This window comes from Ursus americanus, chromosome 16, assembly GCF_024610735.1.
Source record: "Ursus americanus isolate L20-20 chromosome 16, mUrsAme1.1.p, whole genome shotgun sequence".
Classification (NCBI taxonomy): domain Eukaryota; kingdom Metazoa; phylum Chordata; class Mammalia; order Carnivora; family Ursidae; genus Ursus; species Ursus americanus.
The window spans coordinates 5,663,925-5,736,013 of NC_142142.1; the positions used below are offsets into that span (position 1 = coordinate 5,663,925).

At 39.3% G+C, this 72,089-nt stretch overlaps 7 protein-coding genes across 7 annotated transcripts; 6 read left to right on the plus strand and 1 right to left on the minus strand.

The window, feature by feature from the left end:
- The first annotated feature begins 8,850 nt into the window (after positions 1–8,850).
- LOC123782654 (olfactory receptor 51G2-like) lies at positions 8,851–9,798 on the plus strand. The gene has a single exon (XM_045782904.2). The coding sequence runs from the start codon at positions 8,851–8,853 to the stop codon at positions 9,796–9,798; it is 948 nt and encodes a 315-aa protein (XP_045638860.2).
- An 8,412-nt stretch (positions 9,799–18,210) lies between these two features.
- On the plus strand, positions 18,211–19,164 carry LOC123782653 (olfactory receptor 51G2-like). Its single transcript, XM_045782903.2, has one exon. The coding sequence runs from the start codon at positions 18,214–18,216 to the stop codon at positions 19,162–19,164; it is 951 nt and encodes a 316-aa protein (XP_045638859.2). The 5' UTR covers positions 18,211–18,213.
- Positions 19,165–25,887: 6,723 nt separating this feature from the next.
- LOC123782652 (olfactory receptor 51V1-like) lies at positions 25,888–26,838 on the plus strand. Its single transcript, XM_045782902.2, has one exon. It carries the CDS (start codon positions 25,888–25,890, stop codon positions 26,836–26,838), a length of 951 nt encoding a protein of 316 aa, XP_045638858.1.
- Positions 26,839–30,473: 3,635 nt separating this feature from the next.
- On the plus strand, positions 30,474–31,424 carry LOC123782651 (olfactory receptor 51V1-like). The gene has a single exon (XM_045782901.2). The coding sequence runs from the start codon at positions 30,474–30,476 to the stop codon at positions 31,422–31,424; it is 951 nt and encodes a 316-aa protein (XP_045638857.2).
- Positions 31,425–43,909: 12,485 nt separating this feature from the next.
- Positions 43,910–44,746, plus strand: LOC123782648 (olfactory receptor 52D1-like). The gene has a single exon (XM_045782900.2). The coding sequence runs from the start codon at positions 43,910–43,912 to the stop codon at positions 44,744–44,746; it is 837 nt and encodes a 278-aa protein (XP_045638856.2).
- Positions 44,747–48,970: 4,224 nt separating this feature from the next.
- On the minus strand, positions 48,971–49,930 carry LOC123782584 (olfactory receptor 51L1-like). The gene has a single exon (XM_045782835.2). The coding sequence runs from the start codon at positions 49,928–49,930 to the stop codon at positions 48,971–48,973; it is 960 nt and encodes a 319-aa protein (XP_045638791.2).
- Positions 49,931–67,654: 17,724 nt separating this feature from the next.
- On the plus strand, positions 67,655–68,671 carry LOC123782647 (olfactory receptor 51G1-like). Its single transcript, XM_045782898.2, has one exon. The coding sequence runs from the start codon at positions 67,691–67,693 to the stop codon at positions 68,669–68,671; it is 981 nt and encodes a 326-aa protein (XP_045638854.2). The 5' UTR covers positions 67,655–67,690.
- Positions 68,672–72,089: the final 3,418 nt, after the last annotated feature.

Here is a 72,089-nt window from a genome sequence, read left to right on the forward strand (position 1 = left end):
TCATTTATTGTCCAAAGCAGGTTGTGTGTGGGCATCATATAAATAATGATACCCATAACCTAGCAAAAACCTGGACTGTTATAGACATCTTATTTAATAAGCAAAATACATAGTAAAATAGATATACAGTTAATATATAATAAAGAGAACAGTCATAAAATTAATAATAGTAACTATTCCTGTAATCTGGGATTTTAAGCCTATAGTGGGCCACCCAGGCATCCCTCAACCACATTTTTAACCTCACTTTTGGATATTTTTTTTCCTCCCGTGGTGCGCTGAATATTTGCCCACCAAATATCTTGACATCTCAACTTGCACATGAGTATGTTGTTACCTTACATGGCAAAAAGAACATTGCAGATATGTTTAAGTTAAGGATCCTTAAAATGGGAAGATTATACTGTATTTTCTGAGTGGGCCTGATATAGTCACCAGGTTCCCATAAGAGGGAGTCAGGAGGTCAGAGAAGAGAGAAGACAGTATATTGATGCTTTTAAAGACAAAGGACTAAGTCCATGGGCCAAGGAATGCAGGTACCTCCTAGTAACTAGAAACCGGCAAAGGCAAGACAATGGATTGTTCTTCATAGCCTCCTGAAAGAATTTGACCTGCAGAGACATTGATTTTAGCCCTGCAAAAATCATTTCATATGTTTAATCTCCAGAACTGTAAAACAAGGAGATTGTATTGTTTTACACCACTGGTTTTGGAGTAATTTGTTACAACAACAATTAGGAAATCAACACCCTTGCCTCACCATGCATGAATTTACTACGCTTCCTTAATTTAGAATCGTTAGAAATAATTTTATCTAGCAACTCCTTTTCCACTAGCTGCTTTACAACAGTTTAAAAAATTATTTAAGACTCTTTCTTCATAAAATAAACTCTTACTTAATATATGGCCATCACTAGGTACTTAATCTATTTTCCGCACTTTGGCTCATAAATAAGTGACTTGAAAAAAAAAATCAATTGTCTTAATTTTTTCTCTTGTCAATTTAAAAATATATGTGTTATGGTGGAATATAAAGCTTCATGGAAATAAACGTGCAATTTAACAAATTTTTATAAACTGAACATCCATGTGAAAATCACCTAAGTAAAGAAATAATAAATTATCAACACCTAAATTTTCTCTGCAGCCTTTCCTGAACATAACCTCACCACTGTCCGTGCATTAAACTAGTATGCTGACTTTTACACTATTCATTTCATTGATTTTCTTTAATATCGTGACTAAGTATGCATCACCAAACAATATATTTTGCCTATAATTTAACTGAAGTAAAAATCGTTTCCTCTTCAACTCCATTATAATCAAATTTTGCCTCTACTATTCCACTGAAATTGTTTGGCCAAAAGCTCACTAATGAATCTCAAAACCAGGGGCGCCTGGGTGGCACAGCTGTTAAGCGTCTGCCTTCGGCTCAGGGCGTGATCCCGGCATTATGGGATCGAGCCCCACATCAGGCTCCTCTGCTGGGAGCCTGCTTCTTCCTCTCCCACTCCCCCTGCTTGTGTTCCCTCTCTCACTGGCTGTCTCTATCTCTGTCAAATAAATAAATAAAATCTTAAAAAAAAATGAATCTCAAAACCCAATCAGATAACCTATTTCAAATTCCATCTCCTCATCACTGGACCTTTCATCAATATTTGGCACAGCTGACCACTCACTTGTTATTCAATATCTGTACTTTTTGGCTTCTCTAACACCTCTTAATTCTGGTTATTCTTTGATCTCTTTGAATAATATGACTTATTGCATTTTCTGGCTTCACTTCTTTTGCTAATCCCCTGAATATGAATGTTGTCTTAACGATCTCAAACTCAGCCTCTCTCCTGAATTCCAGACAGGTTCACACATCACTCCTGAATAATTTCCTCTCTATGCTACATGGAAATATTAAACTCAACAAGGCCAAAATAGAACTTACTGATCCTTCTCCACCCTCAACTGTTACTTCTTCTTGCTTCCACTTTTGTGTTCTCCATTTATACAGATGCTCTCTCCACGCACTTCCTCATTTCAACCAAAAATATAAGTCAAATGCCACACATGGTCCTCACTTTCCCTCACTCGTAATTTCCAATCCCTTATCAATATTGTAGATTATACTGATTTTTTTTTACCACTTTTGCATTTCCACTCCTCCTGAATCAGTTTAGACCTTAATAATTAAATAGATCATTTAACCATCCTGCTGGTTGGCTTCCCTACCTTCATTCTCAAATGACTCCAAACAAAACTGAAAATAGCTTTCAAAATCTAAAAGATTATGTTGCAACACTCGTTTAAGCTTTTCCATTACTCCTCTTCACTTTCAGTTTAGTCATTGCTCACAACTACCACTATTATTCTTTGGTAATTTTCTAGCTCAAAATATTTGTTTCTGATTATATGCTCCATTGCTTGAAATAAATGAACTTCTTTTTAACCACCTGCTCTTTCTCTAGTAAATTATTACAATTGTTCCAGCTATATTCTCTTCCTTAAATATTTTTCTTATCAGTTAAACATTCATAAAACAGTCCATCTAGTTGTGAATTAATATTTCTAGTCTTCTTTGTATTTTACCATCTAGGATTGGAATTATGTTTAGGTCACATTAAAAGCTACTCATATTTCACACATGCTGAATGAAAACATTTTCAACACATGTTCCGTGGAGTCAAGGTCATGGCATACTTCTGAAAATGCACAGAAGATCCCTACAAGGAAGGAGTTAATGCAACAGGTCATTTCACTCAGTTCTTGCTTATCTCTGTAGCCATGTTGACAGATGTCCCTTGACCAAACTCTAAGAATAATTCCCTAGAATGTTCACATAATTACTCAGTAATAATGTTATTATGTATGCCCAAGCTGTAGTTCAGTATGAACCAGGTTGGTAACTTATGTTAGATAAACGTAGAATTTATTATGTGTACCTGTTACCTGATTTGGCGTATACATACACCAGTCGTGTGACAGAAGTGTACCCATGTAACTAGCTTGCTTTAAGAACTCTGGACCCCATGACTCAAACAGGCTTCCCTGGAAAGAGACCTCTCTTATCTGTTCCTGGAGTTTCTGGCTAGAGCAACCCTTGCAGAAAGAGAGGAAACATCTGGAAGCCTGTATGTTGCCTCTCCTGCCTTCACTATGTATACCTTTTTTCTGCTGTTCCTGCACAGTGTCCTCTGCTACAGTAAATTTTAGCCACGAGTATAAATTTGTGTTGTGTTGTATAAATGCTTCAATGAACCACTGAACTAGTGAGTGGTTGTGGTACCCCTGAATGATTTCTCTACCTCATGCCCCATTTGGTCCCTACCTCAATTTCCCAGACCATTCCTGGCCAGCTCCATGCCTCCTCTGACCATACTTTGCACCTTACATCACTCTCTTCACCCTCAAAACAAAATTCAGGACCTTTTCATATGTCCTGGTGAATCCTTTTTAATCTCCTTCACCCATTCCTCAGTAAATTTGAAAATCTCACTTTGAGCAGGTAGGGAGGAGGGAAAGGGACAGCACGAGGGAAAAGTTAGTTGTATGTAATTGTAACAAAGTCCAATCAATGTAAAATAAATTTGTCTTGGAAGGAATCTACTAATATTATCATTCATGAAAATAGTGCTGTAGACATTCCATTCTCACCGCTCAAGATATGTACAATTTAAAGAAAAGAAAACAAAACAAAAATGCTGCGGAACGGGGGGCTGTGTAGGGAGGATAAAATAAGGATTATATGTCCTGGAGATCTGAATATGATACAAGGTGCTCCTGGGGCCAAAATACTAAAGTCTATGTGATGACTTTTATCTCCAAGGGGCTAAAAAAATCTTAGACTGGAAACAGAAGCAGGGAAGCTTGAAGTAGGACTGGCTGTGTGTTGTGAGCTAACTTCATACGTCATCTGGAGACCTGGCAAACACCCACAAACACGAGCAGTAGAGTCCTTTGTCTGGCACATGCGCATTGGCTGCTTCTCCAAGACCTTATACCACAAGGATTGGGTGTGAGTCTCACCGGGACTGGGTGAGAGCCTCCGGAATGCGCCTTATAAACCTGCTCGCTTGGCGCTGTGCTCAGGAGGGAGCCTCACGAGGCTCCAGCTGCACAATTCGCAGAGCTTGCGTCCCTGCCCTGGGGTCTGGTGAGTGATAGAATCACCTCAGACGAGGTTAGCTCAAACCCTGCTGTACGCATACCTGGGACGGAAGTCAAGAGAAGTCATGGGCTATTCTAGACACAGGTGCAAACTTTGTATGAGGACCTCTGACAGGAAGGACATTTCCTGGCGGTATACAGCACCTCTAATCCTCGTTTTGATATATTTTGTAGTTTGGGGGAACGATCCCTGGCCCCTTTTCCTTACCCAACAATCACTCAATTATTTCCCTTAGAGTTTAAGATCAATGGTCAGGTCAAACATCATTTGTGAAGACATATAAGGGTCATCCATAAATACCGTTGTAAGAAAGACAAAAAGGAAGAAGAAAGGAAAGAAGGAAAGGAGGGAAGAAGGGAGGGAGGGAAACTGGAAATCTGAAATATGATTTATAATTCTCACCCAACCTTGTAATAGAGGCAACCCCAAATATTTACTAATGAATCTCCCTGGATGAAGAGCTATGTGGAGTTCCTATCTTAAATGAAATAGCTTAAAGGACTGATAATATTGAACCTAGACTGATAATATTGAACCTAGACTGATAATATTGAACCTTTTAGAAAGCATAATAGCTCTGCATTCACACTCTTTTTAAAAAGTTTTTATTAAAATTCCAGTTGGTTACCATACAGTGTAATATCTGTTTCAGGTGAGCAATACAGTGATACGACACTTCTACACAATTCCTGATGCTCATTACAAGTGCCCTCCTTAATCCCCATCACCTATTCCACCCATCCCCCCACCCGCCTCCCCTCTGGTGACCATCAGTTTGTTCTCTCTAGTTGAGTCTGTTCTTGCTTTGCCTCTCTGAAGAACAGATGTGATTTAGTTCATGTAGTATTTCTCCGGGCAGGGCAAACAGCTCCAGGACTTCATCTTTCTAGCTTTGGTGCTTTGAAGCAGCATTTACAAGCTTCAAGATCTGTACAGCCAAAGAACCCCCTGGCATTGCTATGCCGAAGAACATAGCAGTGTTTCTTAGAAAGTTGCATAATTTTTAAAAAGATTTCTGGAATTCAAACTTCTACCATCTTCTACAAGTATTAGGCGCTATTCAACAACATGTCATCTCCACTCAGTTTATAATGATAAGACACTTAGGGAAGAAACTGCAGAGGGAATTGTGTTATATGCAACTAATGAATCACTGAACATTACATCAAAAATTAGTGATGCATTATATGTTTGCTAATTGAATTTAAATCAAAAAGAGAGAGAGGAGAACATTGGCTTGCACTGTAAGCCCTGGCCTTTATCCAGAGGTGTCCTGCTTTCCACTCCTTGTTAATGTGTCATTTTAGCATTTCTTTAAGATAAAATCCAGAGTTTGTAATGTGCGCCCCTTCTCTATGGTAAATGAATGCCCACATTATATAGCTACTCTTACTAAATATTAAACATACAAAAATCCTTTAGGACTATGGGAGTAAAGGAAATATCCAGGTGGCTCATTTTATCAGATGAGAATGCAGGCTGGAATGCTTGAACACAGGTGCAATCTGGACTGTGAATTACTATGTAAGGGCTTAGAACACTTTTCCAACTTGCACAAAAAGCAATGCAGAAAGGTACATTTCCTTAATTACATAAATATCACAATAGAATAGCTTACTTTCTTAGGGAGTTTCACATTCATTTTGGGGGTGCTGCAGACTTAATATAGTGGGAATTGGACAAGATGACTTAAAAAATCTTAAAAGTTTGTTTCTTTTCTTTTTCTTTTTTTTCTGGCAAAGCTCCAGTAAAGAACATAACATTTTTGCTACTCACTTTGTGACCATAAATGTCCTGTCAAATGTTCACGTGGGAGGGATAATTCCCCCAACTGCTCACACTCAGCAGTGGATGGCATGAGGTGAAATAGGCAGAGAAATGCATGCTTCTAACCTCTGCTGGAGTCAACACTTAGCACCATGCCTGGGCCTGTTAGAACGCTTCTCTGTTTCCCAGAGTCCATAGTCTCTCATGGTTCATTCCGAACCCTTCTGTTTACCCCCCCTTTCTTCTTCCCTTTCTTCTGGGAAATAAACTGAGGGCTTCAGAGGGGAGGGGGCTGGGGGATTGGGGTAGGCCGGTGATGGATATTAAGGAAGGCATGTATTGCATGGTGCACTGGGTGTTATACGCAACTAATGAATCATGGAACTTTACATCAAAAACTAGGGATGTACAATATGGTGACTAATGTAATATAATAAAAAATTATTAAAAAAATAAAGCATTTTACTACAAGCTTAAAAAAAAATGCTTCTCTGTCATCCCATACCGATTATCACAGCTATCTCAGATGAAATGATGCTGTTTAGATCATTATTCAGTATTAGAATTTATCTCCCTGCAAAGTATAGTAATGTGCCTGATACATAACAGGAGTTGAATTATATTGAAAAAATAGTTCATACTATTCACTAAATGCAGTGTCTGCTACTGTCTTCATTCCCTGCTTTCCTGTCTCAGGCAATTCCCCAAATCCTTAGTGTCCCTGATTTTTCCCACTTGGCCTTATGTTTTGTGAGGATCCACTGTCCTCGGAGGGTGGAAGTTTGCATTCCTGAGGTGACTGGGTCCCTACACAGTGCAATACCTATCACTGGACAGAATCAGACACAGAGACTGAATCCATCCCCCACGCTTTAGAGTCTGATTGCAGCAGCCTTTTGTTTCTGACATCCTTAGAAGGTAGAGGCAAGGCCGAGACTCCCAAGCAGCCCATCTGTGAATTGATCACCAGCTTATCCCGTATCATCTCATGGCTTCCGAATATAAAATTTTCTTCTTTCCCACTCTGGTTATGTTTTAGCTATGCATTTACTATTTTATTCATACCAGTGTGTTAAATACTCTCCCAGGAATATTAATGCTGAGTCTCAGATGTTTTATTTTGGTTAATAATGATAACTTCTCTGCATTTATGAGAATTTTGGTGTATTACTAGGGAGCAGTGCTTTTCCTTTCTTTTGAAAAGACACTGTGGTTAACAGCTTATAAGTAAAACTTGTTGAGGCAAGTTGATGGATCCAAAGTGTGAGAATAGCATACCTCACCCTCTGTAACCAAAGTTCAGAGGGAGTTTTTATTAGAACAACAAAAATGATGGCTGGTACTCACCCACCCTCACCTCTCCGCAGGTAAAAGCACACTAAATCCCAGTCCTACGCTTTCTAGTGCAGACCCTTTCTCAAATCTGACAGGACTGCTTTGCTTTTTGCCTTTCTCGTAGGTGGTTATCACTCTTTTTCTTCCTCCCCAACCCATCCTATAATAATTGCCAATATTGATTTATTGTTCAATTACCATGTTGCTTTGATTCTGACATGTTGTTCACTCTTCACGGAATTTCTTGTCTGGGTTTTACTTAGACCAATGGTTAGCATGTTGAAAGGGAACTGTAGGTATTCTTTATGACTTTAGAGGGCAATATTATAATTAGTGTTCAAAAAGGTAGAACATGTTGAAACCTCCGCTGTTAAGAGAATTTTCCTAAGATGTTAGCAAAGAAAATCATCATTCAATGTGAACTTCATGTATGTGCCCAAGTTTCTCTTGAACTCTAGGTAATCAGATTTCACATTGTGTTCCTTTCTTTAATAATTGTCTTTGAAAGTACCCAAGATCATTACTTAGAAAGGTGAGTTGTGGGGGCTCAGTCAGTTAAGTGTCTGAGTCATGGTTTCAGCTGGAGTCATGACCTCAGGGTCCTGGGATCAAGCCCGTGTCAGGCTCCACGTTCAGCTTGGAGTCTGCTTGTCTCTCTCCCTCTGCTCCTCCCCCCCACTCTCTCTCTCTCTGGAATAAATAAGTAAAATCTTTAATTAAAAAAAAATGTGTTGTGGAGAGCAGAATGTAGATTCCCAGTTAGGATCTCTTATCTGTCCCATGGTCATCCATGAGTCTCCTCATGGATGCGTTCTGTGCTGACCACTGGATTACTAGCCCTTCAAACATATTGTCTATATTATATTACTTAAATTGAGTACACAGTAGGAGCTCAGTAAATGTGTGACGCCACTGAGAATATACGTATTTCCAACTGCAAATATTATCTACTCTCCACCTTCTTCCTCTCACACATTCACCCCAGCTATCCAGCATTTTTTCAGAGAGTGATAACAGAGGTTGAGAAGGGATTTAATCCATTAGACATACACATCAAGCCAAACCTTCCTGGTGTCTTCTTGCCACAGGTACTACCTTTAAATCCCTGTCAGAGCAAAAGATAATATCCGGTGACATCAGAGTCCAGAGTCAGTATTAACATTCTTGATTTTCTAACTCCCAAGCAGCCATTAAATATAAGTATCCTTCTCTTGTTTTCTTTAGAACCCACTTTCTGGTATTAAAACTAATCTAGCTTATGCATCTGTATCCTGTGCTCTCACCACAGAGTTTTCCTTTCCATTTTTCAAACCTTGAAACATCTTCAAGTGGGGAAGGTATTTTCTCTGTGTGAAAGGCACAAACAGCCCCTGAAAACTAGGGCAAACCTCCGAGAAGAGAGACAGCATTTGTACTCTAGGGGCATCTCTAAAGGAAAGGGATTCGGTTCTGTAAGAACAGGAGGAGAGCGACATTACTCGGCAGACACAGGCCGTGGGTGCTGTGGGATGAGATGCTAGGAAAACGCTATGAAAGAATGATTCTTTGCCTTCTTTATAATTTTTCCAGGGCAAGCTCTTCCCAAAATTATGGCAGTTCTCAACAACAGTAATGCCGGCAGCTTCACCTTCATACTGATGGATCTCCCGGGACTGGAGGCCGCTCATTGCTGGACAGCTATCCCTGTCTGCTCTGTCTATGTTCTCTCTTTGTTGGGCAATGTCACCATAATGTGCATTGTCAAGTCCGTGCCCAGCCTCCACACACCCATGTACCTCTTCCTGTCTATGCTCTCAATGGCTGACCTGGGCCTCTCAGCTTCTACACTGCCTTCAATGGCAGCTGTCTTTCTCCTAGGCCAGAGAAAGGTGGGAGCTGCAACCTGCTTTATGCAACTCTTCTTCATCCATACTTTTTCAGTGATTGAATCAGCTGTGCTCTTGGCCATGGCCTTTGACCGCTGTGTGGCTATTCGAGAGCCCTTACGCTATGCCACCATTCTCACAACCAAGCGCATTGGGGCCATTGGGCTGGCCATTGTGACCCGAAGTGCTGCTCTCCACCTGCCCCTGCCTGTGCTCCTTGGAAGACTGCAGTTTCAGCCTGTGAATGTTCTGTCTCATTCATACTGTGTTCATCCTGATGTCTTAAGACTAGCCAGTTCCAGTACTCTTGTGAACAGTGGCTTTGGGCTCTTCGTCATGCTCTCCACACTGGGGTTGGATGCTGTACTCATTCTCCTCTCCTATGTGCTAATCTTGAGGACAGTATTGAGCATTGCTTCTAACACGGAGCGGCTCAAAGCCTTTAACACCTGCATTTCCCACATCTGTGCTGTATTACTATTTTATACCCCATTGGTCAGCCTGTCAATGATTCACCGCTTTGGGAAAAAGAAGCTACCAGCTCAAGTATACATGCTTCTCTCCTATCTGCACTTTCTTGTTCCTCCAGTGCTCAACCCAATTGTCTACAGTGCTAAAACGAAAGAGATTCGAGTACGCATTCGGAAGATGTTCCACCCAGGAAAACTCTGAGTCACAGAGATGAAGAGTATATGGCTTCCATCTGATGTATCAATCAATTAATTATTCAAAAACACTAATTGAAATGTATTGAAATGTGTTAAACATACACCATTGAAAATGATACTTGTTTAATGAGAAAAAAACATGTTGCTCATTCTGCAAAAATCAATATCAGCCTGTAGAAGACTCGGGTTATTACAGAGGACACTGACAGGATCTTGAGAGAGTATCATTAACATGTAACAAACAGATTAGAAGAGTGGAATTCAAAGACATCTAAGATGCCCTCCAACTAAAAACCTAGAGTTTTATTTATAAAATTAAGCTCAAGAGGACCTCCCTTGGTATACTTTCTGAAAATTAGGCAAATACATAAACTCAAAATGTTTTTCTTGTGATTTGTATAATAACTATAGGTGTGGGTTACACTGGAAAATATAAACCAAATAAAATATTTCAAAACTTCTAAATACATTTAAAGAAATAAAGACCTTGATTGATATAATAAAATGTGTCCCAATGTGACTATTAGGCAGTTCAATATTTTTTCAAGCTCCGTGATACATGAAGGGTGGGCACAGCGTCCAATCTTCACCAGCTCTGTGAATGAAGTTGAATTGATTTTTTCATCATTTCATCCCTTGTCTACATGAATGTAGTTTCAAAATGATTAACCCACGCTCCTGCTGGGGACAAACTTACCGCATCGAGTGCAATGTGTGTGTGCAGGTCCAGGTCACGAAACTTACAATGCCCAGTCAAAATACCATTTTCTGAAGTTACTGAGATCGGCTCCTTGTTCCTTCATGTCCTTTAGTGAGACTGTGTCATACGTTTGTAATACAACTACGATATTTTTTCATAGTCAGCCATCTATTATGGGATCCCCCAATATTTTTTTTCTTTTTTAAATTTACATGCAGCAAAGTTTACAGTTTGTGGTTTACGATTCTGAGTTTTGACAAAGAATATAGTCATGTGAGAGATAAGAAATAAGAAATAAGCAAGTGAGAGAAAGCTAGAATGCACCCCATGGTGCTGAATTATGTATACACACACACAAGCACACATGACTATATACATATATATATATATATATACATACATACACACACATATATATACACATACATACACACATATATACATATACATGACTGCTTATGTCCATGTTTTTCTTTACATGTGCAAGCATATTTGTCATAACTGTTTTAAAACTCTTTTCCTCTAATTCCAGAATCTCTGTTCATCCGGAATCTCTTTTTATTGCCTGTTTTGCTTTATTCTGATTATCTTTCTGCTTTTCTCTCTCTTTTTTTTTATGTGCCCATTGGTACTGCAAATGCAATGTAATTGGGAATCTGGGTCATATTATGTTATATAGAGAGAGTCTGGTTTGACACGGCAGACAGTGAATTTAGCAGAGCATCATGTTAGTGTTTTGGCATGTTGCTTTTAAGCCTCATTAGTCCTTGTTCTTTGGTTATAGTATTCTCGCCTCCTAGTCACCCTGTTGGTGAGAAAGAGATTTCTACTCTAGGGTTACCGAAATGGGTGGAAGCATGGTACTCGACACAGCAAAGATAAGATTGAGAGCCATTTTATTAGCCATAGATACTCACCGATTAGGGAAAGAGGAAATGGCATGCCAGGCAAGGGGCACACGGGGGCGGGGGGCACTTGGGGACAGAGTGAACAAACAAGGGGCCATGGGAAGCAGGTTCTGTGGTAACAGCAAGGTGGGGTCACCCCTCTCATTCCCACAGGACGATTTGAGTGCCTTGTTTGAATAATTTTATCGGCTTACAGGGAAGTGAAAGTCATTAGTTGAATGGAGTGCAGCTGGTTTGATTGATAGGGGAACTAACCGGGAGGGGACCCTTGTCCACTGGATGTGGGCATGTCTGGAGAAGACCAGGGAAGCTTATGGTTAGGCTTTCCGATACACTCCCACTTTCAGATGTCAAAGCAGCACATGACATTGAATCAGTTTCATGAAATCAGAAACCACACCACATACTCTCTCTTCTTAAGGCATGGCCCTTCTAGGGTTTTGGGTCAATGTCCAGGGTATTCAAAAGGCTCTGTCCACTCTGCCTTGTTGGACCTCCAGTGTGTCCCAGTACTGAATGAACTCCAGAATCTCCAGGCAACTTATAGCCCACCCTTTGCCTCAGAGATGTTTTTCTGCCAAGACTTTTGGAATCTTGACCTGTGAATCTGCGGCTTAGTACTTGGTGAAAACCTTCAGTGGACACCTAAGCAGATTTCTAGGACTTCTTCATGTCCAGTAGATGCCCCTAAAATTTTGATTCCTCACAGCCTCTAAAATCACTTCTGTCTTTTCTCCCTCCATTAAGGAGAGAGCTGCCCTCAAATTGCATTCAACTTCCTTGTCTGAGTTTTTATATTTATTTATTTATTTATTTATTTATTTATTTATTTATTTAGATTTTATTTATTTATTCGACAGAGAGAGAGACAGCCAGCGAGAGAGGGAACACAAGCAGGGGGAGTGGGAGAGGAAGAAGCAGGCTCATAGCGGAGGAGCCTGATGTGGGGCTCGATCCCAGAACGCCGAGATCACGCCCTGAGCCGAAGGCAAACGCTTAACCGCTGTGCCACCCAGGCGCCCCTTGTCTGAGTTTTTAAAGTGCAGTCTGGCAGAAAGCCTGGATGGATATGGAGTTCACATCTTGTTTCCTTTATCACAAGGAATCAGAGCTCTGCACTGTCTGCTTTTCAATATCTGATCTCTTTTATATCTATCTTGCCCAGGGTTAGAGTTGTTTATCTGTTGGAATACGTTCAACATCCATTTCTTCTTTATGACATATAACATTGAGGCTGAAAGTTTTGGGGCCTCCCTATTTTCTTGCATTCATTCTCAAAGTTTTGACAAATGTGTGTGCTTACAAGAGCTGAGCTTTTTTGTTTTGCACCTGTATGGTGAAACAAAGAAATTTACAAAACATTCCTTTGAGGAAGTATGAATCGTCTGCCTGGGTTTTCAATACAACGCTGTGGCTAAACGTATGATTTCTACTCTGTTTATTTCCATTTATTTTCTATTTCTATTTTCCCCTAAGTCGTAAAGTCCTTCATTTTATTGGACTCTTATTATTTCTGTTGCGACAGTAGAAAGTTTCTTTGTTGCACTCGTATGTACACCAACATCATCATCACTAAGCTAATTAAGTGCTTAATGTGTGCTTTTTTAAGGAATGACAGTAAGTGATTTGCATATATTATTATATTAAATACTCACAATGTTATTATGATATAATAATAAAATAATAGGTAATTATTTGAGTATTGACAAACATGATTATCGGTCTTTTTAATGGAGTGCCTGACTTAATCCTCACAGCAACATTGTGCATTAATTTCTTTCACTATTCCAATTTCACAGGAGAGGAAATTGAGACATTCAACTCAGGTCTTTTTGATGTTGAAGCTTCGACTCTCAACAGCCAATTACTTTTTAATCATAATATAAGAAGACTCAGTAACTGAGACAGACTGGACAGGACCAAAGGATTCCAATCAGGATGGAGTTTCTTTACAGCCCATTGCAAAACTTCTTTGGCAGTGACATGGTTAAACCCATTTGCTGCCCCAAAGCCCATGCTGCCTATTATCTTCATCAAGGGATGCTATCCAGGGATGTACCCTGGAGGAGGGTGAGAAATGTCCTCAGCTCTCATCTCCTTGCGGTGAGTCAATAACATGGGGCTTGGAGAGGAAAGGGGTGAAGCCATTTGCCAAGGTTCCTTATTAGTGCTCATCTAAGAATAGAGTTAATATGTTTTAAGGCCCTGAAAAAGAACGATATTGAAGATTTAGAGGAAGAAAAAGTGCTCTTTATCTTCAGGTACCATCTGGGAACTCCTAGATAAGTTTCCTGAAGAACTCCTCAAATGTACTGTCATAATAGATAAAACCAAATAAATGGGAAATCAGGAGATGAGTTGGTAGCTCAGCAGCCTAAATCTTCCACGCCTTAAATGCAGCCTCATAAATGTGTACCGAAGTCTTAGGCAGATGGATTCTATGCCCCTTAAGGGAGATAGGCTGCGATGAGGAAAAGTTTGAGGAACAGAATGGAATGGAAAGTTGCTGGTTTGGGAAGACAGTTTGAAAAGGCAGTCTGCTCCCTTTGCATGATGAAAGATAACAGAATGATGATGGGAACTGATAAATCCAGAGTGATCAAGGTTAATTGCAATTAATTCTAAATCTTTGAAGAATCATCTTTGAAAAGCCTCCTTGCATTTTGAGCACAGTAAGTAAATTTAGGAAAAATTAAACATTAAACATTAACAATGATTATTTTTTAAGTGCTTTACAGAATATTGGGAACTCTTCCAGCCGCTGTCTTAGTTTATCATTAGAGAAGCTAATAGAGTGGTATGAGATTTAGTACAACTCACCCATCGCCATTCTTTAGGCAATGGGAAAAGTGAAACCAACGTTGTACATACATGTAAGTGTGATGTGATACATACATACATATATAGATATGTATATATATGTATATATATATGTATATATGTGTGTGTATATATATATATATCGTGAGAGGAGACTCCTCTGTGAGCATGAAATCTTTCTCTTATTATTTCTTATTAATGTCATGGCAGAACATTGGCTCTTAATGCTGTTAATCTGAATCCCAGTGTGACTGCAGAAGAAAACACACACGGTTTGCCACTTTACTCCATGAGGCCACAGGTTTACGCCTGGCAAGCCAAAAGGAAGAGTTCTTGTAACAGAAGGTCACAGTGCGTTCTTAACCCTTTTGGATAAATAGCTCTTGATTTAGTCCAAACTTGCCCAAGTCACTTGTATGTTTGTTTGTTTTCCAGTGTTTTGTGCCAAAGTCGGGACCGGAAACAGGTACCCGGACTTTTCACCTATGTCCTTCGGTTTCTTATCACAAAATCCCTTCACTTCACAGGTCTTTCTTAAAAATTAAGAAAAACCGTGGGTGCTTGCTTGGCTCAGTTGGTTGAGAGTCTGCCTTCAGCTCAGGTCAGGACGAGTCCCACATCAGGCTCCTTGCTCAGCGGGGAGCCTGTTTCTCCCTCTGCCTCTTCCCTCTGCCTCTTCCCTCTGCTTGTGCTCTCTCTTTCATAAATAAATAAATAAATAAACTTAAAAAATTAAGAAAAACCATTGCACGCACACACACAAACTCACAAAACTCTCCTCTTCTGCACAGTCAGCTTAATGCAATATACAATATACCCTGCACATATCTGAGCACCTGAGTGCCTTTCTCGGAAGTCCACTTTCTCAAATGCTGAGTGAAATAATGGCAGAAATTCCGAATATGCTCACACTGTGAGCCCATTCATTCATCGTGTTTCTATCTCCACATTTGAAATCCATGGGCAAAGGGAGGGAACTTTCAGTTTGCTAAAGAAATGTTAAAGATTTTTCTCAAATGTTAAAGAAACAGTGCAGCGTGAATATAGGATGAAGAATTCATAGATGGCACTCAAACACTCCATCTGAATACACAATTCCTCCCAGGCAATGTCCGCAACCATTTCTCCATCTTATTTCCCGTTTGCGCCATCTGTCAGTAATGGACTAGAAATTCATGGATCTGTGTATAGAGGGGTAAATGAAACAGCCTGTCCAGCTTCCTATAGCAGCGCCAGTTAACCGACTACAGGTTTTCTTATTAACAATTTGGTGCTTTTCAAATAAATTATAAGGAAAAACATAGTATCCTTATTTATTATAATTGCCATATGCTTTTTTGGTCTTAAATGATTTACGGTAAGATCGCTTGGAAGATCCTAATCAAAGAATCTGTGTTTGTGACCCAGCATCCTTGCGAGCCCCATCTCGGGGTTCAGCCCTCAGGAGCGAGGTTTCTCTCTTTGTCTATGGGTGTCCCTTTTTTATTAACTCATAACCTTTGCTTCTCTCCCACCTTCTGCTTTTCCCACAGCCTTGCGCTCATCTGTTTACAAAACAGTACTATACGTAAAGATGCATCTCAGGCTTCGGTTTGCATCAAAATCACCCGGAGGGTTTGTTAAAACACCGAGCACTGGGTTTCAGCTCAAGAAATCCTGATTCAGTACGCTGGGGGTGAAACCTAATAATCTGTATTTATTACAAGTTGTCGTGTGCTGATGATGCCACCAGCCCCAGCCCACACTGTCTGAGCCACGGGATTTGTATCCCCCATGGAAGACAATACCTCCCCACCCCGGTCAAGTGAAATGTAGCTCTCTTAAGTAATTGCGTTGGTTCTGGAAGGTTGTCTCTTTTATCTTATTTCTCTTATTTCCGTCCCAATACCAGCTTGAACTGATACCTATTTCTCAGCTACCTTGTGCGCTAACAACTTTAGGTTTTTCGTGATGTACCTTCATACTTTCCCTACCAGTCAGAACTCACTCACCACACACCCACAGATCTCCAACTGTCTTGCTCCTTCTTTTTGTTTTGCCCTGCTCCAATTCTCCCCTCTTCAGAGAGATTTCACCGAAACTCTGAATTGAAGATCATACGCCCTTCTCTTTCCATACTATTTTATTTTGTTCACATCTTTGAAATATCGTCATGCTTCCCTTATTATTGGGCTCTTATTTATATTTTTGTGTCTAGAAGAGCAACTTAGATGGTTTAATTACTGAGTGAAAATGAGGACATTTAATCTGGAGGAAACAAAGTAGATCATAAGAGGAAACCCAGAAATGGCCACCATATTGGAAATTTTGAAACCTAGAAATTCATGGGGATTTTTTATTTACTTAGATGTAAGGGTAAGGCTTGTGAATGTCTTGATCTGTTTGTTAATAGCTGGCCTTTGTCTTCATCTTCAAGAGACAATATCCAGAGTAAAAGTCAGACAGAAGTATTTCCAGTCCTAGATCCTCCTTTATTTAGCGAAGTTATATAATTGAATTCTTAAGGATTAAGTTTCTTAATCTGGAAAAACTGATCTGCTAACTTTCAAGGGTCCAGAGGCTTTAAAATTGAATATCTGAAAGTGTTTTGAAAGATACTTAAAAGGAAATATGAAAGGAATAAATTACACTTGCATATTTTTACCTGCAGAAGAAAACGTGACCGAATGCATTATTAGGTGGAGCTACTTTTCAAAGAAAGAGGAATATTGTATTATTCTCCAAGACATTTGAGAGAAGAGGTGATAAAATGAAGAGAAAATCAGTATCATCAGAAAAAAAACAGAACAAAACAAAACTCTGAAGAGACAATTAAGAAAATTTCCTAAAAATTAAGTTGGTCATTATTCTTGGGTTTTGTGATGCTGGGAAACTCCAGAAATCTCCTTTTGTTTATGATTAGAAGGGAAGGGGAAAGTTTCCAGACAGTGCTTTGACTGGGTCCTCAGAAAATGAAACTCATGATGGGTTAACTATGGGGAGAAAGCTGAGATGGCAGGGAGTGAAACAGGAGCCAAAGTTTAAGGGCGAGAACACAAGACCCAAGATGTAGTCTCAGATTATTGTGTGTTTTTTTTTTTTTTTTCAGAAATCACTTTATAAGTGGATCTAAGTTCTGATCCCTTCACACTTAAACATCTTTTTCTGACCTCTGTATGTTGATCTGTATAATGCTGAATAATTACAGATAAGCTACCAGGTAACTGTTTCATTTTCTATGAGTTGAATCATTCTATTTAATGTTCCACATGCACAGCTCAATGGGAGAATGAATCATATTTGGAAAGGTATCTAAAATTTTAGCCACAGCTTGACATTTTAAACCATGTGGGCGATAAAGTTGTATTTGTGTGCTCACACGGGTGGGCTGACGTGTCAAAGGGAATTATTTTGTATTGCTTTAATTATAACAGAAGATGTCAGTCTGCAAAATTCGGATATTCACCACAGTGAATATCCTTACCTACTGAAAGGCAGTGTGAAGGGACACTTGGCAGGAAGTGAGGACCCTGTGCTCTGCTCCCAGATGACAGGAAGTGAGGACCCTGCGCTCTGCTCCCAGATGACAGGAAGTGAGGATCCTGTGCTCTGCTCCCAGATGACAGGAAGTGAGGACCCTGCACTCTGCTCCCAGATGAGTCACACTAACTACATGGGACCTAGAGTTCAGGTCTCAGGACGTATACTGAAGAGTTAGGACTAACCCTTTCCAGATCCACGTTTCAAATTCTGATTTTGTGACAAATTTTATTGTGTGGCTCCCAAGCCAGGCTCCCCACAAATGCAACATTTCCTTTAGTAATTCAAACTAACCTTTGTTTAAGGGCTCCTTATCTATGACCTCAGGGAAATGCCTCCGCAAATCACAAGGCCATGGCTGTCAGGGAAACACTTTGGGGAGTCAGCGAAAGGTCTTGGCTCCTAGAGAAGGGTCTGATGAAGCAACTCCTTTGATTCCAGGGCCTGTGTTCTGCCTGGAGTTGTGCCCACCATGTCAGATTCCAACCACACCGGTACCTTCTTCTTCCTAGCAGGCCTCCCAGGCCTTGAGGCTGTGCACAAATGGCTCTCCATCCCTCTGTGTGCCATGTATGTGGCCTCTCTGGCGGGGAACAGCCTGATCCTGTGGGTGGTGAAGTCAGAGCCCTCCCTGCAGCAGCCCATGTACTACTTCCTGTCGATGCTGGCGGTGACCGACCTGGGCCTGTCTGCCTCCACCTTGCCCACCGTGCTCCCCATCTACATTCTGGGTCTCAGGCAGGTGTCGCTGGACGTGTGCCTGGTCCAGCTCTTCTTCATCCACACCTTCTCCATCATGGAGTCCTCCGTGCTGCTGACCATGGCCTTGGACCGTTTTGTGGCCATCAGCAACCCCCTGCGCTATGGCACCATCCTCACGAGCCCCCGTGTGGCCAGCTTGGGCTTGGCCAGCGTGGTGCGCAGCATCGGGCTCCACATCCCAGCCCCCGTCATGCTGAAGAGGCTGCCTTACTGCCGGAAGCGCCTGCTTTCCCACTCCTACTGCCTGCACCCGGATGTCATGAAGCTGGCCTGTGCAGACACCCACATCAACAGTGCCTATGGTCTCTTTGTAGTGCTCTCCACACTGGGGTTGGACTCCGTGCTCATTGTTCTCTCCTACGCGCTGATCCTTCACACAGTGCTGTCCGTTGCCTCCAAGGCTGAGCGCCTCAAAGCCCTCAACACGTGTGTCTCCCACATCTGTGCCGTGCTGCTCTTCTACACGCCTATGATCGGCCTGTCCATGCTCCACAGATCCGGGAGGCGGGCTTCCCCTTCCAGCGCAGGGCTGCTCTCCTATCTTCACTTTCTCATACCTCCAGCGCTCAACCCGGTGGTGTACACCATTAAGACCAAGCAGATGCGGCTGAGGATGCTCCGCTTCCTCCGGTTGCGTGGGGCTGGCATCAGAGACGCTTAGGCTCAGTCGGTCTTTGGTAGAGAGAGAAAGGACATGAGAGACTTTGGTCATAGGTGTTTAACGAGCCATTTCACAGAAAGACCCATAGTGAGAAGCATGTAACAAGGAGACAGCATCTCATCATATGAAGTTCTCACTCATGGGAAGAAATAACCACATTCTCATTTATTTCTCATTATGCAATTTCACTGAATACTTACCCTGTTAAATATACTATGACTGACCCTATAAATAGAAATAGAACTAAGACGTAGCCTCCGTTTTAGAGGAAAGGCTCATAATATTTAAGGCTCATGAAGGGGACTGCGGATCTAAATGGAAAAGGAACCTGAAAGAATAACTTAGAGACCTTACAAATGTATAAAAATGCCCATAGTGCTTTGCCTCAGAGTTTAGGAAAAATAATTTTTGGCAAGTAGGGTGATGGCTATACTTAGAATTCAGTGATGCTAGAAGCATTTTGAAAAATCCCCACTAAAAATAATCCTCATGAGGAGAGGCATTCCTTCTCTCTTGTAAACCACTGCATCCCCTTTCCTGAATGTAGCCCTTTCTATATATTAGGTATTTTGTTAGTTTTTGCAGAATAAAAGAATAAAAGTGTCTTCCAGAAGCTCTGGAAGTCTATATCTGCACTCTCTATGTGTCTTCAATAAACTCAGTCTCACTTCCTCTCAGCTCCCATTGGACTTCTGTCCTGCATGAAGCGAAGGACCCCTTTTGGCTGATCCCATGGGACCCCTCTCTGGGTTCTAGAACCCAGCCAGCCCGCATCACTTGCAAGGATGAATTGTTCATAAACAATGAATGCAATTCCAGATATGTGAGAACCAAGCCTATGAAGACTTCTTAATTTCTCTTTTATAGTATTCCAGGATTTTGATGTTTTTCTCATCTTTTCAATATAAATTTTAAAAACAGTAAGCTTATCTAGCTCCTAACTCCAAATATCTCTGGCCAGAGTTACCAACACATATTTTTAAATAACAAGAATGAAAAAAAATTTCAGGCAGTATTCTCTTAGCTATGTTTTTTTTTCCTAAAAATCTCATCAGTCTTGAGCACAACTATAAACGAAAGATACTTTGAAAATAAAATAGGTGAATTTTATTGCTTTAGCTCTTGTGCTGAATGCAGTGGCTATTTCCTTGTATACGCTTGATAAAAACTTCCCTTTCAGCATCCTCACTTATCTCGGATTAAAAGGAAAACAGAGATGTAGTGGGGGACAGAAGTAGCAAGCGGATGGATATTGTGACACAAAATACAGGGGAAAAAATTACAATTTTGAAAAATCTAATATAACTAAAAGAAAGATTAGCAGACCAAGGACTAAATAGTCTCAAACCATTTACTTATCCTGAAATACCAGTAGACACACTACAATATATACTATAATTGGAATTCATAATGATGAAACAAAATCTGAATGAGAAGCCCAAAACAGAAGGTATTTCTTTGAATGGCATGTTCTAGGAAAACATCCACAGTACATGTTTAGTATAAACAAAAAATTTGTTCCTTAAGGATATCTACCTTTCCGTCTGGCTATAATTGCCATAATTAATAGTGCTAAATCAATGCAGAATCACTAATCACTACATTTAGTTGCTGAATATGCCTGTTTCCACAATCTATCTCAATTTAGACTTTTTTTTTTTTTTTTCTGATTTTAATGACTGGATATATGATGGCACATTTTCCTGGCACTATAAATAAAGATGGATAAGAAGATGAAGAACTCAATTCTGTATATGTTAAATGTGAGTTTTCTGTAGGTAATTTAACAATTATGTACAACAAATAACTATATAGTTCTGAAACTGAAGAAAGAGATCAGAGCTTTAATAATGTGTTAATAATTAGTATACTGGTGATAGTTAAAACAATGACATGGAGTTTACTGTCCAAGGATTTAAAGGTAAGAAAGAATGAGCGGTGGTCAGAGAATAAAACCATAGGGAAACCAAGAACAAGAGAAAATGAGAAAGTATTTAGTTTTAAATGGACTCAGAGAAGGATAAAGGAGTAGAGAGATTGTTCTTTCAGAAGGCTCATAACAGTTTAAATAAGCTCTTTTCAACTATTTCAAATGCAAAAGTAGTAGTAGTCATGGGATGGGGGTAATTGTTCCCTGGATCAGCACTCTACCCTGAATTGTAGAATCCTATCCATAGAACTGTCCCTCCCTGCCTGTAGGGCCTCGTTACTGGTCCAATAGCTAAAGGTCCTCTTAGCCATGCGGAAAAAAGATTCTCAGAAGCTAAATTTCTACAGCCAAATAGCTGGACAACGGGGAGACCAAAGAAAAATTTCATTATTCAAATCTCTTAAATACAACCACAAATTGCCTAATGGTAACGTGCATGGACTGTGTGATTTGGGGTGATTAGTCATTATTGAGACTGAAACTGGGAGGCAGAGAAGTGAGATCATGTGAGGAACAGAATGATTTGGATCTCTCTCTCTCTCTCTCTCTCTCTCTCTCCACATAGCAACAACAGTAGATACGTATGGTGCAGATACTTAGATTTCCCTCAGACATACATTGCAAAAAGTTTTCAGATAATTCCCTCCGGGTGGATTGAGAATTAGCAAAGATTCTCTTTGCTTCTGAATTCGTTACAAAAGTAGCAAAGAGAACCCAAGACACATTGACAAGACCTGCCCAAGCTAACAAGTAAGGAAACAGCTAAGATTTTTTTTTTTTTAATTTTTTATTATGTTATGTTAGTCACCATACAGTACATCCTTAGTTTTTGATGTAGTGTTCCATGATTCATTATTTGCATATAACACCCAGGGCTCCATGCAATATGTGCCTTCCCTGATACCCATCGCCGGGCTAGCCCATCCCCCACCCCCCTCCCCTCTGAAACCCTCAGTTTGTTTCCCAGAGTCCATAGTCAACAGCTGAGATTTTTTGTTATCCTTCTGGAAGGTGTGCGGTAAGACACTCATTGTAAGAAAGCAGATGGAGGATGAGAGCAGAAAGAGCCGTACAGGACTACTAGACAAGAGAGTAAATATTTATCCACTCTGTAGCCTGAGACAAACTGGCTGTTTTCCCAATAAGTAGAATACTTGCTTTGCAAAACTTTTATTTTTCTCCTTCTCTCCACCTTCACATAGGCACAGGACAAGTCTGAAATTTCATATTTTAAGATCCATTAGGCATTCTTGGTCATAAAATATTAGAAGGCTGAGTATAATAACTAGACTCTGGGAAAAGAAAGTATATAAGGTGATTGAAGACATACCTGTTCGTTGGAAATGTTTTTAAAAATTATTAAAAAAGCAATTACTTTAAAACTCAATTAAGCAAATTTGTTTGGCTAATATTCAAATTGTGCTTAAATAGAAAATGCATTCAACAAAAACATTTTTAATTTTATTTTAGTTATTTGGTTGGAAGAGAACAGCTAGGAAGATCTTTTGAGAATATGGCCACTGCTCTGTCCCTATCCCTGGAATATAAAAAATTACGAACGATTGATTTGTTATGGAGATAAATTAAATAATGAATAATATATAAAAATATTTCTGAATTGCATGTCACATGAATTATATGACAAAACTCTTAAGAGCCAATTACCAATTATTGAGCAATAAAAGAAATGGCAAAAAAAAGTACTAAGTGATTTATAAATATCTCTTGTATTTTTCAAATGATAGAAATCTAATAATTCTTATTTTTAGCTGAGAAACCGAAGCTCAGGGATATTTCATAATTGATCACATAGTTAGAAAGTGGCACAACTGGGGGCGCCTGGGTGGCACAGCGGTTAAGCGTCTGCCTTCGGCTCAGGGCGTGATCCCCGCGTTATGGGTTCGAGCCCCACATCAGGCTCCTCTGCTATGAGCCTGCTTCTTCCTCTCCCACTCCCCCTGCTTGTGTTCCCTCTCCCGATGGCTGTCTCTATCTCTGTCGAATGAATAAATAAATAAAATCTAAAAAAAAAAAAAAAAAAGTGGCACAGCTGGGATTTGTAATAGGTCAATTTGAATCTGAATCTAACACTCTTAAAAATTAAAATTGCCCATTCCTTTTCAAACTCTTCCCAAAAACTAAAGAAGAGGGAACAATTCCTTTTTATTTTTTAAAGATTTTATTTGTTTATTTGACAGAGATAGAGCCAGCCAGCAAGAGAGGGAACACAAGCAGGGGGAGCGGGAGAGGAAGAAGCAGGCTCATAGCAGAGGAGCCTGATGTGGGGCTCGATCCCATAACGCCGGGATCACGCCCTGAGCCGAAGGCAGACGCTTAACCGCTGTGCCACCCAGGCGCCCCAAGGGAATGTCTCCTTACTCATTCTATGAAGCCATCACTACCCTGCTACCAAAGTCAGACAAAGACCTTACAAGAAAAGGCGATTACAGACCAATATACAAGCATACCTCCTTTTACCGTGCTTTGCTTTATTGGACTTTGCAGCTAATGAGTTTTTTACAAACTGAAGGTTTGTAGCAGCTGAAAGTTGATCTGTGTTTTTTGTAGCCTTAGATATGAGAAACTATTGTTTTTTATTTGTTCTTTATCATTCTTTACTCCCCTTTTGACTTTAGTTTTTCCAATGTATTCCTCCTTAGAGAAAAATCTATATTTTACAGACCTTTTAGTTGCGATCGATTGTGATTTTACTGGACCTCTGTTGGGTTGCTGATAAGGGATGGTGGGTTGTAGAGAGCAAAATGGAGTCTCTCATGTCAAGCAGGAGCCTGTGTCAAACAATGACACAAGCAGTTCAGGTACTGCCTCTGGGGGATACTGCCGGGACCAATGTCAGCTGACACCCTGGTACTGATAAGGAGCAGGACCAGAGGAGGTCTGCCAAGACCCAAAACTGATTAAATCCCTTTAAAAAGGGAAGAATTTGGGGCTCCTGGGTGACTCAGTGGGTTAAGGATCTGCCTTCGGATCAGGTCATGGTCTCAGGGTCCTGGGATGGAGCCCTGCTTTGGGCTCGCTGCTCAGAGGGGAGTCTGCTTCTCCCTCTGCCTCTCCCCATGCTTGTATGCTCACTCTCTTCTTTCTCTCTCTCTGGCAAAAACAAATACATATATTAATTAATTTTTTTAAAAAGGAAGGATTTTGGCAGCAAACTGACTCTTCAGACCTGACCCCTCTATGTCTGACCACTTAAAAAAGGCAACAGCTGCCCCCAGAGGCTCAGCCCAATCCATCCCCAAACAGAACCGAGATCCTTCACTGCTTGAACATCAGAAGCAGTAAGTGCCGAGAGCTGATCCAGACCAGACCAAGGACTTATCTCAGTTGAGTGTCCACAGACTGACTTCATGTTTTGTTCTTAACTTCCTGCACCCTTCTGTTACCTTGTTTGTTGTGTGCCTTGTCTTCTGTTCTGCTCTGTGTGCTGGGTAAGAAGCCAAGTTTAATCACGTGGTGAATTGTCATTGAGTTTGGAATCCTGAACCTGCTTCATAATTGTGATTTAACTTGCTTTCTGAATGAATGAAGCTGACATTGTGGAAAGACATACTTCCGCGTGCACCTTCATAGCATGCTCATGACATGGGTGGAGGAAGGAAGCATGCAATGACCTTCTAATGAAATCTTAGTGCACCTGATATTACTGGGAATGTTTCTTAGAGCTGTGACCCTCACAGGTATTTCTACAATGGTCTTCCTCCCACTCTGCCTACCACCAGGCTCCTTTCTTTCTTCCCTACCTGCAGCATTCCCAGTCTATTGAACTGTGATCCCTTTCCCCTTTGATGAGACAGGAAGTCTGAGGGAGCTAGAGAGAAGAGGAATTCCCTTCCCTCAATGGGGATAAGGTCATGGCAGTCTTTTTCCTCCAAATGACTGATTTGTGTTATGAAGAGACCTCTAGGGATATTTCAAAATGGCTACCCTTTCTTAGGGGTTAAGAAAAGGAGAAATGTTTACTGAAGAATTCAGTGAAAAATAAAAATAAAATATGGTGTAAAAATATATACGCCTTAGATAAACATTGTGTTGATTCAGACACATATGGAGAATAAAACTTATTTGGAACACTAATACACCTTTTCCCCTTGGGTGGTTACTTGTCTTCTCGTTCTGAATAGGTATTGAAATTGCAGTGAATGCGGTGAGTATCCCTCCCTGTAAAGATCTGTGGACCCCAGAAAATGTTGCCATTTACCCATTCTTCTGAGTCCCGAGGACCCAAACTACTAGCCTGCAGTGACCAGGGAGAATCACTCACTTGCATCAGCCACCAAGTGGGAATAGTGGCTTCCCAAGAGCCCGGGTCCACCTGGCCCAACAATCCTCTTCGTTCCTTCCTCATAAGTCTGAGCCTTCTGACTCCCTGGGCCACAAGCTCTGGCGACAAGACAGTGTTCGGGGGCTTCCTCAGGAGCAGCACAGAAGGAACAGCCCTGTGCTCTCAAGAGCTTTAGTCACTGTCACCTGCTGTGTGTCCTGCAAGTGGCTCAGAGGGACTAAGACAGAATGAAGTTAATGATCTAATCTGCCCCAAATGGTCAGGACAGTGATTTGCTTCTACAACTGAGACCTGCTACCGAGGAGCTTCCCTGGGAAATCGTCTTGAGCTGTGGCTTCTCCTGCAGACTGGAGCTGCGCTGGGATTCCACCACGTGCTTTGCCCGTGCTACAATGTGAGGGGCTGTGCATTCTCCACTGCGCTCACACACAGTGGACGGCTGGACAGAACTGGTCAGTAATATCGACCTTCTCTGGAAAATTACCTTCACATGATCATGTCTGCTGCTTCTGCTTCCATTCTCAATACCTCAATATTCATTCTCACGGGGTTCCCTGGCCTAGACCAGTACTATCCCTGGCTTTCAATTCCCTTCTCCTCCATCTATGCCATGGTCTTCCTGGGAAACTGCCTGGTGCTGCATGTGATCCGGACGGAGCCGAGCCTGCACCAGCCCATGTTCTACTTCCTGGCCATGCTGGCCCTCACTGACCTGTGCATGGGGCTGTCCACAGTGCACACGGTGCTGGGAGTCCTGTGGGGGCTCAGCGAAGAAGTCAGTTGGGATGCCTGCATTGCCCAAACTTACTTCATCCATGGTCTGTCCTTCATAGAGTCTGGAGTCCTTCTGGCCATGGCCTTTGATCGCTTCACTGCAATCTGTGATCCTCTGCGCTACACATCCATCCTGACCAACAGTAGGGTCAGTCATGTCATGGGGGCCATTTTGATGAGAAGTGCGTTGTCCATTCTCCCCGTCATCATTCGCCTGAAGTTCTTCCATTACTGCCGCCCCCACATCCTCTCCCACTCTTTCTGTCTGCACCAGGACCTCCTGCGACTGGCCTGCTCTGACATCCGCTTCAACAGCTTCTACGCCCTGGCTCTGGTCATTTGTACCTTGTTGTTGGATGCTGTGCTCATTCTCATCTCCTACGTTTTTATCTTGCATACAGTGCTGGCAATTGCATCCCGGGAGGAGAGGCTCAAGTCCTTGCAGACCTGCGTGTCCCACATCTGTGCCGTCCTGGTCTTCTACATCCCCATCATTGGCCTCACCATGGTGCACCGCTTTGGGAAGCATCTCTCACCTTCCGTTCATGTCCTTATGGGCAATATCTATATTCTCTTCCCACCCCTGATGAATCCAATCATCTACAGCGTGAAGACCCAGCAGATCAGAAGCAGGATGAAGAAGTGGTTTTCCCTGAAAATGAAGTAGAGGCCTTGGATTTTCTCATTGGAATGTTTTAAAGGTCAAAAGAGTAATGCTACTTTCCATGTGTGTAACAACTTGTAATCTGATAATTTCTGTAACGTTTTGTTGTTTAATGAGGATTTGAGTATTAAAGAACTTAAGAGGCTTTCTAAAGCAAGAGGCAAAATAGAAGGATTTTTTTTGCCAATACACATTCCAGAAAAGATTTCTGAACGTCTGATGTAGTATAATTATAGCCATTATGGGCATGAGAACACCTGTGTTTACATCTTACTGACATGTTCTTAAAGCATGGTTGTCACACGAAGATTATGACCGTCAGTTCATCAATATTTTCATTTCATTTAGACAGACCTCTACCTAAAATTCTGGTAGCATATCTATTGCTTAGATTATTCACGTAACAGCCCTTATAGTAAAATATAATACAGTGATACTGTGTTCTCCTTCCTACGGGTGAGGTGAGAGGCAACAGAATCTATGATACTGAGCCTTTCTCCCCCTTTATTATTTTTTCCCCATTAGAGTGTTAATACAGATTCATTAGAGGATGTATAGAGTAAAAAGATATATAATCCTCTGGGATGCCTGGGTGGCTCAGTCGGTTAAGTGTCTGCCTTTGGCTCAGGTCATGATGCCAGGGTCCTGGGATCGAGTCCCACAGCAGGCTCCTTGCTCAGCAGAGAGCCTGCTTCTCCTTCTGCCTCCTGTTCTCCCTGCTTGTGCTCTTTCTCTCTCTCTGTGACAAATAAATAAAATCTTAGAAAATATATATAATCCTTCTACTCCAAAGATTTTGTTTTTTATTATTGAATCATTATATTGTGTACCCGAAAGTACTATAATACTGTCTAAAAGATTTTGTTCTTAATTAGTACCCATGCTTTAATGATACGACCTTCTTGCATATAAATTTTTCACTTTACACTTTTTGTCCTTTTCTGTCATTAGGATTTCTTCGTGGCATTTATATTCTTTCTGAAGTCTATAAAGAAGAGTTTAGAAACTCTTGCAAGAGCATGATTGAGGACTGATGGTGCCTGTCTTAGAGCAGTGATCGTGAAAATGGAAGTAAGATGAGGGATATGATGAAATTTAGGATCTAGGAGCACACTTAATAACCGCGTGTGCCTGGTGCACAGAGTAGTTTCCTAGTTGACGCTCAAGTTTCTGGTTTGGGAAATCAGGTTGGTGGGGTGTTGTTCAATGAGACAGTGACAAAGGAAGAGTATTTTTTACACATGGAGTTCGTGGAACCTGCCTTGAACACATTGCGTTTTACGTATCTGTGGAACGTTGATAAATAACCATTGGAAATCTTGAATAAGTACCCCCGGTGTTTTGAACACAGTGCTAGTCACCGCTCAGGTACAGGAAAACAAGGAGAGCAGAAAGAGTACTTTGCCTTCAGTGTAACGGGGACACAGACACAAGTTATTAACCATCATTAACCATACATTAAAAACTAAAATAAACGGCATTAGTCAGACGAAGAGTACACTGACAGCCTAACCGGGAACTCTAATCTGGTACAGAGGATCTGGGTAGTGACTCCTCTGAGAACAGTGAGGCGCGACGATTGAGAGTAAGTAATGACGAATGTAAAAAAAAAAAGGGATTTGGGAGCAAACTGATGAGAAAAAAAGTTTAGAATACATTCGACTGTATGAAAAACAGGTGAACTGATTATTATGAAATTCAAGCATAAAAGTTGAAAAATAGGAACAATGTTAGGAAAGATGAGATTTTTATTTAGATTTAATTCTTTTTTATTTTTATAATTTTTATTTTGTTATATTAGTCACCATACTTAGTCACCATTATTTTGTTATATTAGTCACCATCCCTGGTTTTTGATGTAAAGTTCGATGATTCATTACTTGTGTATAACACCCAGTGCACCATGCAATACGTGCCCTCCTTAGTACCCATCACCGGCCAGAGCTGGTATTTTAAATAAGATACGAATTTGACAAATATTTCAAGTGCAAGAAGTCGTAGTAGTAAAATCCTAGGAAAACAAAGAATGAGAGGAAGGAAGGAAGGAAGGAAGGAAGGAAGGAAGGAAGGAAGGAAGGAAGGAAGAAGAAGAAAGAAAGAAAGAAAAAAAGAAAGAAGAAAGAAAGAAAGAAAGAAAGAAAGAAAGAAAGAAAGAAAGAAAGAGAGAAAGAAAGAAACTGTACAAAAGGTAAATTACATGACTCCAAATCAAGAGCCACTGGCAGAAATTCAGGACAGCACTACTAATGCACACACATGATTCTGAACTGGAGTCTTTTTTAGTACAAATCACATTAATGGTACAATTGAGAAAAGTTACATGATCTCTGAAAATGTAATGGTAGTACTGTGTCAATGTTATTTTCTGTTGATGGTTGTACTATGGTCATGTAGGAGAATATCCTTGTTTGTAGAAAACATCCAGTAAAATTTGGGGAGTAAAGGATTATCAGGTAGAAAACTTATCCTCAAGTGCTTCAGGAAAAAATACTCCTTGTGCTCCACTTGGAACTTTTCCATATAATGTACTCACTGAAAACATCTCCATGGGAAAAGAAAAGAAATCTGAATAAAATAGTTAGTTATCTATAATTTCATATATAACACTTAATAATTATAAACAGATGAAGACAAGAAAATATTTCAAGTATTTCATACATGAGTCCATAATTAACTTTTGTCCTACTAATAATTAAGTGAATGTTTTAAGCGATATGCTGTATGCCATATTTAGAGCAATTTCTTCAAAACCTTTTTAAATATGGCTCTTTATATTACGCTGGGGAAAAAGGAGACTCATTTCTCAGGGGTTCTGGAAAGGGAGAAATATGTACTGAGGCATTCAGGCAACAATAAAAGGAAAATTGGAGGAAAATAAGTCTTACATGAATATTTTTCTTGATTTCAGACAGAAACAGAGACTAAAATTCTTGAGAACTCTGATACTGTCTTTTCCCCTTGGGTGTTTAATTCTCACCTTCTCCTTCTGAGTAGGTATTGAAATTTCACTCAGTGTGGTGAGTCTCCCTACTGAAAAGATTTGTGGATCCCAGAAAAGGCCGCCATTTACCCAAACCTCTCAGTCCCAGGGACCTGTGGCCTTCAGTGACCAAGTGAAATCTCTCACTTGCATCAGCCACCAGGTGGGAATAGTGGCCTCCCAAGAGCCCGGGTCCACCTGGCCCAACAATCCTCTTCATTCCTTCCTCATAAGTCTGAGCCTTCTGAGTCCCTGGGCCACAAGCTCTGGTGACAAGACAGTGTTTGGGGGCTTCCTCAGGAGCAGCACAGAAGGAACAGCCCTGTGCTCTCAAGAGCTTTAGCCACTGTCACCTGCTGTGTGTCCTGCAAGTGGCTCAGAGGGACTAAGACAGAATGAAGTTAATGATCTAATCTGCCCCAGATGGTCAGGACAGTGATTTGCTTCTACAACTGAGACCTGCTACCAAGGAGCTTCCCTGGGAAATCGTCTTGAGCTGTGGCTTCTCCTGCAGACTGGAGCTGCGCTGGGATTCCACCACGTGCTTTGCCCGTGCTACAATGTGAGGGGCTGTGCATTCTCCACTGCGCTCACACACAGTGGACGGCTGGACAGAACTGGTCAGTAATATCGACCTTCTCTGGAAAATTATCTTCACATGATCATGTCTGCTGCTTCTGCTTCCATTCTCAATACCTCGATATTCATTCTCATGGGGTTCCCTGGCCTAGACCAGTACTATCCCTGGCTTTCAATTCCCTTCTCCTCCATCTATGCCATGGTCTTCCTGGGAAACTGCCTGGTGCTGCATGTGATCCGGACGGAGCCGAGCCTGCACCAGCCCATGTTCTACTTCCTGGCCATGCTGGCCCTCACTGACCTGTGCATGGGGCTGTCCACAGTGCACACGGTGCTGGGGATCCTGTGGGGGCTCAGCCAGGAGATTGGTCTGGATGCCTGTATTTCACAGACTTACTTTGTCCATAGTCTCTCTGGCACGGAGTCTGGAGTCCTTCTGGCCATGGCCTTTGATCGCTTCACTGCAATCTGTAATCCTCTGCGCTACACATCCATCCTGACCAACAGTAGGATCAGTCATGTCATGGGGGCCATTTTGATGAGAAGTGCATTGTCCATTCTCCCCGTCATCATTCGCCTGAAGTTCTTCCATTACTGCCGCCCCCACATCCTCTCCCACTCTTTCTGTCTGCACCAGGACCTACTGCGACTGGCCTGCTCTGACATCCGCTTCAACAGCTTCTACGCCCTGGCTCTGGTCATTTGTACCTTGTTGTTGGATGCTGTGCTCATTCTCATCTCCTACGTTTTCATCTTGCATACAGTGCTGGCAATTGCATCCCGGGAGGAGAGGCTCAAGTCCTTGCAGACCTGCGTGTCCCACATCTGTGCCGTCCTGGTCTTCTACATCCCCATCATTGGCCTCACCATGGTGCACCGCTTTGGGAAGCATCTCTCACCCTCCGTTCATGTCCTTATGGGCAATATCTATATTCTCTTCCCACCCCTGATGAATCCAATCATCTACAGCGTAAAGACCCAGCAGATCAGAAGCAGGATGAAGAAGTGGTTTTCCCTGAAAGTGAAGTAGAAGCCTTGGATTTTCTCATTGGAATGTTTTAAGGTCAAAAGAGCAATGCTACTTCCCTTATGTGCAAGAATGTACAATTTGAATCATTATTTCTATAACTTTATCATCTTTTATGATGACTTGAGTATTAAAGAACTTAAGAGGCTTTCTAATTCAAGAGACAAAATAAAAGTAAGTTTTGCTAATACACATTCCAGGAGAGGTTTCTCCAGTGGGTTGTAGAATAATTATGGCATCATAGACACAACAATAAGTGTCTCTGACTTTTGTTGACATGTTCTTCAAGCATGATTACCATACGAAAATTGTCACCCTCAGTTCATCAATATTTTCATTCCATTTAGACACACTTCCACCTAAAATTTTGGAAACCTGTCTATTGCTTAGATTATCCAATTAATTGGTCATTATATCAAAATATATGATAGAATGAAATTGGAGTTTTTCATTCCTACAGGTGAGGCGAAAACATCTGAAACTATGAAACCTTCTCCCACCTGTATTTCTTTTTCCCCATTAGTGACTAATGCAAGTCTACTAAAGAATTTTAGAATAAAAAGATATATAATCCCTGTATTCCAAAGATTCATTTCTTAGAGTCTCTCCATGCAATGAAGGTATGACCTTACTGCACGTAAATTTTTCATTTTACATTGTTTTGAACCATTCTATCATTAGGATTTCTTCATGGCAGTTTAGATTCTTTATAAAGTCTGTAAGAAGATAGTTTAGTTTAAAAAGTACCACAAAAGCACAATTGAGGAATGATGGTGTCTCACTTAGAGCAATGATTGTAAGAACCAAAATAAGATAAGGGCTATGATAATATTTAGGATCTATGAGCACACTGAATAACTTTTTATGGCTTGGTGACCAGAGTGGTTTCAGAGTTGATGCCCAAGTTTTTGGTTGATAAAATTGAGTTGATGATATGTTGTTCGATGAGCTAGTGACAAAGAAGGAGTGTTATTTACGTGGTAAGATAATGAAGCTATGGTGAACACATGGAGTTTGAGATGTTTCTGGAACATTGGTAAATACCCATTGATACTATGGAGTTGAGTAAGTATTCCCAGTGATTCAGACACAGTGCTCGGCACTCCTAAGATACAAGAAAACAGTAGAGAGCAAAGGAGTTCTTTGCCTTCAGTAAGACAGGGGACACAGACAAAAATTATTAAGCATACATCTGTATTAACTATTCTGATAAATGTCATGCAGAAATGAAGAGTGCACTGACAGCCTGCCAGGCACTATAATCTAGTATGGAGGGTTTGAGTGATGACTCCCCTGAGAAAGTGGTATGTATTTGAGGCTTAAAGACTGACGACAAATGACCTTAGGAATATAAGAGAAATAATTTTCAGGCAAAACAAAGAGAAAAACAAAACTGTGAATACACCATAATGTTTGAAATCCAGGTGAATAAATAACTATGAAATTCAGGTATAAATATTGAATAGTAGATAGGTACAAAGTTAGAAAAGATGAGATTTCAATTTAGTTTTAATCCTTAGGGCAATATGCAAGTACTAATTTATTGCAATTAGAATGTTGAAATGATGAAGCATTTATGCTAGGAACATCAGTCCTGCTACCAAATAGATGAGGAGAAGAGTTGACAGCAGAAGATTAGATAAGGCGTCTTAATAAAAGGATACAGTAGTGATTGAACACAGGTCCGCTCCAGGAGGTGCAAAAAGTGGGTGCATATGAGATATATTTAATAGATGGAATCATAAGCTTGGTGATTGATTGACTGTGAGGGATAAGAGAAATGGAGATGCCAATCCTGTTTAGGTTTTTGAAATGAAAGCTATAGAGGTCCTATAACTATGTCCCATTATAAGGAAGTTGTTGGTGAATGGGACTTGTTTTAGAAATATTCTTTTTTATTTATGTTGTCTGCCTAAGACACATTTTTTTTTATTGGGGTGGGCAAGGGGGAGAGAGAGAGAGAGAATCTTAAGCCCTCGACACAGGGCTTAATCTCATGACCCCAAGATCATGACCCGAGCCAGAATGACTTAACTGACTAAGCCACCCAGGCGTCCCTTCCCAAGATATCCAGCCTGGGGTTTGATATATGTATGAAGTAGCTGATAATGAATTTGCAAATCATGGTCATAAACATGGTGTTTGAGGTCGTGAGGGTGGATGACTTGACTAAGTAAAGAAAATAATATAAGTACGCTAAAAACCCTGAACATTAAAATAGGGTACAGTTGAATCCCCAGAAATAGCCTGTAAAGGAAGCAATAAAAGTGTTAAGGATGTATGCCAATGAGTCCAAATGGAAAAGTGTTTTACAGAGGGAAACACGTGTATCAAAATCATGTGACACCATCTTACATTGAGGACTGAAAAGTATTCATTAACTTTAGAAGAATAATGGAAAACTTACCATGAACAGTGTTTGTGAAGTGGTAGCAATGGAGAAACCTGTCAAAACTCACGAGTGAGGTGCTCAAGGTTAACATCAACCGTCAGAAAACATGACAATAATATATGTCTTTCATACGATGTGATGAATGTGACACCTTATATCTATAATCTCCCTCCAAAATAATCCATAACCCCATTCTCATCATGAGGACAGAATCAGACAAGTACCAATAGAAAGCCATTTCACGTTATCCCTAACCACTAATCTTCAAAACTATTAAAAGTCCGCAAAAGCAAGGAAAGTCTGACAAACAACCAAGAGACTAAGGAGACATGGCAGGTAAACACAAGGTATTGTTTATCCCATGAGAGAAAAAGTACATTATGTAAAAAGTAAAGAAATATGAATAATTTCAAGTGTTAGTTAATTTTAATACTGCCTAACTAATTGTAACAAATTTCCATGTGTGTGAGGGATATATGGAAATTATCTATATTCTCAATTTTTCTCTAAATCTAAACCTCTTTGAAAATCGTCTACTAAAATATTTAAAAGACCGATTTTAAAATTAAGTTATTAAAATGGAGGTTTACAAATAACTGGAGCCATGTTATTTTGGGGAAAACAATCAATATAAACACATACTCCTTTAGTCTAGATTTAAATAAGGTATAATCTAGGTAATGATTTACCTTCAATGATCCATACAGGCAGGGTTAGTTGAGGGGTAAAGTATTAGCGAGACTAGTGGTCATTTATGATCCAGATATTCACTTCTAGATGATAAAATCCTATATTAAATGAAATAACTGCACTCCAGATGTTACGTCACTCCAAGCAAGTCAGGGAGCCCTGAAGTCATGTTTCCTCTCAATAGTACAAACTCCGTATTTTCCACCTTTCTGATAACAGGCATCCTTGAACTGCAGGCTGTGCGTATTGAGATCACCATTCCCTTCTGCTCAATGGCAGGCAACACGCTCATCAAGATGGGATCCTACAGGCCAATGCTCCAATGTTCCTCTTCCTGCACATGCTGACTGCCCCGAATCTGGTTCTGTGTCTCTTTACCTTCCCCACAATGCTGAGGACCTTTTATTCTAGATGGATGCTTAAATGTTGATTTCCTTGCTTTCTTTTCTTTTTGTAAAGTTCAAACTTAAGTATTGCCTTCATACATGATCTTCTGTGTCCAGCAGTCTTCAGATTTCCCATGACACTGAGAATCTTTTGCACACAAGCATTTGGCACAGAAATTGCAGCTGAGTACTGACTCAGTAATGAAAAACTCGGAGCAGCGGTTTCTTTTCTGGAGAAGTATTTCCACTTCTCAAGAGATGTGTTCTCTCTAAGGAAGGAACATTGCCTTCAGTCACTGACTCTCTCCCAGGGAGAACCCAGAGGCTGCTCTTGTTTCCATGGAGACCCCAGCCCAGGCTGAATTATCAGTCAGGGAAGGAGATGTCTTCTAGTCATGTAGTCAGAGTCCCATACTCCGAACAGGATATGATCCTTTTTAAGAAGGAAACCACTTCTCCAGACACTTGAAGGTGTGAGGATATACAGTCAATATTTCCAGGGGTAACTATTGTCCGCCTAGAATGTTCCTTACACAGTATCAATGCCGCTTCCACAATGAAAATTTAACCAAATTTTTCCCTCGATGTACTTTGAAACTATGTGAACATTTTAATTTTATAGTAGACACAGTGTTACATTAGTTTCACTTGTACAACACAGGGATTGGACAAGTTTATACATTATGCTGTGCTCACCACAAGTGTAGCTCCCAACCGTCCCAAACAACGCTATCACAATATGGACTCTACTCATGCCGTGCCTTTTATTCCTGTGACTTATTCATTGCATAACGCCATTTTGCCCATCCCACTACCCCCTTCTCCTCTGGCAGGAGAAACATCAGTTTGTTTTCTATATTTATAGTCTGGGTCTGCTTTTTGTTTGTTTATTCATTTGGTGGTTGTTGTTGTTGTTTTAAGATTCCATATATGAGGGGCGCCTGGGTGGCTCAGTCAGTCGGGTGTCCGCCCTCACCTCAGGTCATGATCCCAGGGTCCTGGATGGAGTCCTGCATCAGGCTCCCTGCTGAGTGGGGAGCCTGCTTCTCCCCTTCTCTCTCTGCCTGCTGCTCTTCCTGCTTGTGTTTTTCTTCTCTCTCTCAAATAAATAAATCAATCTTTAAAAAAAAGATTCTATATATGAGTGAAATCATATAGTAATTGTCTTCCTCAGTCTGACTTATTTGACTTAGCAAAGTACCCTCTAGGTCTATCCAGGTTGTCTCAAATGGCACGATCGCCTCCTTTTTTAGGGTGAAGTAATATTCCATTGTATATACATACCATCCCTTCCTTATCCTATCTATCTATCTATCAATAGACACTTAGCTTACTTCTCTATCTTGGCTATTGTAAATAATCCTGCCATAAATATAGGGGGGCATATATCTTTAAAATAAGTGCTTTTGTTTTCTTTGGATAAATACTTGATAGTAGAATTATTGGTGTGTATGTTTGTTTTGTTTTGTTTTGAGGGAACTACATACTATTTCCCAGTGGCTGTACCAATTTACATTCCTACCAATAGTGTATGAGGCTTTCTTTTTCTTCACATCCTTGCCAACTCACTGTTTCTTGTCCTTTTGATTTCAGATATTCTAACAGGTGTAAAGGGATAGCTCATTGTGGTTTTAATTTGCATTTTCTTATTCTCAATTTTTTATTTAAATTCAATCAGCTAACATACAGTACATCATCACTTTCTGATGTAGTGTTCAATGGTTCATTAGTTGTGTAAAACACCCAGTGCATTTTCTTAATAATTAGTGATGTTGAACATCTTTTTATGGGTCTGTTGACCATTTGTATGTATTATTATGTATTATGTATTTTCATAATGTGTGTACTGATGTCCATTCTGATAACTCATTTATTTAAGAATGGATCACTTTGAAGAGTTCCACTTTTAGGCAATTGTCTTCTTAGACCTTTTTTTGCTCAAACAAGTTCATATCCAATCAATCACTGCCACATTTACTATCCATTCCTTATGTTTCCTCTCTCCTTTCTTGAGGGTCAATAGTCAACACGCTTCATCTGCAGGAACACCCGTATCCCCGCCTTCTGTTATCATTAGACACAGAGCAGAGGACAATTAAAATTAAACTCTTGCAGAGGGTTTCTTTTTCCAATTAAATATAATCAATGCTGTTGCTATGATTATCATCATTAACACTGTCACCATTATTATTAACTATATCAATTCCTATTTATATTTAAAATGAAAGTATTTTCAGCCCATCTCCACAGTATTTAAATATCTGAAGGATTACAGTCTTTCTTAGTTAATATAATACAGTCAGCTCAGCATCAACTTTACCCCGCATTACCATATGTTTTTCTGTGGCTTTTTTCCTTTTCTTTCTTTCTTTTTTTTTTTTTTTGTTTCTTCTGTTTCGCTCATGTGTGTGTGCCCATGTAGTCAGATAAACAACTGTCTCCTCAACCATAAACAGAGATGCAGTGAAAACAAAAAAAAAAAAAAAAAAAAAACAGGTAAATGTGTGAAAAAAAAAAACAAGCAAGAGATCTTGCTCATATATTCTATAATTAGTAAAATAGTGCAATTAAAAACTAGCCCATATAGTTCACTTGCTCTACCCACAGAATCAAATGTTAATTGCATAACATTTCTCCTAAGTGATGTGCATTAAAATCCTACGTAGGACAGAAAAATAATGCAGGGAATAGTACTAAAGAAAGATTCATTTATGCCTTATAAAGGGGCAGAGAAAAATAGCCACATAAAGTTTATAACCTTTGGAATTACTCATGGTTCTCATGAGAGGTAGACATGATTTTCATGGGAAACCTCAAAAGAATTCACACACACACACACACACACACACACACACACACACACAGAGTGAATTAACTGCCTGCTCCTAGACATAATTTTAGGAATATTTCTCTTATGCTTCTGATCCCAAAGTACTGACTTACTGTCAATGGTGGAAAACCAGGTACTTCTCTTGTTCCCAACTGAAATTCCAAGAAAGGAGAGGTTTTAAGAGGTCATTCACACCTGCAGATTTTATTTACTCTTCTTTTTTTTTCGTTGTTGTTGTTGCTTTATTTTTCATTATGTTCAGTTAGCCAACATATACTACATCATAAGTTGTTGTAGTTCAGGTCTGATTGCATAAAGAGACCAAGGCCGGTGGAACACTGCTTTCTTTTGAAGTCTTGGTTCACTGTGCTCTTTCTAAAAATGCAAATTTTCTCTGACTCCCCAGATTTACAAAATGAGCAATGAAGATGTTAGATGCAAGCAAGACGGTAGAGAATGCCATGCCCTCGTTATAGGAAGAATTCATGGGATCTTATTTATGAAATGTGTGACCTTCACCTAATTGTTTCTATAGCTGTTAACACAGACATGGGTGACCTATTTTTTTTTAATATAGCATAGAAACATGTGGCACTCTCCTGAGAAATATTCTTTTTTTAAAGATTTTATTTATTCATCAGAGAGAGAGAGAGAAAGAGCACAAAGGGGGGAGCGGCAGGAAGAGGGAGATGCAGGCTCCCCGCTGGGCAAGGAGCCCAACGTTGGACTTGATCCCAGGACCCCCGGGATCATGACCTGATCTGAAGGCAGATGCTTAACTGACTGAGCCACCCAGGCATCCCTGAGAAATATTCTTAATAAACAATATTTCTAAGAAGATCTTATGTACCAGGCTGGGTTATAAATTCTTAATACAAATCATTTCATTTACTTCTTACAAATTTTAGAATTGTTTGTTCCAGCTCTGTGAAAAATGTCAATGGTATTTTAATAGGGATTGCATTGAAAGTGTAAATTGCTCTGGGCAGCATAGACATTTTAACGATGTTTATTCTTCCAATTCATGAGCATGGAATGTTTTTCCATCTTTGCGTCTTCCTCAATTTGTTTCATAAGTGTTCTCCAATTTCTAGAGTATAGAGCCTTTGCCTTTTGCTTAGGTTTATTCCTAGGTATCTTATGGTTTTTGGTGCTATTATAAATGGAATCGATTCCTTAATTTTTCTTTCTTTAGTTACACTGTGAGTGTATAGAAATGCCACTGCTTTCTGTGCACTGATTTCGTATCCTGCCACATTACTGAATTGCTGTATGATTTCTAGCAATTTTGGGGTGGAGTCTTAGGTTTTCCACATAACGTATCATGTCATCTGCAAAGAGAGAGGGTTTGGCTTCTTCTTTGCCAATTTGAATACATTTTATTTCTTTTTGTTGTTTGATTACTGGGGCTAGGACTTCTAGTACTATGTTGAACAACAGTGGTGAGAGTGGACATCCCTGCCATATTCCTGACCTTAAGGGAAAAGCTAGTTTTTCCCCATTGAGAATAATATTCACTGTGAACTTTTCATAGATGGCTTTTATGATATTGAGATATGTTCCCTCTACCCCTGTACTTTGAAGAGTTTTAACTGAAAAAGAAAACCAAAGCACTAGGAATTGCACTAGTGAGTATTTAATACAAATACAAAAATGCTAATTCAAAGAGATACACGCACCCTTATGTTTATCGCAGAATGATTTACAATAGATGAAATATGGAAGCCGCCCAAGTGTCCATCAATAGATGAATGCATAAAGAAGATGTGAGATTATATATATAAAATGTATATATACACATATATATGTATATCTATGGCTAAATGAGATGTCTCATTCAGCCATAAAAAAGAATGAAATCTTACCATTTGCTATGATACGGATGGAACTAGAGAGTACCATGCTAAGAGAAATAACTCAGAGAAACACAAACACCCCATGAGCTCACTCATGTGTGAAATTTAAGAAGAAAATAAATGAACAAAGGGGAAGAAAAAGAAAGAGAGAGACAAACCAAGAAGCAGACTCTTAATCATGGAGAACCAGCAGGGAAATGGGTGGGAGCAAGGGTGAAATAGTTTATGGGGAATAGAGAGTACACTTATGATGACGAAAAGAAAAGAGAAGAGAAGAGAAGAGAAGAGAAGAGAAGAGAAGAAGAGAAGAGAAGAGAAAAAAGAAAAGAAAAGAAAAAAGAAAGAAAAGAAAAGAAAAGAAGCTAATCTAAAAGGGTATCCTTATGGCACATTTCCAACTGTAGGACATTGTGGAAAAAAATAAAACTATGGAGACAGGGGCGCCTGGGTGGTGCAGTCCTTGAGCATCTGCCTTTGGCTCAGGGCGTGATCCTGGCATTCTGGGTTCTAGCCCGGCATCAGCCCCCCCCCCCCCCCCCCCCCGCTGGGAGCCTGCTTCTTCCTCTCCCACTCCCCCTGCTTGTCTTCCCTCTCTCGCTGGCTGTCTCTCTGTCAGGTAAATGAATAAAATCTTAAAAACAAAACAAAACAAAACAAAACTATGGAGACAGAGGAAGATCAGTGGTTGTCCGAGGGCTTCGAGGGAGGGAGGGATGAAGAGGTGGAACACAGGGGATTTGGAGGGCAGTGAAACTATTGTGTATGATACTGTAATGGCGCACACATGTCATTATGTACCTGTCAAACACCCATATGCTGTACAACCTAAAGGGAGAGGTCTGATGTAAACTATTGACTTTAATTAATAAAACTGTGTCAATGCTGGCTTATGAATTGTGACAAATGTGTCACAGGAATGTGAGGTGTCAATAATAGGGGAAACTGGGTGGGTGAGGGGAAGGGATCATATGTGGACTCTGTACTTCCTGATTAATTTTTTTGGAAACTTCAAACTGCTCTAATGTTCCTTTATAAAGCTTTATTTGAGAAATGGGAGTTCTTCAAATACACTGTCATGCCTTTTCCTTTGAAAAACCTCAAAATACCTCAAAGTACACGTTATCGTGCATGGACATGTATTAAAATAGCCTCAATAGTTGGGCTTTGTCATAAAAGACACTCATGTTCCAGTAGAGTCTCAGGAAACCTTATTTTTTTTAGTTTTCTTTAAGGGCTACATGCTGACATACTGAACTGGCAACGAAGTGCAGAGATGTTGCCCAGAGACTTGGTTTGAGATGGAAAATTATCAAATGCAGTTCAAAATTGGAAAATATAATTTCACAAGTATGAAAAATAGGTTTAGTCAGCTAATCTATATACTGACTCTGGGTCTCAGGTGCAAAAGCAATCATTCAGAATGTGAAATACCCAAGAGACTTCTTGGCCCAAAGGTTATTCCTTCAGCTGCTGTTGTAAATATCTATCTACAATACAGGTATATGTATATATATATATGTATGTATATATATTCACACACACACACATTCTCTGAATCCCTATAAGCTAGAGATGACATTTTTACCTAACACCTAAGAATATCACTGTGGGAGGAAATTAAAGATCTACCTTTTTATGTTCCCAATGGTTTAGAAAAACCATGCATCTAAAAGGTAAGTTAGAATAGTTTCATGGTTAAAACTCTGGGTGCTGCAATTAGGATCCCTGATTTCAAAACAGGCTTCACATACCCCTTAGTAATGTGATCTCAGGAAAGTCCTTGAGTACCTGGGTTGCCTTCTGTGTAATATTAAGATACGAACAATAGTTACTTCTTACAGTAGTTGTTACTGTTAAATTGGATAATCCATGTAAAGTGGTTAGCATAGGTTTGGAAAATGCTTAGCACATTGAAACCATTAATATGTATTTCCAATTATTATTTTTATCATTACTGCTATACTGCCCACCCCTGTGCTGATAAGCAATATGTCTTCTATCCAAATATGCTGATATTTTCAGTGTGGTTTTTACATGGCAAGGCCAGGCTCTGCTGAGAGACCACCAGATAAAAGAAGCAACCTTACCAGGCTAATAAAATTGTAGCATATTATACCTCCACATTTTTAACAAGATAACCATTCAAAAAAATCTCTCTTGGAGTTGCATTAACAACAATTTCATCTCTTCCATGTGTTTGCCCTTTGATGAGAAATTCTGTCTTTGCTTTCTTATCTCAATTTCATGAGAGAGAGAGAGAGGACAACGTGAGGGAGAATAGAATAAATATGTATTAATTCATATAATAATATACCCTACTTATTGTGAAGGGTTGGGATAATCTCAAAAAGTGTTCAATTAACAATTGAAGGGATAATAGGCATCTTGCAATACAGTCTAGGTTTCCATCGAAGTGATGGTGTGACAACCCCACATGAAAAGTGCACCCTTTGCAAATTCTAGATTTTGGTAGCTCTTGTTAGTTGAAATAGCATTTATTGTCCATCACTTTGAAACTTCTCAAGATTTGCAATCAAAAGTGTTCATAAACATATTTGGTGCCTTTGACAAAAATTATAAACTTTACTAACTGAATTAATGTTTTATTGACCTGGGGAAAGAATAATTTTATATTGGAGGCACTTTTTTAAAGAAAGCTATTTTTATTTTATAATTTTTGATGCATTAAAAGTAAGAACTACTGCTACTTTAAAAAGTTGCTAAAGTGTGATCTTATTCTTTGGTTGGTAAATATGAAATTTGAAATTACTCTGTAGATGGGTCTTTCAATGATAGCCATTGAATAAATCATGGGCCTTGATATCTTCAGTGACTGTCTTGTTCTGAAAGAGAACACTCTGTACTCTGGATTTTTATTATCTTCCTTGATTCCATTTCACGACCTTTGAGAGTTAGTGCTTGTTAGCATCTGAATGATATTACGACTTTGGCATAGCAGTTTAAGAACGATTTCTCAACATTTGCTGCAACATGGACGGAACTGGAGGAGATAATGCTAAGCGAAATAAGTCAAGCAGAGAAAGACAATTATCATATGGTTTCACTCATTTATGGAACATAAGAAGTAGGAAGATCAGTAGGAGAAGAAAGGGAAGAAGAAAGGGGGGGGTAAACAGAAGGGGGAATGAACCATGAGTGACTATGGACTCTGGGAAACAAACTGAGGACTTCGGGAGGGTGGGGGGTGGAGGAATGGGATAGGCTGGTGATGGGTATTAAGGAGGGCACGTATTGCATGGTGCACTGAGTGTTGTACGCAAGTAATGAATCATGGAACTTTACATAAAAAACTAGGGATGTACTGTATGGTGACTAACATAATATAATAAAAAATATTATTATTAAAAAAATTAAAAAAATAAATTTCATGTTAATTCAACCATTGTCTTTAAGAGTTCCAATGAGGGGCAGATGTGTAAAACTTTTTCTTTACTGTAGCAAAAGTAGGCCAAGGAAACATCTCTCATACCATCAGGATGGGAAACAAGAATTGGAGGCTTCATGCTGGCCCATTATGTATCAGTTTATCACCCAACCCATGTCCTCCCCTTAAGTTTGTTTGTCAAAGAATGAAATATTAACCCTCTCTAGACTCCTATGCAGCGTTACGGAGAAAAAAGGAAAGAGAAAGCTACTTTTATTGTATTTAATAAATTATTATGAAGTTAGGCAGTCAAAAACTATATACATAGCATAGTTAAAGGTTCAAATGACATGTACATAAATGATGTGGTTATAACAATTAGGTTTACAAAAATAAAGATTTCAACCCTTATTATTCGGATTCACATTCTTTTTTTTCAGAGAGAACAGGATACTCCATAAAAGGGAAGTGGTTTGCCTATGATCACTCAGGTTTTTTGGTTTTGTTTGTGTTTTTTATGGGGTTTTTTTGTGGTGTACTTGGTTGATTGTTGTTCTTTGGGTTTGGTTTGGTTTTGTTTTGTAAGCTCTAAGCCCAAACGTAGGGCTTGAACTCAAGACCTGGAGATCAAGAATCACATGCTCTACCAACTGAGCCAGCCAGGCGCCCTCATTCAGATACTTAATAACTTTTCTCAGATCATTTTATTCTCCTTCCACTTCATCATGCCAAAATTAATGGTTGGGTTGTCACTACGATGAAAACTACGTACTTGTTTTCTACTAGTATGTACTCTACCTTTTGTCTCTCTGTGTTTCATGTAAAAGACTCGGGGCACCTGTCCATAAGAACATCTAACTCTACATCCACCCACCACACTGCCTTTCTGCTGACTGGAGTCCCAGGGTTAGAAGACTTCCAAATCTGGATCTCCATCCCCTTCAGTTTCATGTACCTCTTGGCTGTGATAGGCAATGGCCTGGTTATGGCAGTGGTGGCCTGGGACAGGAACCTCCATGAACCCATGTATCTCTTCCTGGCCATGCTGGCACTCAATGACGTTCTCCTTTCTACTGTCATAGTGCCCAGAATGCTTCTTATCTTCTGGCAGGGACCTTTCCTATCAACGTTTCCTGCATGTCTCACACAGATGTTTTTTGTTCATGCTCTGTTCCTCTCTGAGTCTGCTGTTCTCTTGGCCATGGCTTTTGATCGGTACGTGGCTATCTGTGTACCACTCCGTTATGCAACCCTACTTATGGGCTCTTTCATCAGCAAGGTAGGCCTGGCCCTGGTGGCTCGGAGTGTGGCTGTGGTCACCCCTGGCGTCCTCCTCATTCTCCGGCTGCATTTCTGTCGGAGCAACATCATCCACCATACCTACTGCGAGAACATGGGCATTGCCAAGTTGGCCTGTAATAGCTATGCCCTTAATAGCATTTATGGGCTCACTGCTGCTCTTCTCACCACAGGGCTGGACTTTGTCCTCATCACCCTGTCGTACTGGCTAATACTGAGAACAGTCTTTCAACTACCTTCCAAGGAAGCCCGGACAAAGGCGTTTGGAACATGTGGAGCTCATATATGTGTCATCTTGATATTTTATACCCTGGCCTTCTTTTCGTTCTTCACCCATCGCTTTGGAAATCATGTGCCCAGCCATGTCCTTATCCTCCTGGCAAACCTCTACTTACTGGTGCCACCTACCATGAACCCCATTGTTTATGGGGTAAAGACAAAGGAGATAAGGATGCGTGTCCTAGGGCTCTGTAGCCAAGCAAAATGACCCAAGGGTTATGAAGCAACAAGGAATAGGTGAGACCAGGATAGAGGATCAGGCTTAAATGTCAGGTGTGAATCAGCCCAGACAGATCTATCCCCGAACACCTAACCTCTGGATAGAACTTAATATTCACATTTCCAACTGCTGCCTTCCCAGCACAGGGTAAACAGGAAGCTAACAGGTAACTGCTCCAGTATCATCAGGGAATATCTCAACATAGTAAGGTGATAATCGGTGGAATGCCACTGTAACAGCACAGGGGACTGAAATATCCCTTTTGCACTTCACAATACTTCTCTTATGTCAATTTGCTGTGGACTATCTTATTTCGGATACCAGTTTCATCATTGCATTCACAGAATGCAGAATATACAGATAATTTAATAAGTGTTTGTTAAAGAGATAAATGCATTAACGTGAAATGCTAAATGTTAATAATTTTATGTAACAAACACCCTAATATGTCCTTATGTATTAAATAGGATGTATACATTAAATACTTCTTTTCTTTCCTCTAAAATACCTTTCCCTTAGCTTGCAGATAACGTCTGTTTCTTATCTCCTTTAATACCTTGTTGTAACAAAGATTCTTTTGGTTACACACAATAGAAAGTTACTTTGGTTAGGTTAAGTAAACAAAAAAGCAGGATCTGAGGAACGGCATGACCTCGAAGGAATGTGAGTATCTATGACTCAGGAAGGACAAAAGTCAGGCTAATTGCCCCATCTTGGGTCAGGTTGCTAAAACCGCATGAATCTGTTACATCCCTTAAAATTCTGATTAATGGGGATGAAATTGCCAATTCTCAAAAAAGATAAACATGACAAACCACCAGGATTATGTTCACTGGATTCATTTAACTCTTAAATAACTAAGTACATGTAATTTTCCTGGTGTAGCTTTTCACACATCAAACCTTCTTGCTAATTGCATTCTATAGTTCCTGGGACAAACTTTATCGTCTACAAATCTATCTGTAATCCCTTTTCTCCTCTAAGAAATATTCACAGGTTGATTAATAAAAGAGCTAAAATTTTTCCTGGCGTCAGACAATAAAAACGAGCATCATGAACATAATATAAACATACACATGGTCTAGTGGTTGAATTTATTTTTAATAGAGTGCCTTCAAAATATTTATATTGTTATCATTCTCTTTATTAATGCAGGTGGCTATAAATGTAATAGATCATTTCCACGCTTTCCATTTTTAAGGGAATTATGTTTTTATTATTTAAGATAAAATATTATCTTTAGATTGAATAACTAAATGACTAAGTGGGATAATGAAGTATTTTGTGGCAATGCTTTATATAGAAGACAATGCCAGACACTTTAATGACCAAGGGATAGCGATCTCTGCTATTATTTTTTTCTTACCATTGTGTTTTGCCACAAGGAGCCTTCTGCAGCATCAAGAGGATGACATTTGACATTATGAAAACAATTGCATTGCATTTTTGCCCAGTGGCTGGGGATTAGAATACAAAAATGAATTATGATTTGGGTTTCTGGGTAACTTACACATTCTGCAAGAAAGCAGAGAATGTTTTCAAAAGACAGATAAATACTCATGACTCTGCCGAACAAGGTAGTATGAGTAAGAGTGCCTCCTGATTCATAAATCCATATACAAATGAGAAAGATGCTTCAGTCATATTATTGTGGTTCTAGGCAGGAATAAGAAGCCTTCCTCTTTTTGGAGCACCAACCGCTTGCCAGAAGACTAAACCCCTGCCTTCATTAAGGTTCCAGAACCAGAGGTTTCTGTTCTCAACTCATAATACCACCTTGTCATTCATTCATTCATTCATTCATTCATTCATTCATTCAGATATTCAATCACTCATCTCACCATTTTATGGGAAGAATTATCTTAATTTTAAAAATATGTACCTTCTAAATGTTTTTGGTAAAATATATTTTATGATTATAATGTAATTATAGTAATACATTTAAGAAGGTAGTATAACAAATAATAATTTATATGTCCAAATATTTGGTTACGTATATAGATATTCCTTTAAAATAGTTTCATTCATATGCAAAATACAAAATCGAAGATGCAATAGCTTAAACATATTTCTGTTAACAACAACAACAACAACAACAAACCTAATACAAATTTGTTTTTTTGGAGCACAGATGTTAGGAAAGGTATGTTCAACATTCACAGGTTAAAAATATATTTTGTAGGGTGCCTGGGTGGCTCAGTCAGTTAAGTGTCTGCCTTCAGCTCAAGTCATAATCCCAAGGTTCTGGGATGGAGCCCCGCATCAGGCTCTCTGATCAGTGGGGAATCTGCTTCTTCCTCTCCCTCTGCCACTCCCCCTGCTTGTGCTTGCTCTCTCTCACTGTCAAATAAATAAATAAAATATTTAATATATATATATATATTGTATTTGAAGTTCTTATCAATAGTTAAATGTTACTTATACAATGTGTAGCTGGTGGAAATGATCATTCTCAAAATTTTCACTTTTCGTATCAATTTTATTTAATTATTTATTATACCAAATATTATCTAATTTTGATGTTTATAGAACTTTCTTATTTTTAGTTGATGTCCCTTACTCGAGGTGAACGTACTAAAAGGAGAGGGGTAATTAGAATTAGAATCAAGAAATAGGATAAAAGGATGGAAACAACATAGCTGAGTTAAAACCAGATAGCAGAAATAAGCTGTAGTTATGCTCCATGTGCCTGAAATTTGAAATACTAATTTGAAGTTTGTAAACTCTCTTTTATTATATTACATGTGGGTTCACAACATATCAGATCTTTTCCTTCAAGACTTTTTAAAAATATCCAAACTAGTCATTCTTTTTCAATAATTGATTCATTCTTTTATCACTTATATATTCAATAATAATTTAGTGTCACTTTTATGCCAAGCATAATATTCATGCCTACAAGCAGCAAACTCTTTGAAGCACAGTTGCTATACTAGGGAGAACAAGATACGTAAAATATATTACTTATTATTACATAAATATTGGGAACCATAACACATTTTTAAAGTTTTATTTGTTCCCTTTCTTTTTTTGTTTTTGCACAATTATAGCCATACAAACTAAGAAAATTCAGTTGCATTTGCAAGCATTTTTATACAACCTTATGCACAGCCAGGTGCTAGGTAATTTCAGAATTACAAGGAAAGAGAGTTTTGTGTATTGAAAAGAGTGCTAGATAAAATTGTGAGACCTTAATCTGTAGCTGTTTCTGGCTACCACAAATTTATAAGTAGCTACACCCCAATGAATTATATTGCTACATGAGTGAAATTCCTCATAGCCAGGTATATCAAAGATAACATTTTTTACATTTAAATAAATAGTATACCCTAAATTATTATTAAGATGCATTTAACCCAATGGATTATAATCACAGACTTCATATCACAATATCTGGAGTATTTCAGAAATTACAGGGTCTCAATTTTTATAAAACTAGAATTCTTTCTAAAAATTAAGCAAGAGAAAAAATATGCATATTTTCCTTTTCTATTTGAGGAAACTAAATATCCTTACTAGGGCAGAACATGTGTATAAACTTTTAAAATATGATGCAGATAATCGTGAGGATTGCTAATTTCTGCTTTGAGCTCTAAAATGCTTTTATGTGATGGGTATTAAGGAGGGCACATATTTCATGGTGCACTGGGTATTATACGCAAATAAAGAATCATGGAACATTACATCAAAAACTAAGGATATACTGTATGGTGACTAACATAACAAAATAAAAATTATTAAAAAATGCTTTTATGTGAAGATAAGATTTTTCCCATTATTAAAAAAGAAGGAAAAAGTAGATATACAGAGACATTGATATAACAAGCAAGGGAATATTAAATTCCCTGGCAAATACAAAGTATCAGGAAGCAAAGATACATGGGTTTAACATATTTAATGAAAAATTAACAGATAAATGACCTTGGAAAGGGTTGGAATTAGACATGGAAGGGAATAGATGGAAATGGTTTCTACCACACTCCACTCCAACATATTCATATTTAAAAGGAATTTATGGAGTACACATTAAGTCAAGCCATATAGTCCCAATGGACAACAACTCTTCTATAGGCACATCTCAAGATGCTCTGTTGGTTCTATTTCTGTTCTTTACTCTTTTGGTGGTAGCTATGATGGCAACATACCTAGAGTACACAAATTAGTATGTGCTTAAGTCATTTAGTTGATGCCATCGTTGCCTTGAGGACATGCCTACATCATAGTAGAACTGATTTTTGTGGGGAAAAGCAGGTGGAGGACTCCTTCGCGGATCTGCTTGGTCTTCACACTGTAGATGATGGGATTGAGCACAGGTGGAACCAACAAGTAGACGTGAGCCATGAAGACATGGATGAGTGGGGAGGAGTGTTTGGCAAAACGATGGACAATAGAAAGCCCTATCATAGGCACGTAAAGGATGAGTACAGCACAGATGTGGGATGCACACGTGTTGAGAGCCTTAAGCCTCCCCTCACATGATGCAATTCTTAATATTGAGTGAAGGATGCACATATAAGACACAAAAATACCCAGAGAGTCCATGCCCCACAGCACAATGACCAGAATCAACCCATATATAACATTAAACATGGTGTCAGCACAGGCAAGGCGAATCATGTCCTGGTGCAGACAATAGGAATGAGAAAGGATGTGGGAGTGGCAGAAAGGAAAGAAGGCCAGCCGGACCAGAATCGGAGTCATGGCAAAGGCACTCCTAAGCAGGGCTGCAATTCCAATTTTAGTGATAAGTCTTGGGGTGAGAATGGTAGCATATCGTAGAGGGTGGCAGATAGCCACATAGCGGTCAAAGGCCATGGCCAAGAGCACAGTTGATTCTGTGAAGGAGAAAGTGTGAATAAAAAACATTTGGACCACACAAATATTGAACTGGATTTCCCTGGAAATGGACCACAGCACCCTGAAGAGTGATATCATTGTGGGCATGGACATGCCCATGTCAGAGAGGGAGAGCATGGCCAGGAAGTAGTACATGGGCTCGTGGAGCCTGGGGTCTGTCCGGACAATATGCAGGATGGTGCAGTTACCCATTATTCCAACAAGGTAGAGGACACAGAATGGAATGGATATCCAGTGGTGAAATTCCTCATAGCCAGGGATACCTGTGAGATAGAACGTGGAGGACAGGGTACTACTGGAGTTTAAGGTTGCCATGGAGCTCACTGTTAAACCACAATCCAATTTCAGGATCCCACTCCAGTGGGGAGGGCAATGATGAGATCAGTATCTGAGTCTGGAAAACAAAACAAAACAAAACAAATGAACCTTCAGTGCTAAACACTCTTCTATTCATCTCCACATTTTTGCTCTGTCTTTCTTCACTGCATTGCTGAGCATGGTGAGTTAAGTAGAATATCTACTTTACAACCATAAGGACCTTTCCTCCTGCCTCTCAGATGCAGACCCATTGAAATCCTCTCTAAGTATGGACAATCTTCTTCTAAAGACACTATAAGAAACAGCACACACACAAATGGTTCTAGTTTACATCTTTCATTCTATAATTTTCTTCCAAAATTTCCTTGGCAAGGGCTACTGATCTTAACATTAGCCTGTTTTGTTTGTTTGTTTGTTTGCTGGTTTGTTTGTTTTATGACTCCTATAGTGATTTACACACAATGCCTTGCTCTGCCTAAGCCACATAGATTTTCAATAGTATTAGAACACCACTCAAGGAGGTATCCTTACAGGATTCAGGCAAGTATGGGTCAGCAGTACTTATAAACATAAGCAGGTCTTACTAACATATCCCCAGTTGTATAATTGAGGCCACAGGCATGGACTTGGACTAGCATTGCCAGGAGCTAAATATGGGTTAAAATAGACTTAATTATAACAATTTTGAATTTAAAAAAGTTATAATAATGAAACGTGGGATTTTATATGTAATGTTCTTATTGTGAAAAATTCATAATTTAAGCAAAGTATAATTGCCTGTGACTCTGATATTAAAGATTCAAAGCCTTCTTTCTATTAGTTTCAGATCCTATCAGTCATTTAGAGAGTGGTGCCTTCTACCAAAGGAAAAAGAAAGAAAGAAAGAAAGAAAGAAAGAAAGAAAGAAAGAAAGAAAGAAAGAAAGAAAGAAAGAAAGAAAGAAAGAAAGAAAGGAGAAAGGAAGGATGGAAGGAAGGAAGGAAGGAAGGAAGGAAGGAAGGAAGGAAGGAAGGAAGGAAGGAAGAAAGAAAGAAAGATAGGTGCTATAAGGAAAGAGGGAGTCGAAATTCCTGCTTCAAAGTAAAAACAAGAGAAAATAAGAAAACTCAAAAACTATAATGCTCAGGAAAAGCATCTGACCTTGATACAAAATCTTTCCTACTCAGAACAAATGAGAAAATATATTTCCCCACAATAGATTCCAGTACTCCCTCTGTGGTCAAGAAAAACATCTGTGAAGTAAGAAAGATGAGCCACCTCTCAAAATCCCACTTGTCCATCACTTGCCAAGAATCCCAGCTCGCCAAAATGCTGTCCTGAGAATTTACAGTCCAGGAGACAGATTACTTCCCATCATCAAAGAATAAACTGGTCTCTTCCTATCATGTAAAGTCTACTTTGGTCCTTAGGGAACTTCACATCCCCTTCAATCTTCTCGAGGTCCACACAGATAAAACCTGAATTCAGCAGTTTTGACTGGAATGATTAATAATCACAATTTTCTAGGAAATGGAAGACCTGTAAACAAGAAATCAAATAAGTAAATGCCAGAGATGAATTCCGTCTCTCTGACTACTCATATTACAACTGAATACCGCTCACATATTGTGTGACCTGGTGCCTACGGTCCTGCTATTTTCTTCAGTCTGCCTGGCTTATTACCACCACCAATTCCTGCTTCTCTTGTCCTGGGTTTGTCTCTCTCACCTTCCTTTCTACCTTTCTATACTTGCACTCATTACCTTCAATGCCACAATTTTCCAATATTATTACTTCTTTTTGTTGATTATTTTCCAATATCTCTTCCCTAATCCAAATGTAGAAATCTGCCTTCTTTTTACCTCACTGCTTAGTCAGTTCAGACCTTTTCTCTGATTTTAGAGTGGCTCTCTCCCTCTGCCAAGAAGAGGTGAACTTGAAGTTTAATTAAAAAATGGAAGATACCTCAGCTGGAGGCCAGTCTGAAGCAGCTGTATCATCTCCATGACTTTCTATTGAGGTTTCAGGAGACAACTGTCCACCATCCCCCTCATTCAGACTCTCCCTCTGCTTCCACAAGCCTATCCAAACTGGGAATATTCTGGTTCGAACACTTCCTCACTTTTTAAGTTGGACGAATGGCTTATTTTCCTCTGTAGCAAAGTAGCCTCATCCGTGAACTGTAGGGAAAAACAATTTGTCAGGATCGTGGTTCAGATTAAAGGAGCTACCGTGGGTAAAACACTTAGCATACAGCCTTACATTAGTGAACAGAAAATAATCGTGATAATGATGACAGACAGCAGTGACAATAACGATATTTCTTTGACGTTCAGTGGGAGGTAGGAAGATATGAGGAGACTCTGGAGTATCCTTCCAGAGAGGACACACCCTGAGAGGGCATCTCAGAAAAGTGACCTAATGGGCTGAGGTGTGGGAAAGGAAGGATATCAGATTCCTCTCTGTTTCATCCAGTGAAAAGTTAGTATAGCCATAGGTATAAACTGTTTCATGTTCTTTTTCTCTACCCCCAAATTCTTCTGGTAATTTTGATGGCTTTACTTATATATTTTTTCATCCTACTCATTGCCAATTTGGGAAGGAAATAAAAAAGAAGATACATCCCAGGATAAAATGGGAAGTCTCTCTAGAAAAGGAATGAGATTTGGTACTGCGATGAGCCTGGAATCTGAGCAGCCATGTTAGTATTGCCTTCTGAAGTTGTAACATATATTCTGAAGTAACATATATTCAGTAATATTCCACATAGTCCCTAAGATCTGCCCTGCCTATTATTCCACAACTCCTTATATTTGACATGGGTTCATTTTGACTGCCCAGTTCCTATTGCTTCTGATCCTCTAAGTTCAAATTCATTCACACGGCCTTGTGATGTCTTCTTCCATTCCTTAGAGGAGGAGGATGGAGTTTAAAGAGTTAGTTTATAAACTCAAAAATCAGAAGAAGTTATAATTTGGGGTTTAGACCTAAGTCACAATTAATGTCATATTAAAAAGCACTCATAGAGCTTTGCATCAAGAACCAGGGATGTACTGTATGGTGACTAACATAACATAATAAAAAAATATTATTATAAAAAAAAAAAATAAGTAAAACCACTGATACTTGGGATCCTAAGGGACTTTGAAGGCTATCTGATACAATCCCAGTCACACTCTGGAATCTCCATTCTGTCATGTCAGAAAAATAAATCGTCACCCCATGTACGTATCACATCCTGCCCATGGACACAGAGACCACCTACCATAAAGGTCTAGGGTATCTCGGGCAAGTCCAATCTGAAAACTCTGACCGAGTCTGGCTTGAATACTGTAAGAATGAGCATGAACAATGAAGGTATTTTGGTGAAAATTATGTCCTATAATGAACTGAGAACCTTTCTCTTCTGTAACACTCTCCTGATCATCCCTCTCCACTCTGGTTGTCCACTCTCCTCTCTTTTGTCTCTGTGTTTTCCTCTTACCTCCCACTTTTATTGTCCCCTGTCCTCACTTACCTGGCAGAATAGTTCCTCTTGTCATTAGAGACCATTCTAATTCTCAGAGCAAGAAGGATCAGTCCATAAGTCTTCCTCCAGTCCTCTGAGGTATGAGGCCCCAGGATAAATGCAGGACAGCGTGTGTAACCCTGTCAGTGCCACCAGTTCAGTTTGGTTTCTCCCCACCACTCAGGCTGCAGCAGGGTATGGCAGTTTGGGAATACAGGGGCAAGAAGGCTGTTGAGATTCTCTAATGCTTATCGCCTCAATGTCTGGGAACAAATGAGGTAGTGCCATGGAATATGAAATACGAGTTTGTATCCAGAATACGATGGGGCAGTAAAGATTTTTGGATATGGTGTAACCAACGAGAGGGTCTTGTTAAATACCTAAACTGGGGAGGGACACAGAGTCTGTGCCCTAAGAGCTGGAAGTGACTCTAGTTCAGTTCTATTACTATACACTGCATGAAAATGAGATTCAGTCATGTGATCTGCCTCCCTCAACATCATACAGCAGTGGGTACATGGAAATTTGCGTTCCTTCCACTCAATTTTGCTGTGCACTTAAAACTTCTATAAAAAATAAAATCTAGGGGCGCCTGGGTAGCGCAGTCGTTAAGCATCTGCCTTCGGCTCGGGGCGTGATCCCGGCGTTCTGGGATCGAGCCCCACATCAGGCTCCTCCGCTATGAGCTTGCTTCTTCCTCTCGCACTCCCCCTGCTTGTGTTCCCTCTCTCGCTGGCTGTCTCTCTGTCAAATAAATAAATAAAATCTTTAAAGTAAAAAATAAAATCTATTTTAAAGACCACACAGAAAAGCAATAAAACCAATGTCATCACTCCGATCTGATTGGCTGGAGTGGTCCCTTTTTCACCTTGCATGGAGTTCTTGATGAAACAGATTAAGATGCCGATATGATTAAAAATAGAGGCTTTTCTTCAACTATTAAAACTGTCTCTTTGCCAACAGTACTGACTCCTAAATGTCTATTTGTGATGAGAGCAGTGCAACAGGGTGGCCTGTGCATGAATGAATAATCAGAAATCTCTCATTGGGATGGGAGTTTCAGTTGTAAGGTCAGATCTGTTTGGTCCAGGAACTACTTGTAAAAATGTGGTCTTCTGTTAATTTTTCCAACCCTGGTTTCGATCCTGGCAATATTGGTCTAATTATAATGCCGCACAACTTTACATGTGTCCACGCCCCTCAGATGTTGTCTATTGCACATATATCCCAACTCACTAATGTTTAGGCGCTGCTGTATTTAATACTTTCAATTGAGAACCGGCTTTTTCAGGAGTTGATCACCTCAGTATAAATAATAGCTCTCCTACAGAAAATGTACTCAATTACTAAAGAAATTTGACATCAACTGATAGTCTATGAAAATGAGAGATTATTTATAACTTAACATCAAAAAACCCTCCAAGTTCCATCTTCGAACGTCTTCTTATGGAATTGCCGGACAAATGATCTGAACTTACTGACTTACCTGGCACTGGATGCCTCTCATTCTCCTTACACTTTAATTTCTTTAATATGAATTTAAATCACTCTGCACAGATTTTCCTATAAAGCAAATCAATAACAACATATATTTTGAAACCTTTGCTTTTTTAAGTAAGCCAAAATGCATGGAATTTTAGTCTATGGAGAAATTACAAAGCCTAGAAATGCTCAAGTAGAAATTATTGTTTTCATATGACAGAGCACCATATATTATTTCTGAGTTACCCTCCTCAGCAAAGGCACTATCCAAATAAATATATAAAAGTTGTCTTTAGGGGCGCCTGGGTAGCACAGCGGTTGAGCATCTGCCTTCGGCTCAGGGCGTGATCCCGGCGTTATGGGATCGAGCCCCACATCAGGCTCCTCCGCTATGAGCCTGCTTATTCCTCTCCCACTCCCCCTGCTTGTGTTCCCTCTCTCGCTGGCTGTCTCTCCTCTGTCAAATAAATAAATAAAATCTTTAAAAAATATAAAAGAAGTTGTCTTTAGTGACAGACAACAGCAAGTGTATTTTGTTTCCTTATTGCAAGGCGCTGAGACGATCTCTGTAAATATCTCCTTATTCACAAGCAGAGAAACTTTACTAACTTTTACTAATATATTCCCACAGATGTATTTTCATTCATGTATGTGTATGGATATGGAATTCGCGATATGACAAAAGTAGGGATGCTAAATGAGGGAAAATACTAAGTATCAATATCCAGAGTTAAATGAATGAAAATCCAAAAATCTTCTGTTGGGAAGATAGTGATACCACTTGTTAGCTGAAGAACGTGGAAGAGCCTTAGGTTTGGAGTACTTAGTAAGAAATAGTGCAGTTGTAAGACAATATAATAGAGGGAGACGTGGTAAGATAGATAGTTTTCACTAGAGAATAATTCCCCCCAGACTTTTTTTTTTTTTTTTAAGATTTTAGACTATGGACTCTGAGAAACAAAGTGAGGGCTTCAGAGGGGAGGGGGTGGGGGAAGGGGATAGGCTGGTGATGGGTAGTAAGGAGGGCATGTATTGCATGGTGCACTGGGTGTTATACGCAAGTAATGAATCATCGAACTTTACATCAGAAACCAGGGATGTACTGTATGGTGACTAACATAATATAATAAAAAATATTATTATTAAAAAAAGATTTTAATCTAAACAGTTTAGGGACTGCCAGATTACAGGGCAGGGCTTCAAGACTGAAATACCCGCATTTGTGAGGATACGCTGCTTGCTGGGGAACGAGCCGAAGAAGGTTCATTTGCACCAGCATGAATTTCATTCAGCATGATGACAAGGTAAGCTTGATGAGTGTGTCAGGAATGGAACAATTCCTTGCATTGCTCCGCTCGTGACACAATATGTATTTACTTCTGACCTCAGCAGGCAAGAATTGCACCAATGTGGTTGTAATCCACACCCTGAGCTTCTTTACACGTATCCAGTCAGATAACTTCATGACTTTCTCTCCATTCAGTCCCTTCTCTAGGCAAATTCACCCAAACTTCCCCTGATGACCTTTCCTTTGCTCTGCACACTTCTGCTTGGCTGATCCCTCCCCCCACCCCATACTGTGATTTGCTGACTCTACTTGTCCCATTTTTTTCTTTTTTTTTTTTAAGATTTTATTTATTTATTCGACAGAGATAGAGACAGCCAGCGAGAGAGGGAACACAAGCAGGGGGAGTGGGAGAGGAAGAAGCAGGCTCATAGCAGAAGAGCCTGATGTGGGGCTCGATCCCAGATCGCCGGGATCACGCCCTGAGCGGAAGGCAGACGCTTAACCGCTGTGCCACCCAGGCGCCCCCTCATTTCTTAACACCATAGAACAACATTTTGAAAGTCATCCTGGTCCCATTATAAACAGCCTCCCCCCCCCACTTTCTTCTTTATAGGGCACAACTGACGTTATTCCTCAGACACTCTTTTACTCTACCCACTGATAACAGAGATGGGGGGGATTTCTCGATGCCTGAGACCTCAACCACCAGCCAATGTCAGGTTCTTGACTTCGCTGGAGAAAAAAATTCAGAGACAAGTCAGAATAAAGTACAGCAGAAGAAGCTGTATTGAGAAGCACAAGTGTACACTCCAGATGAGGAAGTGTGGGTGAACTCGGGAAATCCGAGTTGTGCCAGGTGGAGGCTGGGCTCTGATGCTTATGGGTGGTTATAATTTGGGGACAAAATATTCATGTGGCGTTCTGGGAATAGGAGTGGATTTCTGGGAACTGTGTGGATTATTACTCATGCTCTATGGGGGGTACTATGCTCAGGCCAACTAACTTTTCTCTCGCAGGTACTCCATACAGACACATAGACCAGGCCCACTAGCAGTCCTCGGCATCCCAAGCGGAGGCGCCGTTCTCAGTCATTTGAGAGCTAGCTGGCTTTTGTGCGCATGTATGAGGCAGTTAAGCAACAGCAGCAGGACGCTTGTGGCCATGAGAAACCACAGAGCGATCATAAGTTTGCTTAATCACCACAAACTGTCAGATGTCAGACTCAGTTCCCCATTTTTTGTAACGTTTGCAAATATCCAGCGCTTCCCTATTCTGCCTGCCTCACCACTATTATAGACCCTTGAAAATTATGGAGTCCTGTGATCAGGAAAAATAACCCTTAAGCCAGTGTCCACTGAAGCAGGGATTGGAGTGTGTATAGCAGACTGGGCATCGTACCGAGTTACAGTGATCCCCTGACTCTGTTGGAGTTTCATACCCAAAACTTCTGCTTACTGTGGTTATATGGCCCCTAAAGCCCCTAGCGGTTAATACTCTCTTTTGCACATGAAAACAGCGGGATGTGTGGGTCAAGGAGTAGAGAGTGTCCAGAGAATGACCTTTCTGAATCGTGATACATAAACTGGGACACACGAGGAATACAGGGAAAATGGATTATTGGGAAGTTATGTAATAATTTGTCATTCCTGAATGTTTACTCGAAATCAGTTGTTTTTCTGAGAACATTCCATGTATTAACTCACACAAATTTTAACTCCAATCAATATAAGTTTAAGTGACTTGTGTAAGGTTAGACAGCTGACACGTGATAGACCTGGTTTGTCTCCACACACTGACTCCAGAGCCTTCATTCTTAAACGCTTTGTTAAATTGTCCTACTGATACAATAGTCTATTTGCATTTGTGTGTGAGAGACAGTGGGTGGTGATTATTCTGTACATAATATTGGAAAATACCATCATCATTAATTTGATTATGGATGCTTGCTGAAATCTCTGTTTAAAAAAATTCCACAAAGGAGCTAGTCCACATCTGAGCCTTTCTCTTCCTAATTAACACTTTCCCAGGGCACTTACTCACTACATGTGAGCTTTCACCTCAGAGTAAAAACTTCCTCACCAGACAAACTCTCGCAAGCTTACCCTATCCTACCATTTAGTTTATGTCTACTCTTTGAGCAAATACACTTTTACACACTTTCCCTTTTTTTTGTCCTAAAACATTTGTATCTTTTTATCTGTGTTTGTGGCTTCATCAAGTTTCACATTTCACATACTTTCACATTCACTCTTTCTACTTTCTCTATCCCATTGAACAATTTATTTTTTTATTTAAATTCAATTAGCCAACATTTAGCACATAATTAGCTTCAGATGCAGAGTTCAATAGTTCATCAGTTGCATATAACACCCAGTGCTCATCACATCACGTGCCCTCCTTAATGTCCATCACCCAGTTACCCCATCCCCACACCCATCGCCCCTTCAGCAATGTCAGTTTGTTTCCTATAGTTAAGAACCTCTCATGGTTTGCCTGCCTCTCTGATGACTTCCCATTCAGTTTTCCCTCCCTTCCCCTATGATCCTTACGCTGTTTCTTATATTCCACATATGAATAAAACCATATGATAATTGTCTTTCTCTGATTGACTTATTTGGCTCAGCATAATACCGTCCAGTTCCAGCCACATCAATGTAAATGGTAAGAACTCACCTTTTTGATGGCTGAGTAATATTCCGCCATATATATACATATAGTGTCTTCTTTATCCATTCGTCTGTTGATGGACATCTGGGCTCTCTCCACAGTTCCACAGTTTGGCTATTGTGGACATTGCTGCTATGAGCACTGAGGTGCAGGTGCACAATTTAAATTTAATTTTCCCAATAGAAAATGAGTGGACAGATTATGCAGAGAAAAAATTCACAGCGAAGTGAGTGGATCACTTAAAATAGACCCTACCCTCACTTGCAATCTAGAAATTAAAGATTAAAATTAATATGATAGAAAACACATATTGTATTCTTTTTTTTAAAAAAAGATTGTATTTATTTATGTGATCAAGCACACAAGCAGGGGGAGAAGCAGCAGGAGAGGGACAAGCAGACTCCCCACTGAGCTGGAAGCCCCACTCGGGGCTTGATCCCAGGACCCTGAGATCATGACCTGAGCCGAAGTCAGATGCTTAACTGACAGGCACCCAGCACCACCCCCTGCTGCAACCAAAAACACATATCGTATTCTTAACTAAAAGAATGTCAATATTGAAGACATGCATTAGTGACGTTTGGGTCAAAGATCAACTATTAGGCACAATTAGTGGGAGGGTGAATTGGCCTACATTTTAGAGGAAATTTGTGTAGTAAATATTATTAGTAAAAATAATATTTTTGGTAGGACATTTTAACTACTTGCCACCTTAAGGAATAATTTTCAACATGAACATGAGAGTACAAACATTATTTATCACTACAAAACTTCCTGTAATAAAAGAAAATTGCAGTATTTAAAATTTCCATCAATAAAGTAACAGTTAAGTTAAAAAATCTGTGGCATAATTATATTATGGAGTGCACAGCAGTACTTAAAATAAATATATTTATATATATAAAAGATACTCAAATTTTTTAAAAAATGAAGAAAAATTTGCATTTTCTATTCATGTGGACACATGTGTGTATATATATATACATATATACATATATATATACATATATACATATATATACATACATATATACATATATATACATATATATACATATATATACACATATATATACATATATATACACATATATACATATATATATACATATATACATATATATATATATATATATATATATAGTTGACCCTGAAATAACATGGAGGTTAGGGTTGCTGAGCCTCATGCTGTCAAAAATTTGCCTATAATTTTTGACTCTCCAAAAACTTAACTACTAATAGCCTACTGTTAGCCCTACTGATAATGTAAAATATTGATCGATTGATTAACATATTTTGTATGTTATATTTATTATATACTGTATTCCTAGAATAAACTATAGAAAATAAAATGTTAAGAAAATCATAAGGAAGAGCAAATACATATACTTCACTGTATTTATAAAAAAAAAAATACATGTATGAGTGAATCCAGGCTGTTCAAACCTGTGCTGTTCCAAGGTCAACTGTATAACATACATACATTTGTAGTGAGAATTACATAAACATAGAAAATAACATAAAAGAATACACATCCAAACTAGGAGTCTAAAATGTAGGATGGTTGGAAAAAAGTACAGAAAAGGTATAATTTAGTTGAGTCTCTGGGCTTTGCCTTTTTAACAGTGCCAGTGTACTCAGGGTCTTCCTGTCTTACCTGTGTAGCTGGAGGCAAGCAAGTAATGCAGTTATGGTTGTATTCATCAGAAAAAATATATACCAAGAAATTACGAAGAAGATGTGGCTTTCCATGTCTTGTAAAACATTCAGAAATCTTTCTATCCTCTTAAAGTACCTTTTCCCTATCTCTCTGCATAGAGAATTGGTCATCTACTCAATTCATGAAGGTGGCAACTCTGTGTCTTTGGTCTTCATGGCATTTCCTCACACATGAAGAGACTTCCCTCGGTAACTTGGTTAGAAGTGACGACTCTCTTCACATATCAGCTCGCGTGAGAGTATTTTCCTGGGAACTTTGAACCCTCATTGACATCGTCCTCATGTCCACATGGCATGTGCACTTACCTGTCTTTTATCTCTTGTCATACCGTATTGTATATTTTTGCGTGACTTTCTCCTTTATTATAGTGCACATTGTTCCTTAGAAGAGACCATGTCTTTTCATATGGTTGTCGCCATTCCAATGAATGAAGAAAAAGAGAAACAAAAATAAAGTAAGAGAGTGTTATTGTTTTTCTGGTAAATAATTTCAATATAAATTTGAGATAACCAGTGAATTGTCATAAATTTATTAGAGCCCACACTAATCTCCAAATGTTGTAGTACGCTAACGATTTCCTGATTATACTATTAAATCTTTCAGACATAACCAAGGATTGAATTCTGTCCACATTTACTCCTTATTTAACTACAGAATGGGGAAAAAAGAGAACAGAGGAAAGAAACTCACATTTTCCTTCCAGGAAGAATAAAATAAATGACCTATAGTGTCTTCTGGGTAAATCCTACATCCTTTATCTATCTCCTTATGATAAATAAATTAAAACAAACAAACAAACAAATAAACAAACATTATTAAGCATCTAAGAAGGCTATGTGAGTTGCATTACAGGCATTATCCCATTTAATTCTTTTTTTAAACTATTTTATTTTTTAATTTAATTCCAGTATACATAACATACAGTATTATATTAGTTTCAGGTGTACAATATAGTGATTCAATAATCCTATACATTACTCAATGCTTATCTTGACAAGTATATTCTTAATCCCCTCCAAGTATTTCACCCATCCCCCCGTGCACTCCCCCTCTGGTGACCATCAGTTTGTTCTCTATAGTTAAGAGACTGTTTCATGGTTTGCTTCTCTATCTCTTCTTTTTTTGTTGTTCATTGTTTTGTTTCTTAAATTCCACATGTGAGTGAAATCATATGGTACTCTTCTTTCTCTAAGTGTATCATTTCACTTAGCATTATACTCTCTAGATCCATCCATGTTGTTGCAAATGCCAAGATATCATTCTTTTATGGCTGAGTAATATTCCTATGTATCTCTCTATATATAGATATATACATACAGGAATTTCCCTATCTATCTATCTATTTATCCCACATCTTCTATATCCATTAATCTATCAATGGACACTTGGGCTCCTTCCATAATTGGACAATTGTATGTAATGTTTCAATAAACATGTATCTTTTTGAATTAGTGTTCTTGTATTCTTGTATTCTTGTATTCTTTATGTAAATATCCATAGTGGAATTACTGGATAATATCATAATTCTATTTTTAATTTTTTGAGAACCCTCCATACTCTTTTCCATATCCCATTTAATACTTAAGGAATTTCACAGGTATATAATCATACCATGACACAGTTAAACAAACAAGCTAAGAATGTTCAATTCATTTGCCTAAAACTATTCTAGTATGAATTCATTATGCTGGAGTTTGAACCCAAGTATAATTACAAATTTGTAATCTTTACATTAACATTGTAAACTTAGGAGTCATATAGTTACATATCATTAAGTCAGTAGTTACTAAACGATTAGTAGTTAAGTTGGGGGATTCAACTTAAAAGATAAGCACTCCATAGGGTTTTGTAAATATAAAAAAACATAATGCATTCAATACTGCTTTGAGCAGCATGAAACATCGCTCAAATACCATAGATTTCTATAGTTTGTTCAGAATATGGGACTCCTACTTCTACTCTCCCACCCATTCCTTCATCAGCCTTCCTCCGATGGACTGAACTAAGCAGAGGCACCCATGCATGAATTCATCTTCAAGGAAGCTGCAGTCTAGTCCCAAAGTATAACAGGGTAGAGATGCTGGTGCTTGTAAGACAGGGACAGTTGTACCATCTTAAGATCCATGGACCCTTTATTCTACTTAAGGCTTTAATCAGTTGGAACCCATCCACTCCTACCACGTATTTAAGCTCCCAGCCGTCAGAGATACAAAGTTTCCCTGAGTTTGTCCACCTAAGTCTCCCTTAGGTATTCTCTGTTCCTGTGGAAATCCCCACTATCTCATCCTGAGCTCATTCATCCCTCAGGTCCATGGGTTCCTACTCTTAAGTAGCTTTAGTGGCTATGGTTCCCTCAGGCTTCCAGGAATCCTATATAACCAGGAAAACCTAAAAGCTTCTTTTGCCTCAGATAGATAAACTGATAACTTCCTATGCCTTTTAAGAAACACTATCTCCAAATATGCTGAGCAAGAAAGCAAAGCTTTCATTAAGTTACGGGGAAACAGAAGTGGCTATAGATTCAAGTAAGTTTGTTACGGGGGAGGAGGGCTAATCTTGGAGGGAAAACAATGATCAACTTGTCAATGGAAAGGAGGGAAGATAGTGTCGGGGAAAGAAAAGAAATTGTGGGTAGTTAGAGATAAGGATTTGAGTGAGGTGAAAAAAAGGGACCTTGTAGGAAAATAATGCATACTGTGTACACTTACGTGAGATGAGATATGTTTGCGTGTTTTAAGTAAGTGGACAGAGAATATTTGAATAGAATTATGAGAAAGAAACTGGGATTATTTTACAGAGAAAAAGAAAGAACGTCTGTAGTTTGATGAATAAGGGTAACAATAATATGTTTTGAGGTCAGAAATAGTAAAACTATCGGAGAGGCACTCTGGGGGATTTGAGCACAAAGGTAAGGAGAAAGGGGAGTAGGGGCAAAAATCACATGTATAAATCCATCTCCCTATCCCCATACACTGGAAAGAAGGACCTCGTTAGCAAGGACAATGGCTTCCCTTGCATCCCGAGATCAGTAGGCAGCAGTTAACATATTTTAAAAACAAGAATTAGGGGCATCTGGGTGGCTCAGTCGGTTAAGCATCTGTCTTCTGCTCAGGTCATGATCCTGGGGTCCTGGGATCGAGCCCCGTATCAGGTTCCCTGCTTGGTGGGGAGCCTCCTTCTCCCTCTCCCTCTGCCTGCCGCTCCCTCTGCTTGTGCTCTCTCTGTCAAATAAATAAATAAATAAACTTAAAAAAAGCAAACAAACACAGGAATGATTTACTTTGCCTACGTTTTTTTCAGAATTTACTGCTATAAGAAAAATTGATTTAAAGGAATGACACAAAAAAAGGAAAGAATTAAATGAGTTAAATGGCTAACCAAATAGTTTAGAAGAGAAATCATGACAGAGGTAAAGAGCAGAAGTGAATTAGTTAAATACTTTGGTTATAGAAACAAGAGGACATATTGATGGGTGGATAGGAGTAAAAAGGTTTGAATAATCAAGGACAACACCTAATTTTTACATATTATCAACTACACAACATGAATTACATTTACTAAAATGGAAATATTAAGGCAATTATCAAGAATTCTTTCTTGGCCATGTGATCTTTGTTGTGCCTTTTAGACACACAAGCAGAGATATCCAGTAGACTGTTTCTTTTTTTTTTTTTAAGATTTTATTTACTTATTTGACAGAGAGAGAGATATAGCCAGTGAGAGAGAGAACACAAGCAGGAGGAGTGGGAGAGGAAGAAGCAGGCTCCCAGCAGAGGAGCCTGATGTGGGGCTCGATCCCAGGACTCTGGGATCACGCCCTGAGCCGAAGGCAGACTCTTAACGACTGAGCCACCCAGGCGCCCCCAGTAGACTGTTTCTTATTTCCCCACTCTTGTTGGAGATTCTTATAGCTCTCCCCACTTCACTCTCTTCTCTGCCCAACAAAACCTCTTCCTTTCAAGACCTGCCTCCCTCCGTTTTCTTCTAGACCTATCTTTTGGGTAAAATAGTAAAGAAAAGTGAGAAAACAACACATGCTCAGCTGTGGGAGGCATTTGCAGGAGAGGACAAGGGTATCACTCAGGGAAGGCTGGTAAACATGCTCTGCAGTCTGAGTGGGAAGGCCCTTTATGAATTATATCCATCACTCTGGGTCCTAGTGCGTGACGGAGGGTCATCACAGTACAGAAAGACTACTTTCTGAAATAGAGTTAAAATGTTCAGTAGCAGTTACAGAACCTTTAGAAGCAGGGCTTAGATTGTAATTCTGTTTTTTCCTTTTGTTTCAGATTAATTATTGTCATCATTTGTGAGAGGTATTTTTAGTTTTATTCTCTAAATAGTTTTAACATTTGAAAAGTAAGACAAGTGAAAAACAAATTTACCTCATCTTTAAAGCATGGTTAACAAAATGCATTCATTTTATCATTGGCATTGCCATTTGTTTTTATAAAGAGAAATGACCAAAAAAACCATTGCTATTTTATTCACTATTTTTAGCCCATGTATGTATATTTTGAGTAATTTAATTGTACAGTAGATGCTGAATGAGTTATGCTTCTTCATTTGCTGCTTATTTACTAGTGTTTCAGTTCAACTTTAGGGGCGGGGATCACATCCATTTTAAAATTGATCGGACAATTTAACTTGGAATATAACAGTGGGTATGGCTGAGAGAGATAAGCCTACAAATAGTGAGAAACATTAGTCTTATTCTCTTTCTTATGTCAGAGAAGCCAGAATTTTTTAGATTCTAATTCTAATGCTTCTTTTCATTTATTTTAAGAAAGAGAGAGAGAGACAATGATAGCAGGGAGCAGGGCAAAGGGAGAGGGAGAGAGAGAGAGAGAATCTTAATTAGCCTGCATACCCAGCATGGAGCCTGATGTGGGGCTTCAGCTCACAACCCTGGGATCATGACATGAGCCAAAATCAATAGGCGCTTATCTGACTGAGCCACCCAGGTGCCCCTAATTCTAATGATTCTTATGTTCGCTCAGTAATATTTCTTTTTTTTTTAAAGATTTTATTTATTTATTTGACAGAGAGAGACAGCCAGTGAGAGAGGGAACACAAGCAGGGGGAGTGGGAGAGGAAGAAGCAGGCTCATAGCAGAAGAGCCTGATGTGGGGCCCGATCCCAGAACGCCGGGATAACGCCCTGAGCTGAAGGCTTAACGACTGCGCCACCCAGGCGCCCCCGCTCAGTAATATTTCTGAACTTCAGGCTACTCATATGTAACATGGCCTCTGTTGATCTCATATAGATATTTAGTGGTTCAAATATAATAAATATATAAATAATTTTAAGGAGTCTAAAAGTACTCTTGGACATTGAGATATGATTATAACTCATGAATAAACTTAAGGAATTGGACAATGATATCTGTTTTTTCTTTATGTAGAGATCGCCATTCATAACTATAATAGAATCATTGCATTATGAGGCTTAAGGTATAGATGGTTAGTGACCAGGGCTTTAGTAACACACATAACATGTTGTGTGGTTGTGACCGAAGGAAAGTGTGGCAGGAGAAGTATAGATCGGTAAAATATTGAGCTAGTGCAGTGTCTGAAGGAACTGAATTCGTTGTTTTACGTTGCTTTGGCATTAAGGACTGCATGTGGTGTAGGCTGGCGCTCAGATGTTGACCAAGCTAGTCACATGGCTGCAGGAAGCAGGCAGTGAGGCAGCCACTATTCTGGGAATGAGCAGAGCTCTGAAACTGATATTTACGAGAGCTACTATTGTACCTGTATGACTTCAGGCAAACCACTTCAGTCTCTAAGGCTCAGTCTACGTATCTACAACATGTTTCCCTTTTGTTGTCCTTGGAGATATTTTACAGTACAAATATGATCGTTAACATGTAAAAATTCAAATTGAAAGAGAACTGGGGTAAGCACTTTCATAAATTATTTAATGTAATTATCTGTACCATATTGTGAGATAGGGTTTATTCACTTTGGGACTGAAATGCATTAAAACTGAATGAACAAGGAAGCAAACACGAGCAAATTAAGAGAATGGCACCAGACTGTTGCAATTATAATGCGCCACTGGATCGCAGTCTGAGGATGTGGGGGGCTACTAACTTTATTCCAAAACCGTAGGGACAGTGAGACTGAGATCGCTGATATTTTTCCTGCTTCTGTCGGAGATGGCCCAAGGCCATGTGCAAACAGGAGCGTTAAAAAAAGAGTTGCAAGTTCCAGTGACACCAAAAGGGAGGCTCCAGGATCAACAAGGCTGATGTAGCTCGCAAATCAATTGTGTCAATGGGAAAAACATTAACAATTCACTTAAGTAAAACTCTGGCCTGATTGCAGTGTAAGTGCACATAGATGAACCTTGGTGGAGAATATGAAATGGAATCCAAACTCCAAACACCCAAGATTGAGTAAGTGAGGTAAGTGCCATTTACCCGTGGATGGGCTTCTGGGTCCCACTTAAACCAGTTTGAAGGCTCATTGATTTCCCTCTCTAATTGGTAACCACACTCACTGTATATACAGTTTTTGAAGTATCCATTCATATCATATGATATGATTTGATTAATCTTATGGATTTTTTTCCCAATGGAGATAGTTAACTGTATGCATTTACTGCCTAAGCTTTTTCTGACATTCCTTCTAAAATGTTTCCATCCAGTGTCCTTGTCAGAGGAAAATGAATGCTTAACATGGAGAGATCAGGGTCTTGGAAAATATCCTTACTTAACATCATACACAAAAATAAATGGCAAGTAAATGATGAAAAATAAATAGAAACAAACCAACGTACACAAATATTAGTAGAAACGATAGGAGAATATATTATAAATTTAGGGGAAGGAAGAGTATCCTGTGAATGACTCAAAATCCAGAATCAATGGAATAACAGATTGACAGAAAACTATACAACCATAAACCTTGTAAAGGATTAAAAACTAATATATTAAAAGAGGATGGTGTCTTTGAGTAATTTTTCAAAATCATTTTACAAACTGTATAGACAATGTCTCTACAAAGCAGTAAGACTTCAGAAAAAACCTAATGTAGAAACATGAGCTGCTGTCTTCTCAATGCTTGTGTTTTTCTTCCTTCTAGGAGCCCACATTTTTATGGTAGGAAAATGACTACTTGGGACAGCCTCATGGCAGATTCTAACTCCAGTACTGAACAGTTGGTTTCATTCTACCTCACTGGGATTCCTGGCTACGAGAATGTTAATCACTTCATTTCCATCCCTTTTTGTGTGTGCTACCTGATTGGAACAGTGGGCAACTCCACAATCCTTCACACCATCCACACAGACAAGAGTCTCCACGAGCCCATGTACTACTTCCTGGCCATGCTGTCCCTCACTGACATGGGCATGTCATTCTCCACCCTGCCCACAGTATTAAAAATCTTCTGGTTTGATGCGAGGGAGATTGAGGTGAATGCTTGTGTGGTCCAAATGTATTTTATTCATACTTTTTCTCTGATGGAGTCAGCTGTGCTTCTAGCCATGGCTTTTGACCGGTATGTGGCCATTTGTGATCCTTTGAGGTATTCCAGCAAACTCACCCCACAACGCATTATCTATATAGGGGTCTTCATTGTAATCAGATGCTCCATCGTTCTCCCTGCTATTCTTGTTCATATTCCCACATTTTCCTTCTGTCACTCCCATGTTCTCTCCCACTCTTTCTGCTTGCATCAAGAAGTCATCCAGTTGGCTTGTGCCGACATCTCATTCAACATTTTATATGGCTTGTTTGTTGTTGCTTTTTATTGGGGAGTAGATTCTCTAGGAATCTTGTTATCTTATGCTTTCATCCTCCATTCTGTGCTAGGCATTGCATCCCAGAGAGGGAAGCTCAAAGCCCTCAATACGTGTGCTTCCCACATTTGTGCCGTGCTCATTCTGTATGTGCCCATGATAGGGCTATCCTTAGTGCATCGCTTTGCAAAACACTCCTCCCCCCTTGTCCACATAACCATGGCCAATATTTACTTGTTAGTTCCGCCAGTACTTAACCCAATCATTTATGGCATCAAGACAAAGCAGATTCGCCAAGGCTTCCTAAGGATATTAGCACCCAAAAGGGTTGGACTTGCTCACACTTAGAAGGGATAAGATTCTCTGTTATTTTGACCTTTGCATCCATGACCTTCATTCTGAAGATAACTAGCTTAGAATTTCTTGGACACATTTGATCTATAGTGAGTACATTATAGTTAATAAATTCTGCATATCTCTGTAAGAAAAACATTGTACTTGTTTCTGTCATGACTTCCTAGCTTTAAAGCATCTCAAAACCCTGATACAAAGAGGTTCAGTGAGAAGAAATTCATTTCATCCAAAACATTTATGGAGATATTTTTTGTTCAGGTTTGAAGAGAAACCCAATTTTCCATGTTAAAACTAAGACTTACAGAAGTTAACTATGCAAAGGTAACAGAGGTAATATGTAGCTGACTGCACACTGGTAACTGGGTACAGTTTCCTTCAAATGAAGCAAAGTAGACCTAATTCTTGAGGTTTTGAGCCAAATCATAATCAAATGGGTATTTCAGTTTATATATAGAATAAATAATAAGATTGCATTTCTTTGCTTTACTTCTGTTGGAATGAATGTCAGAAAAAGCTTGGGTGGTGAATGCATTGGGTTAGTTTTCACCACACCAGTCAACACTTCAACTCACAGGGCTGTATGCTCTTGCTGAGTATTGAATATATCAAACCCCCTTGGTCAGTGTACACTCCTATGAGGAAAAATGTCTTCAGAACTTTAAACCAACTAGAGTAAGAGAGATGCCGAAAACAGCCCAAGACTCTTGCTGTCTCATCTAATTCCCTTGGAAAGGAGAGGAAACAAATTTTCAACATTGACTCTTAAAGTGTACACTCTAATGAGAGAATAGAAATGTATCAGAAGCAATTAGAAAGAGCATTGAAACAGAATCTAAGCTAATTATTTTTCACTCTAGTACCGTAAGGATAATGAGGCTCTGAATGCTGGTATTTTCTTGCATCTGTCACCTGCTCTATCTTCTTGTCTTTTCTCAGTGCCAGCTTTTTATGACTGATGTATGTGGGAAAACTAAATATGCAATGACTTAGCTGAAGTTTTCTTTCTTACACTTGAGCAGCTGGCTTCTCTGAGGGGATCCCCGATTTTGAAAAAAAAAAATGATTGTACCTGATTAATCAAAAAATGGGCATCAGTTTTATTGTAGGAAAACAATGAAGAAAAAATGACATATTAAAAATTCAACACTTTATCAACTCCAGATAGTGATAGTCATGGTGGTCAACGCAGAGATGAAAGTGACAGATATATACATGTATATGAAATAGACATTTCTCTTTTGGATTAATTAAGGATTTGTTAGGAAACATACACCACACTCAAACTGGATAATTTCAAGAATTTTATCAAAGGATCAGGAGTCATTGAAAATATGTTGGCAAGATTAAGGAAAATGAAGAAGGTTTATACTTATATTTGTATCTGTATCTATATTTATAGAATTCCAGATGAGGAGTTTGCTATCATCACTAGTCCCAATGAGGCAAAGGAAAAAGAGTTTGCCCAAACTTAGAAAAGGCATCACGTGGAAAAGGACACTTGACTCCACTTCCCCTTTCTGTAGAGAGATGCAGCCATCATGAGGGGTTGGTGGGGATCCAGGAGAGTAAACACCTCAACCGTATGTGTTTTGTATTCCTGTTTACAGCTCCCATCACTGACTAAGTCCAACCAGAAGCCAGAGAGTGAAAGGAGCTGTTCATGCAGTCCGTTATGGTCAGGACACAAAGCAGGGTAGATTTGGGAAATAGAATGAGCATGCCCTTGTCATAGGAACCACTTCGACTTTCATTTTTATATCCACTCTCAGGCTTGTAGCCTAGGTAGTACTCTAACCCTAGCTCTAAATGTGGATATTTGCCCATCACAGTCTCCCCATCATAGTGACTCATTCAAAATTGAACTTATGACCTAAGGTTGTTAAAGATGTTGGCAGTGGAAAACAAAATTGTTTTCTTATTTCTTTCCATTGTATACTTGAGGAATATACAGACCCTGCAGCAAAAGAGTATGAAAGCAATGACTAATGAAAACCCTTTAATTTGGGATCCTTGATTCTATAAAACTTAAACGATACCAAAGAGATTTAAATTAAAATTACAGAAACTAAAGTATAAGGAAAATTATGAGGCATCCAGTGCCAGTGAAGGCGGTGAGTTCAGATCATTTGTCTGGCAAGTCCTTAAGATATTCGAAGATGGAACTGTGAGGGTTTTCCTACAGTTAAGGTATAAATAATCTCACATTTTCATAGACTATCAGTTCATGGTAAATTTCTTTAGTAATTGAGTACATTTTCTGTAGGAGGACTATTACTTATACTGAGGGCATCAATTTCTGAAAAAGCCAGTTCTCACTTGAAAGTATTAAATACAGCAGTGACTGAAGATTAGTGAGTTGTGGCATATGTGCAATAAACAACATCTGAGCTCAGCGAATACATGACATAGTTGTTAGGTGTTATTTTTTTTTTCTTTTCTTTTTTCTTTCTTTCTCTTTTTTAAAATTTCTTTCTCTCTCTCTCTTTTTTTCCATTTAAGGTCCACTTAGTTAACACACAGTGCAATATTGGTTTCAGGAGCAGAATTCAGGGATTCATCACTTACATACGACACTCAGTGCTCCTCATAATAAATGCCCTTCTTAATGCCCATCCGCCATCTAGCCCATCCTCCCTTCCACCTCCCTCCATCAACCCTCAGTTTGTTCACTATCACTAGGAGTCTCTTATGGCTTGTTTCCTTCTCTCCATTTTTTCTTTCCCCCCTTCCCTATGTTCATTTGTTTTCTTTCCTAGATTCCACACATGAGTGAGATCATATGGTATTTGTCTTTCTCTGACTGACTTATTTCACTTAGCATAATACACTAGCTCCATCCATGTTGTTGCAAATGGCAAGATTTCATTCTTTTGGCTGGCTGAGTAATATTCCATCATATATCTCTATCTCTACATCTATTATCTATCTATCTATCTATCTATCTATCTATCTATCTATCTATCATCTATCTATCTATTATCTATCTATCTATCTATCTATCTATCTATCTATCTATCTATCATCTTCTTTATCCTTTCATCAGGTGATGGACATTTGGGCTCTCTCCATTGCTTGGCTATTTGTTGATAATACTACTGCAAACATCAGGATGCATATACCTCTTTTTTGGATCCTTTGGGTAAATACCTACTAGGGCAATTGCTGGATAGTGGGGTTGTTCTATTTTTAACTTTTTGAAGAACCTCCAAACTGTTCTCCAGAGTGGCTGCGTCAGTTTCCATTCCCACCAACAGTACAAGAGGTTTCCCTTTTCTCTGTATCCTCACCAATACCTGTTGTTTCTTGTATTGTTAATTTTAGCCATTCTGAGAGATGCAAGGTGGTATCTCATAGTGGTTTTGATCTGTATTTCGCTGATGATGAGTGATGTTGAGCATTTTTTCATGTGTCA

Bases quoted from the DNA above. Each gene is read 5' to 3' on its own strand.
- LOC123782654 (XM_045782904.2), top strand. From the start codon at position 8,851: ATGGCAGTTCTCAACAACAGTAATGCCGGCAGCTTCACCTTCATACTG.
- LOC123782653 (XM_045782903.2), top strand. From the start codon at position 18,214: ATGTCAGATTCCAACCACACCGGTACCTTCTTCTTCCTAGCAGGCCTC.
- LOC123782652 (XM_045782902.2), top strand. From the start codon at position 25,888: ATGATCATGTCTGCTGCTTCTGCTTCCATTCTCAATACCTCAATATTC.
- LOC123782651 (XM_045782901.2), top strand. From the start codon at position 30,474: ATGATCATGTCTGCTGCTTCTGCTTCCATTCTCAATACCTCGATATTC.
- LOC123782648 (XM_045782900.2), top strand. From the start codon at position 43,910: ATGTACCTCTTGGCTGTGATAGGCAATGGCCTGGTTATGGCAGTGGTG.
- LOC123782584 (XM_045782835.2), bottom strand. From the start codon at position 49,930: ATGGCAACCTTAAACTCCAGTAGTACCCTGTCCTCCACGTTCTATCTC.
- LOC123782647 (XM_045782898.2), top strand. From the start codon at position 67,691: ATGACTACTTGGGACAGCCTCATGGCAGATTCTAACTCCAGTACTGAA.